We start from the raw sequence: 72,089 nt of genomic DNA, 5'->3' as shown, positions 1-72,089 counted from the left end.
TTCATGGGACAGATTCTCAACCTTTAAACTATGCAAAACTACCCAATTCATGGTATCAAATTTTTTTCGAGAAGTCATGGCAATTTTCATGAAAATTCTTTAAATCCTTAGAAATACTTAACTAAACTTTAAAATAATATTAAAAACCTTCTAATCATATCAAAACTAATTGAAAAACACTTTGAAACCAATTTTTTACCTAAAATCCCGAAATTCACCATTAACAACCCAATTTTCGACTTTTATTTAAAACATGCAATTTAACAATTAAAAACTCAATTTAAAGGATCAAATAACATCAAAAACTAATAATGAATTGAATTGTTACCTTAGTTGACGAAAAACCAAACATTTTATCGGAAACTCAAAAAATACAAAAAATCAACAATGAAGAAATCTATGGTGTTCTTGGATGTTTTTCTTAAAATATTATGGAGATTTATGGCTTGGGGAATGATAGAAATATAAGAATTAAGTTTAGGAATCAAAATTGAATGAGAGGAGCTTTGGAATGCAATGGACGACCAAAAAAAAAAGTGGAGAAGAGACTAATGTGGGTTTTATAAAGAAAGATGAAGGGAGAAATAGGGTGAAAATTAAAATTTGGTTTAATTGTCTTTTAAAAACTCATAATTCTAGACCCTTTTACAAATCAGTCCTTATTTCAAAATTGAAAGTCTCTTAAACATTATTTTCAAAAATTGTTTTAATTTCCAAAATGCCATAGACAAAAACATTTTCAAATACCATGCCAACAAAATTCCCAAGCTCACTAGAGCTAAAATCCCCATTTTACCCTCGAAACTTCTAGGCCCAATTTTAGGGTGTGACACATTCGACCTAGATTGTGCATAACCACAAGGTGAAATGGAACAAGAACATCATACTCATCCCAGAGCAAGCGTAACTTGGTAAAATATTGTTAGCTTGAAAGGATCAACTTGAGATCGTCGATAGGGAGATTGAATCAGCCTTTGAAATGTTGTAGTGGAAGCAATAAAGATTGTGCAATAAAGAACACAAGGATTTATAGTGGTTCGGCCCCAATTGCCTACTCTACTACCTTAGCTTTCCACAACTAAAGATCTTCTTCAAATCCACTAATTTGGTGACCTTTCAGGACAAGGTTTAACGTTACAATCTTTCTTAAGATTTATGCCCCAAAATTTTAAGATATAACTCCCTTAAGGTTTCTACCCAAGCCTTAAGGATTAACCCTCTCTCTCAAAGAGAAACAAATAAGCAAACAAACAAATAATCCTTACAAGATTAGGATGTTTGTCAATGAAGCACAAATACAAATAAGAACACTTGAGTTAGATTACAATGAAAGCTTACAAGTGTTTACAAGAAAAGGTATGAAAGAATTAAGCTCTAGGTTGTTTGATTGATCTTTAAGTTTTGCACATGTTTCTTGTTGTTGCTAGATCTTTGGAAGATCGTATTTATACCCTCTAATTGATTTCCAACCGTTGTGGTTGTTGTGGAAGTAAATATATCCGTTGGGGATGAAATACCAGGTCATTAACTGCACCTGTAGCAACAAGTATCGATACCTACTAAAACGGTATTGATATTTTTTTGTAATTAATGTAGATTTCAGTGACCATTGGAGCAGGAATATTAATACCTTAGGAAATATATTGATAACTTAAGAAAAGTATCGATATCGGATCGATACCTACCAGGGTTTGAAAGAAATAGATGTCAATTTGGTATCGATTATCAGAGGGGTATCAATATCTTGTAAAATATCGATACTTAGACAAAAAGTATCGATAATTTTTGTCCTGGAGCAATTCTAACTTGTTTGAAAATGGTTAAAACATATTTGAAAATGTTTGACTCAATTGAAACCATTTCAACTTGATTTTATCAAATTGCTGAACTTTACTTTTATTCAAAATTACTTTAATTTGTTATATCAAAACATATTATCCAATAATACTTAGTTTAACAAATATACAAAGATTGAATATGTTTCTTGCTGATGAGATGTGATTTCACGGTACAAAAAATAAATTTGCAAACTATCAACTTTGTTAAACCTTTCAGCAAGATCATTCCAAACAACAACTACACTAGAAGCAAAAACTATGCCAATTGATATTTCTTTGCTCACCGTGTTCAAAATCCAAGATAGAAAGATACTGTTACAATAATCTCACTGAAAATGAAACACCTTCGATAAAAACTCTTTAGAACAAGTTCCTTCCACAAACCCTAACTAATTTTTGACGAACAATGTAATCCACACAGATCGACGCCAAACACTGTAATTCTTGATACCATAAAAATGATGGGAAACAAGCAACGCACCTAGAGTGTCAGAAGGATGCAAGTACAACGGATTGTTGAAATCAACTAAAGAATCAGTCGAATTCACCATGGGAAGAACTCTAGAAACAAACAGTAGAAAAAACAAATAGAAAACTTCTACAACTACCACCAGCGATGACTAGACAAGAAAAAGAAGAACGAGCAACTACCACGGCTAGAAACAGATGCCTGATGGTGGCTTTAATACCATGTTGAAATACTGGCGGTGACGAGGTGTTAAGCTCCTGCAACCTCCTGTAACTAATATTGAAGCTTAGAGAAAATATCAGTTTTATTGCTATAGACAATAAAACCACACTTTTTAAGTTACATTGTGCATGCATTTATTCTTTCTTTAACTGCTACTAATAGCTAACTACTAACTACTATCACCAACAATTTAACTAACTATTATCATCTCTTCTACACTAAGCTTGAGTCGACCAACTCAGGAGGATCCTACACTTGATACAAGCCTCCATCACTAAACATGAATAAGAGCTAAGGAGGATTCAAAGCCTTAGAATGAAAAAAACCTTTAAATCAAAGTCATAACATTGGCAGAAAACAATCAAAGTGAATAATCACCTTGATGCGATGAATCCCTTTCGTATGTCGTAGCTCCTGTAGTGATAAAGTCTTGGCCTTAAAACCAGAATCAACAATTGTATGGAACCTAAAAGAGATCAAACAAAACATGAGTCATCAAAGACTTGCCGAGCAAAGACCATCATTAGCAAAACAAAAAGACTTTGCGCTTGAGCAAAAGACATAATCTCAGAAAAGGATGAGCGAAGAGCGAACACCAAGATAATAGCATTTAGTGAGGAAGGCAAAGGACGAATCTAAGTCCAAAACTTATTATTTCACACATGGTCCTTATAACACTTGAAAACTAGTCGATGGTCGGGTGATGGTATGACAAAGATGATAAGAGTGGATTGTGACTAGCTACTCAACAGCCAAGTGGGTGACCACCATGATAGCCTTGGAAAGCTCTAAATCTCCTTCTTAGAATCCACCATTTGAGTCCTGTCGAAGATCTGAATGGTGAGGATTCTTGACCAAACAAGAGGGATTAGCGGCTAGCTTCTTGAGGCAAATGATGACAGGTTTCAGGTCTGATTAGGCACCCCGAAACTTGAAAAACAAAAATGAGAAGCATGGCGATATTTCAAGAGGAAGGGATTTGGAAACTCGTTGGAGAATTGGCAATTGCGCTTCTATTGACGTTTTTAATGACCCTTGCTTATGCAATGATGACAAGTGTTTTGTCAAAGGCACTCTTTTGTCGGGTATGGAACACTTGAGAATTTAGGATATGTTACATGGAGATTGTCATACGTGGGACAGTATATAGTTGAGGGCATCATGGCTTCATATGATTTTCAAAGAAATATTAAGATTCGTATTACTTCCCATAGACTGCAAGATCACATTATTATAATAATGGAGCTTATAGGGTTAAATTGAGATATTATCTAGACTTAAAAAAGGCTTTCCACCCATGTTTTACACACTGCTAACGGTTCTTGGCATACTATTTGGTCTTTGTCAATTCCTCGAAAGTCAAGGATTTTGTTTAGAGGTGTTTACATTGTTTTGGTTTACCTCTTTGTTTGCCTGTACTATTCTTTCGTTAATGAATTTTTTGGCTTTATATTAAAAAAATGGTTAAATGCCAAAAAAAAGAAAAGAAAAAGGAAAGACCCAGACTTGGAAATAGTATATTAAGTTCCTTTTTTTCTTTTTATAGAAGAAATATGATATAAAGATTAAGAAGGAAAAAGAAAATAAAAGGTTTAAATTGGAAGCTAGATTTTGAAAGTTGGAACCATGAACTGCACGAACAACGTCCATACATAAAACGCTCCTAAATTTTTCAATTTGTTGATAAATTAGTAATTTACAAATATATAAATAAATAAATATATCCCTCGTTGTTATTGACAGAAAAGCAAAATCATTGTAAAAAAACAAATCAGGAAAGGTTGATAGAGAGAGATGAGGAAAGGAGGGGAAATGAGAGAGGAAGATAATGAAGGAGTAGTCATGGCGAATGACTTTTTCTGGTCATATACAGATGAGCCTCATGCTTCGAGGAGACGTCAGATCCTCTCTCAATACCCTCAAATTAAAGAGCTCTTTGGCCCTGATCCTTTTGCTTTCTTTAAGGTATCCCACATTGTTTGAATTGTTCCTTTTACTGCTGTTAGATCCGAGGTAACGCAAATGCGACTACATTTAATCCGGTTTTGATTTTGATTTGTTATTTAGCTCAATGGGGATACTGGGTTTTTCGAGATTTAAAATATGAATTTGGATTGAGTTTTAAAAAATGGTATAAATTGAGTAGTAAACTATTTAAAAATATGATATTTGTGGATTTGTTAGATACTTATTTAGGAATGGATTTGAAAATTTTAAAATATTTTTAGATTTGATAAATTCATGCTTTTATCATTGTGTACTGAATCTCAACTAATTTTGAAATTCATATTCCTAATCTGGAATTCACATCAAACATGGTGTTAAATATATCACTCTTTTCAATTTCATTTGCTTTGCCAACTTATTGAATGGGTGAGATTTTATATCAAACACTTGAGCAGCTTTGCCTCTTTTTTTTTTTTTTGATTAGTTGTGATTTATTCATCTCCAAAATAGTATTCTAGGAAAGAGAGAGCGTAATTTAGCTCCATTATTTTCTTTCTTGTTATGTTGTTCAGGTGTACAAGTGCAGAGGTTGACATTAGGTTTAGTTAGAGTCAAAATCAAGTTTTTACGAAAAGTATGTCGATTATTTGGTGTCATTATTATTGCTTTCCCTCTATTATGGTAACATTCAAATGAAGTTAATTTTTTTTCCAGATTGCTGTGGTGGTTTCACTTCAGCTATGTACCGCAATTATTCTCCATGATGCTGGCTGGCTAAAAATGTTGTCAATTGCCTATTTCTTCGGTTCTTTCCTCAACCACAACCTCTTCTTGGCCATCCATGAGCTCAGCCACAATCTTGCCTTCTCCACCCCCGTCTACAACCGTTGGCTCGGGATATTTGCTAACCTCCCCATTGGTGTGCCGATGTCTATTACTTTCCAAAAGTATCACCTTGAGCATCATCGTTTTCAAGGGGTAGATGGCATCGACATGGATGTCCCAAGCTGCACCGAAGCCCATTTCGTGACTAATACTATCTCGAAAGCCATATGGGTCATCTTCCAACTCTTCTTCTACGCGCTCCGCCCTCTGTTTCTCAAACCAAAACCCCCTGGTTATTGGGAGTTCATCAACTTAGCTATTCAGGTCGCTCTGGATGGGATCTTACTTTACTTTTGGGGTTGGAAATCTTTTGCTTATTTGATCCTTTCAACGTTCGTTGGTGGTGGAATGCATCCGATGGCCGGTCATTTCATCTCCGAGCATTATGTATTCAATCCTGAGCAAGAGACGTATTCTTACTATGGTCCGCTCAATCTTATGACATGGTGTGTTGGGTATCATAATGAACACCATGATTTCCCAAGGATCCCTGGGAACAAACTGCACAAGGTGAAGGAGATTGCTTCCGAATATTACGAAGGCTTGGATTCGTATAAATCATGGAGCCAGGTTATTTACATGTATATAATGGATCGGAGCATCGGCCCTTTTAGCCGAATGAAGAGGAAGCTCTCGAAAAAATCCGCATAGGCATTTCCCATTTTGGTATCTCTTTTGTTGTTCACCCTTCTTGGTTAAATTATGGAGTATTCTTTGTAAAATTCTTGAGCAATCAAATTTCTTTTATGTAGATTTAGAATTTAGATGATAAACTTGATTAATCATTCAAGCTAATAATAGCATTGATGCTATATGGGTCGAAGGGCTCCCCTTCCTCGGTTCTGCTTTCATTTCTTCATATCTCTTCTTGCAAATAATATCAGACTCGCTGCTTCTCTCCTTTGGTAGCGGGTTGAATTTTTTCAATCTACTTTTATAGAATTTGAGTTTTAGTCCTTTTATTTTAAAAGTTAAAATTTTAAAATATCTAGTCTAATCATTATCGTCATTGGTAGTATTTAACAAATTTTGAAATAAGTACTTATCCTTTTATTGATTAGATCGAGGTTTTTAAATCAAAATAATTCATTCCTCAAAAAATCAAAACAATTAGACTTAATTTCTAGTTTTTTATGTATAGAGACTAAATCTCAAATTATATCAAAGTACGAGGACTAACAATATATATTTATCTATCTATTACTATAAAACCAATTTCAAATCTGAAAATTTACTTTAAAATTGAAATCAATTTATTATCCACAAAAATTCAAGTATTACTATTATCCAAATTTAAATTAATTATGCTTGATAGGTGCTATTTAATAAGTTGAATAATTAAGTGTTAAAAAAATAAGTATTGAAGATTTAAATATTAAACTTAAGTTATAAAATTGTTTCATATATTACTTAAAATTAATTACGGAATATAATTAAATCGTTTAATAAATATAAATTTTAAATTATAAAAAAGATATATTCTGTTATGAATATCTTATTAAGTGAATGTCCATTATGATTAAGATAAAGTTTTAATATACTTTAAATTCTAATAGTTATTAGAATTAGATCTCTCCTTCTTTTATACTTCTTATACCTATAAATAAAGACTCTAATGAAGTATTGTAATTACCCATTTTGATCAATAAAGTATATTCTCTATTGCTTTAGTATTTTCTTTGTTTTTTATTCTCTTCATCTCTCTTTATTTGATAACATGTTTTCAACACAATCTTGCTCAAAAGTGATAGTTCTTCTTATCGACGATCAAATTTATCCTTCATGATTTTCAATATCTTCGACAGCAAGATGCAATATTTTTATAGGAAGTTTCTTTTATTTAATGTTTCATATCTTATTATTATTTTTCATTCTTCTCTTATTATACGTTATCATTATTTTGATTAACTTATTTTACTTTTTGTTCTTAAGGATGGTGAAAGATTTGATACCGTTTTCTATATGAAATCAAGAAATAAGATTCACTCTCAAAGTTTTTGTTTTTCGAAATTTGCTTGAGGATGATCTCTTTGTCTTCATTACAAATGATGTTTATAATCACCACTTCTTATGGTAACGTAAGTCAATCTAATCAACTTCTTTTGAAATTTGATTTGATTTCTATTAAAAAGTTCAATTTATATAATTCACTACCCGTATCTCTATGAATTTATAAAACCCTTCAACCATTTAGTTATTGAGATTTTTATGTGAAGATAAATATTTTTTTCATTTTTAATAGAATTGATTGGTTTGATTATATGATTATTGCTGAATGTGAGTAAAAATACTTACTTGTTATAAACTTTGGGATATTCACCCTGTTTGTGATAATTTCATATCATTGTAAAATTTGAGATAAAATTATGTCATAAGAGGTGGAGGTTAGAAAATGTTTATGTTTAAATTTTTATAACTGTAAAATTATCTTAATTTGACATTATAATATTTTGTATTTTTTTGTGGTATGATATATAAAATATATATTATCTAACCACAATGATTTATTTGTGACATGAATTTATTATTTGTTACGTTTAATATATGTTTTATTTAGACCTATTCATTTTATTTTTATATGAATAAATAAAATTTTATTTAAAATAAATTAAGCATTTATTAAGGTTATACAATAAAATAATTATATGCTTCCGAAGAGCTAATATTGCATCAAACTGTAAAAAGCTCTTTAAGAGCTTATATTTTAACTCCTTGTGATGTAAAATTTTGTAAAATATAATATTCTTTTTCAGATCAAGAAGATATATGTTGAATAAAATTTTCATGTGTTTTACATTAAAATCATATATATAAATAACATCAGATACTCATGTATTTGGATTATATATATTCCCTGAAGGAATACATTACACTATATGATTGAAATATCTAATGTGCTCTTGCAGTAGCAATATTGTGAAAATGACTTTAACAGTATTTTCGAACGATCTCATTCATTCTAGTGGGTAAGAAAAATAGTAAGTTACTAACAAAAAACCTATAAAATTCTTCCCATTAGTTTTGCTTCATTTCCTAAAGTGAATGTAGCAGTACATAATAGTTATAAAAAATGAAAATATAGAGATTATGATTGTTGTTGTAATTGAGGATATGATTGGAGACTAATCATGACAACATGAATAAATAGATTTTGATTTTAAATCCATGCATATTTTGCGATGGTGACTATGAAATAAAGAATTAATGGAGGCGTTTAGAAGTCTATCCTACTACATTTATTGCATCCCCTGAAGTGAATGCAAAAATAAAGAAAATAAAAGATATAATCATGGACAACTAAAAGTGGAAACATAGTAATAAATAAGAGAACAATGAGAGTTCTGAAGATAACTCTTCAAAGGATAAATATAACTTATATTACCAATGTGATATGAAAGATTACTGACCACATATGTGGCATATGCATAGATATTTTGTTTCTATTAATATTATTTGAGGAAGGATATGAGAATGTAGTAATAAATTCTATCATTATAGATAGAAAGTATTTATCGTTTATGGTACTAAAACAAACAAATATTATTCCAATATTTGATAGTACAAAATTAGTCGAAAGCTCTAAAAGAGCTAATATATTAATATCTTATGATGATTAATCCATTGGTTTTAAAAGATATTTATTGAGATTATGAATGAGAAAAATATTCTATTGAGATTGTGAATGAGGAAAATATTATATTTCATATGAATCACTATTGCTATAAATATCTATTTTGAAATGATGAAAAAGAGACGATTGTATTATTAATTTATATTTATTTTATAATCTTTGTGACCTTTTGTCATCATCCCCATTAAGGGGTTAGAAGAAAAATATTTGACTGTGAAAGATCTATTTATGAGCAATAAAATATGATAATTTTGTCTAAAACTCATTATGGTTGAATGCACTTGAAGTTGCAATTTTTTTTTAGATATTTGAAGATTTTGGTATATTCCCTAAAGCGAATATTGCATATAATTGTTTGGAAATTATATTTATTTTGTTGACTTAGTGACATTATAATATTCACATTGATTTAGACATTTCTAGTAGTAAATGTCACAATAGCACTTATATGTGGATACAAACTAAAATGAATGATAGTAAAATTATTAATTTGTTACAATTTAGTATAATTGAAACACATGTTAAAGTAAACCAGAAGTTTACTAATACAAATGCTTTTACTACTTGGCATAACTAGTTAGACTATCATGGATCATATATGATGTAAAAATTAACTAAGAATCCATATTTACATTTATTAAAGAACCAGAAGATTCTTTAATTTAAAAGAATTATCATATGTTACTTATTCTCAATGAAATTTGATTATTAGAAACTCACTAGCTAAAGTTGAGATTTAATGTCTTGCATTTCTGAAACGAATATGAGCCCATTCATCCACCATGTGGATGGTTTTGATATTATATGATTTTGGTAGATTCATCTATAAAATAATCACATATGTGTTATCAATTTACAACCTGTCATTTGCAAGATTGCTTGTTTAAATAATTAATTTCAGATCATGCAATTAAGACAATTCATCTTTCTAATACTGATGAGTTTATATCTCAATCTTTTATTGATTGAGTTTGAAAAACTTTTGTAAAAGTTTACGCATAATGATTTAGAGAAATTATTGATTAAACATCTCTGATTAATATCTAAACCATTACTTATGATAACTAAACTTCCTATTTAACATGAGATTATGTTAATTTACGTGTTGTATGCATCAAGCCACTAAGTTATAAATACTCTTCATTACAATTGGTTTTTCACCAAGAGCTAAATATTTCTCATCTTTGAATTTTTATATGTGCGTATATGTTCCAATTGCTCCACCACAACGCACAAAGATGAGTGAATCCTCAAAGAAAGTTGGGAATATATCTTAATTACAATTTTCTTTATATTATTAGATGTTTTAAATGTATTCGAGATTCAATTATAACATGATTTGTGATTACAATTTTGATTCGATAGTTTTCCCAACATTAGGGGGGAGAGAAATAATATCTTGTAATGAGTTAAGGGGAGAGTAATTTGAACCAGAAATTCAATAAGGATAACTCATTACAAGTTAACTGTTAGATGTATTTACAAACTTAATGAGAATAACCAAGTGTTATATACCATCTAATATTTTAATTTGAATCAAAGTCCTAGTAGGACAATCAGTTAGAATAAATAATAGATTGATCGCTTCCAAAGATAAAAATTCTTCTAGATGACCATATAGTGGAGGCAGGTACTTCAGAAGAGACCCAAGACGTAACTAATAAGTAAAACTTCAGAAGAGATTCAAGTACCTGAAACTAAATTTTTAAAATAATGAAAATGAGAGATCTCGATAAGTTATGTTAATTCGAAAAAATGTGGAACTGAATAATAAAAGTGGTCGACAATGATTTTGCATGCAATGTTATTATTTAAATAATGAAATAAAATGAGGATCTTAAATAAATCTATTGAGAAATATAGATATCGAATAAATTGATCAAAATAGAAAGATGCAACTTAAATACAATTAAATTCATAGAGTTTTTGGACTAATAGTCTAAATATCTAAAGGTATAAAGCCAGTAAGGGTCCAATTGAAGTGGTTGTGCAAAAGCGGAATAAAAATATGAAGTATTTTGCTAAGTCCTGGCATTGATTCTGAAAAGATGTAATATTCTTTTGTGGTGGATGCAATAACCTTTAGATATATTATTAAATTGACAATTCATAAAAGATTTAACTTGCATTTAATGGTTATTGTTACAACCTTTTATGAATCACTATATAGTAAAGTATATATTAAAATCCTTGGATGATTTAGGATGCTAGAAGCATATTGAAATTCTCGAGAAATTGTTCATTTATATGAATTGAAATAATTGAACATATGTGGTAAATTTGATTTAGTTAATAGTAGTTGAAAGAGAATTATAAAATGATCCAAAACATTTATTTGTATTTTTATAGAAGGATAATATTTATAGTTTGCTATGATTATTGTTGAAACTCCCGAAGAGATCAAAATATATTTCCCCAAAATTTTCCCTCACTCGTGATTTTCAAAAGAATGGTGCTATTAATGCTTAGCAATACATTCAAATAGTTATTTGAAAAACTAGTATTCAAGATTGAATACGTGGAATATGAGAAAGTATGTGATGTTTTTATGAGGGGGAGTAAATACACATTGTACTCTTTTTCCCTTACCCGAGGTTTTGTCCCATGGTGCTTTCCTGATAAAGTTTTTAATGAGGCATCATATTATGCGTATTATAGATTGTGTACTCTTTTTCCTTCATTAGGTTTTTATCCCACAGAGTTTTTCCTAATAAGGTTTAACGAAGCACTTTATCTATCAATGGACATCAAAGGGGGACTGTTATGAATATTTTATTAAGTGGATATCTATCATGATCAAGATAAAATTTTAATATACTTTAAATTCTAATAGATATTAGAATTAGATCTCTACTTCTTTTATACTTTTTATACATATAAATAGAGACTCTGATGAAGTATTATAATCACCACTTTTAATCAATAAAGTACATTCTTTATTGCTTTAATATTTTCTTTGTTCTTTATTCTCTCTATCTCTCTTTATTTTATAACATATTCTAAATTTTATCCTTAATTTTTAAATATTTTATTTTATTCTAAGCAAAAATTAAATTTTTATCATAAAGTTTATATGGGATAATATAATATTAAAATAAATAAAATAAAATAGATTTAATTGAAAATATTCTCCATTAAGTGATAAGTAGCTCTTATCTACTTATAATTTCCCACACTTTTTTATAGAAAAAAATTCTAACATATTGTTTTATTTAAATTATCAAACCTATGTAAAAAATTAAATCAACTGAAAATCAATATTTTCAATTGATTTAATTTTTCAATTTCTTTGACAGATTAAAAAAATTAAGAGTTGAAAAAAATAAAAGATAAATAAGTGTTGAAAAATAAATATTAAAAAATTAAGTGTTGAATATAAGTTATAAAATATGTTTGGTGTATTATTTAAAATTAAATATTGATTATAATTAGATTGTTTGATAAATGATAATATAATCTTAAAAGAAATAGAATAAATAAAAACAATTAAATTTATTCTTTATTAAGTGATAAGTAGGTCTTATCTACCTATCATTTTCTACACTTTTTTGTGTAAAAAATTATATTTAATAAATTTCATTGTGAGTTATCAAATGTGTTTAAAAAATTTTAAGTTTTTGAAAATATTAATTTTCAGTCAATTAAAATTTTTTTAACACTTTATATTAAATAGGGTCTTAGTAAATACAAAAAATATTTTTTAAATAAATATAAAAAAAGTAGATTTGAACATCTATTATCCAAATTGGTTAAATAAAGCTGTTTGGATAATGAACATTTTCAATTTGGTTAAAATATGCTATTGACCCTTGTGCTTTTATAGAATTTGAGATTTAATCCTTATTCTTTAAAAGTTAAAAATTCAATCCAAAAAATTTAAAAGTTTTAGTTCAGTCATTATTGCCATTGATTGTTTTTGTTAAAAATGTCAACTTTAACATATTTATTCCCATCAATCATGTGACATGTCACATGAGGACAAATTAATTTGTAATGCCCCTAAAATCATCATGCTAAATTTATAAAGTGTAATACTCGGAATGTGTATAATTGAATTATCACATAAATGAAATAACAAACATTATTGTTCATAGAGGAAGGCATTGGATATTGGAGAAAGTTGAAACAAGTACTATATTGTAAGATATAAGTCCGAGGTATTGACTACATTGTGAAAAAGTAAAAAATGATGGGATCAAAGTGTAAATATTAAAAAGTTGAATGGTTAAAGTATAAATTTGAAAATTTGAAGGACTAAAAAGAAAATAACCAAACGTGGAAAAGACATAAATGAAAATATAAAATTTGACCAAGGGTAAAATGGTCATTTAGCAAGAAATATAATTTTGGAAAAATTTACCAAAATGCCCTTGGAAATGTGGATGAATTGTGACCATTGGATTTGCTTAGCCTTGTAGTATAAAATACGAGCTCTTAGATTGTAATCATAATGTTGGCGATATTTACATTATTTAATTATTTAATTATTATTTTAATAATATTTTATTTAAATGTTTTATGAATATTTTAAATATGTAAAGTTAGTATAAAAGAAAGGAAAGATGGAGAAAGTTCTTATCTTTCCAATGTGAATGAGAAAAGGGAGAGGAGAGAAACTTTCTTTTCTTTACAAATTAGTCCTTTTTCATCAATGTCACAATTTTCACTAAAAATTCTTGAGAATCTCCATAGTCACCAAAAAGAAAAAATGAAGTAGAGATCTAAAGAGTTTTATAATCATCTTGGAAGCAAGAAATTGGAGGTGAGAGTGAATAGATTAAAGAGACAAGGTAAGAATTCAAGTGTATTCTTATGAAATTTATGTTTACTTGAAGTAGAGATATGAGAAAGCGATTTTTAGTAAAGAAATTGATTATGTATTTGATGTGCTCATGAAGTAAAAAAATAAAAGAAATGATGAAAGTGTTGGAAATAAAGTGTAGGTGCGACAAAAGTGAGGAAGAAAGAGAATTCAAAGCAAAATAGTGAAATTTTAACAAAAGAGAAGTGAGTACATCAAGAACCTTACCTTACTTAATTAAGATATGTATGATTTTTAATTAAATTTTTATGCTAAAGTTATTAAGATTTAATTATATATATGTGAAAAAGTTAATGTTTATTATGAAATTAATTATAAAGAAATAGATATATGAGCTTGGTTTTAATAACAAAGTGAATAGACTAAGTGTCGTGAAATTAAAGTAAAAAGAACTAGACTGGAAAGTGTACAAAGCTGATGTGTGAAATAAAACGATATGATAAAAAGCTTTAATGAAGGGTTAAGTGTAAGTGAGATTGAATGCAAGTTGTAACACCCTTAACCTGTATTCGTCGCTGGAATAGGGTTTCGGAGCATTACCGAAGTTTTCATTTCAAAACGAACAAAATTTATAAACATTTCAATTCATGTCATTAATCATACCAAAACCAAACCATAATATGCATATCGTCCCTTATACAAGCCCTCGAGGCTCTAAAAACACATTAGAAACAAGTCGAGAGTAAATCAGAAACATATAGAATTTTTTAGAAAAGCAATGAAAATTTTCAAAACTGTAGGGATCACACGGGCTGGGTCCATGCTCGTGTAACTCACTAACTTGGGTCACATGGCCAGGCCACACACTCGTGTGCCAGGCTGTGTTCCCTTCGAAATAGCCTCACACACCCGTGTGTCAGGCCGTATGCTAGGACGTGTAATAGCTTGACTTGCAACCCTTTGATAGCTACAGGGGCCACACGGCAGTGTTACTTGGTCGTATGTTACACACAATTGAGACACGCCCGTGTGGACAAAAATAAGTCATTTTCAAGCCATTTTTCTCACCCATTCATGTATATACCTACAATCACTTTTCCACATAAAATCAAGCCTTCAAAATGCACCAAAACCATGCATAATCAAGATAACCAAATATGATAGATTTGCATACAACCAATATGCTCAAAGGCACCTCAATGACAACATATAAACATATGTAACCATGTGCATCATTTAACCAACAATTATCACTTTGATCACATACTAAATTCACACTCACAAATACCAAATCTATCATTTAGCAAATAGCATCATAACTCATATATGTCGACTACATTTTCAGACCAAAATGACTATATTCACTTCCATCATCTAAGCATCCATAAACTATAAATTCAACCATTTCAAACATCCAAAATACGAATTTCTCAAGCCAAAATATATTGGCCAAAACAAATGGTTACTTTAATAACCAAAATACCTATACATGCCATTATAACCAAACTTAGAAACATCCAAAAGTATCGATATAGTTTATGGATAGTGTGATATAACTCCGACAAGTTTCCAACTCAAACGAGCTTCTGATTCACTATAAAACACGGAAAATAATACAAAGTAAGCATAACTGCTTAGTAAGTTCATATAATGTAAAACGCAACTTACCATTTCAACACATAATAGGTAAGTTAAACATGGCATAATCCAACCACAAATTGACCAAAGCCTAAGCATGTACATCAAACATATTAGCCATTTAAACATATAACAAAGGCAACATAATCATGGATGAGCACAACATTTAATCATGTATCATATACATATATCATCGATCCCAAATCTCAATATATCATGTATTACCATTTCAATGAAATTCACATGTGTCCATGTCTTAATTCATATCGAACTCTTACCATCTCTGTAACACCCCTTACCTGTGTCCGATGCCGGGACAGGATACGAGGTATTTCCGGACTTAAGCATAAACAAACATGCAAAATCAGTCCATAAAATTTCTTTTAATTCAAAACTTTTCATACACATACATATTGTCCCTTATTTGGGTCTACGAAGCCCAAAACATACTTTAGAGAGGGTTCGGGACTAAACCGGGAACTTTAGAAAGTTCTGAGAAAACTTAAAAAATTTTACCATAAAATAGAGTCACACGCCCGTGTGGACACAAGGGCACGCCTGTGTGCCTTTGACACGCCCGTGTCCTCAGGCTGTGTAACTCTCTGTTTATGACGTCAGCACACAAATTGAACCACACGGCCAGGCTACATGTCCGTGTCTCCAGGCTGTATCCCTCACACAGTTGAGACACACGGCCGTGTCTCAGCTCGTGTGGCCAACACTTAGGCTATTTTCCAAGCCTTTATGCTACTCATAATCCCTTACAACCTTGCACACATCCAAATCACAATTTATGGCATCATTTTAATAATTAAACACTCTTTATTAAGACACATTTATCATACTAACATATCATTTTTCATATAACGCACTTACTCATGGAATACCAAGTCCAGATTCATTAATCCCCATTCATAAGACTTGTCATTTTGATGCCCACTTTTACCATTAAACCAAGGTTACCAACTTATCCATCAAACACTCATGTTTAACCATCATCATCTTGTTTCTAAATCATGCAATTACTTTGAAATTATGACCATCTCGAATGGTCATAAAGCATACATCCAACACACATGACATACTATCAATCATGCAAGGCAACCACATAATTTCATCATCACATCATAAGCATTAAACATAGCATAATTAGCTAAACTTACAAACCATAATCAATATGAGCCATATCTCATGGCCATATACAAATAACTCAATATAGCCAACATATTTGACTAAATCATAATAACACATATCATTTGCTTAGTCCCTATAAATGTCACTCACTTGAAATTACTAACATATGCATCATTACTCCAAAAGTGGTGACTTGATAGTGTGATACTACCTCCAACGATCTCCAACCCCGAGCCGACCTGACAACACTAAGAGAAAAAGGAAAGAGGGAGTAAGCTTTACGCTTAGTAAGTTTGTATGAAAATAATAAGCAAATTATTAACGAGTTCTTGCCAAATTCTCGTTATTATTCATATTCCAGTTAGGCTGTTTTCTCGAGTCTCGGTCGCTAAATCATTTATATTTGGAGCTACAGAACTCCAAATTAAGATCCGTTAATTTTCCCAGAAACTAGACTCACATATATTCTTACCATAAAATTTTCAAAATTTTTGGTTTAGCCAATTAGCACAGTTTATTCATTAAACTCTCCCTTGTTTCGCTATCCGACAACTTCGACCTTTATCTACTAAAAATCAAATATCTCATAGTACGAGACTCGGATAATATTTCCGTCTGTTTCTCTTGAAAATAGGACTACTGCTACTGTCCCAAAGCTGTTTTAGTGTCAAAATGATGTTAAATAAGTTTATGCACCTTCATACCCATATATACATGAACTCATCCATACATATACACAAAAGCACATACATACATACATACATACCTTCCACAAAACCATCATTTGCCAAGGTACTCACATGAATTCAATTATGTACCTGTGCCCGCTCACACATATATAGTTTACTTATTTTACTTTCAGATTTCATATCGTTTTTACCCGTTGAACACTTAGAATATGAATCAGACACACGGAAACAATGCACTGAAGTGCCACAGATCATAGAATCACATGCCTTTCAACGGGGCTACTCAAAAGCACCCAGACCCTAGCATGTATCACATATTCACATCCCTCTCAACGGGGCTACTCAAAAGCATCTAGACCCTAGCATGTATTACTTAATCACATGCCTCTCAACGGTGCTACTTAAAAGCACCCAAACCCTAGCATGTATTAGGTATCAATTGAGCTCATAACAGACAGATCATTCCTAGTGACAGTCACTCGTATCCTTAACTATTCCTAATGTTCAAACGAGATTTCTGACTTACAAAGCTTAATCGGACGTATTCGGAATATAGGCCTCATTTCACAAGGCAATAATCACATATTCATAAATCACTGAAATAACTTTCATCACATTTGCATAACATGTTATATCATCAAATAATCATATAACACATTAATCATACAATTATCATATATTCCATACATTACTAGTCATGTATTATTATTTCATATCATATTTTCACACCATATACTCATTCCATCAACTTTTCAATATAGTCCATTATACAATTTATGCCACAATAACAAGAAATATAATTCATACATAATAGTGCATTATTATTATTAATACGAAAATGACAAAATTATCAATTTAGCCCTTAACCTTGTACTTTTCCGATTTAAGCCCGAATCTCGATTTCCTTGATCTAACATTTCAAATATAGCCTATTTAGGACTCACATTACTCAAATTGACCAAAAAATCATATTTGGAAAATTTACAATTTTACCCCTAAATTTTCACATATTTGCAATTTAGTCCCTAGGCTCGTAAAATGAAATGTGTTCAATTTCTTAGTTACCTAAGCCTAGCTGAACCATATTCAAGCTTACAGTAGCCCACATTTCTCATTAAAACAAATATTTAGTTACCCATTTTACACCTTTTTCAATTTAGTCCTTTTTAGGTTTTTTCATGAAAAATCACTTAGTAAAAGATGTTAAACACACTCCAGTCTTTCATATTCTACCATTAAACATCAAAATACTAACATGTCATGCATGGGTAAATTTTTAAACGTGAACCCTAGCTCAAAATAATGGTAGAAATAGATAGACCATGTTACCGGGACTTCAAAAATGCTTAGAACATTAAAAATGGGGTTCGAAAACACTTACTATTGAGCTTGGAAGATGAAAAAACCCTAGACATGGTTTCTCCATGAAAAATTCAGCCAAGAAAGAAGATGGACAAAGATTTTTGGCTTTTATTTTGTCTTTAGCTCATTTTACCCCTAAATGAAATGCCATTTTTACTATTCTTTAAATTTTTACCCTTCCAAGCCCATTTTGTCCAAATATTTAGAACTTGGTCAAATTCCTCATTAAGGACCTCTAATTAATAATCCAATTCAATTTCATGAAAATTGCTTCTATAACTCAAATTTTACAAATTTTTTGATTTAGTCCCTAAAGTTCAATTAGGCACTTTTCACATAAAATTTCCTCATGAAATTTCCATACAATCATAGAAACATATCATAGAATTTACAATAATCATAAAATAAACATTTCCATATTGGATTTATGGTCTCAAAACCACTATTCTGACTAGGCCCAAATTCAGAATGTTACAATTTCGTATCTGAATAATGTCCGTTAAACCGTTTAGAATACTGTTGGGTACCCAGTATAACTCATACATTGTGTGCTAACTCATATAACTGTAATTCGTCAATTCCTATACATGTATGCTCACACGAGCTGTGAAAATGTGCGTGCTTACATGAGTTATGAAAATGGGTCTGCTCACAAGAGTTGTGGGTCAGAATGTAGCTACACGATGCTGGTCACACGAGCTATGGAGTATCCGCAACACATGTTGAACCTCAGCCACCAGTAGGACGTTCAGAACTAGCACCCAAATCATGTAAACCCTAATGACATGTCATTTGTATCCTACGAATTCTTAATATGCAAACAGGGCTCAATAATCGTTGTAGTCGTTGGATATGCATTCGATATATATATATGGCAATTCAAAACACATGTATAATTCAATTGAAAACATATAAACACAATATAATTACACAAACTTACCTAAATGAGTAGACGTAGATACGAAAGCTATTAATCCAAAACTTAATCTTCGCCTCGATCTAAAGTCGTACGGGATTTGTCTTGATCTAAACAGATAAATTTAGCTCAATTCAATATTTATTTTACTCAAATTAACCCAAATTCACATTTTAGCAAAATTAGAATTTTTCCTTTATACTTTTGATTTCTTTTTAATTTAGTCCATAGCTCATAAATAAGGAAATTCATGCAATTTAACCACAACCCATCATAACCAAATATCAAATAGGTCCCTAGCAAGCCCTATATTTCATTTATTTCACAATCTCACCATGTATATTTTTCTATTTTTCAATTTAATCCCAATTTGACAATTTCGCCAAAAATCACTTAACAATAGTTGTTTATCTTACAACAACTAACTATTTCTTCCATAAATCATCAAAAAAACATACACATTCATTCATGGAAAAACTTCAATAGTTTAACAGTTTCACAAATTAGTCCCTGAGCTAGCTAGATTAAGCTACAATGATCTTAAAAACATAGAAATCATTAAAAACGGGATGAAAAATCTTACCACACAAGCAAGAGAAGTGACCGAATGATAAAGCTCTCTTAACCCTAAATTCAATTGAAGATGATGGAAAAAGATGATACTTTGTTTTTGTTTTATTTAATTTATCATTTATTTACTAATTTATTTCTATAACCTTTTAAAACTTACATAATTTCAATAGTACCAAGCCATCACATTCTACTATCAACATGAATTGTCTAATTATCATATAAGGACTCATACTTTAAGGTTCTATAGCTATTTAATACCTTTAGCTACTAGAACACAACTTTTGCACTTTACGCGATTTAGTCTTTTTTATCAAATTAAGCATGTAAGCGGTAAAATTTCTTAACAAAATTTTTATATGGTATTACTATCATGCTGTAGACAATAAAATAATAATAAAATAAATATTTTGACGTCAGATTTGTGGTTTCAAAACCACTATTCTGATTTCACTATGAACGAGTTGTTACATAAGTGATATAGAAGAGATATTATAGTAGATATATGTGAATTATTTGATGTTAAAAAATTAAATTGTAAAGCATTCAAAAAGTGGTTAAGTGTATTAATACTTGGAAATAACATATTTACGTGAAGCAATTATGGAAGTGAAATGTGTGTTGAAGTGAGAACATAGTGATTATTGAATAATGTGATAATAAAGACTAAATTGTAAATAGTATAAAAATAATTATATAAATTGAAATAAATACATGAATGGGTTTAAGTGAAGTGTCTATATGAAAGTGAATCAAGTGCATAATGTTGATGATTTAATTTATGTTATTAAGGATTAAATTGGAAAGTGTGTAAAATTTCAGTTGAAATTGAATTTATGAATGAATTTATACAAATATTATTAGTGCCCATGTAGACAAGATTAGAACTTGTTGGATATAGATGGCATGCCATTATGAATACCATAGCGTACTCGTGAAATTTTGCATTCTAGTGCTCATGATTTAGCACTTATATACTCGTGTATTTATGATTTTATTTCGTTTATCCTTCTTGTTCACTCGAGTCTACAATGGACAATGTGAGTAATATATAAAAGATAAGTGTATGATGAAAGTATGGTAAGTGATATAAGGTGAGATTGCAAGTGAAGATAAATATTTAATATGTAACACCCCATACTCGGTCCACTTGCCAAAGCAAGCTATGGGACGCCACATTAGCCACCTAAGTGACTCTCTATTAGCACCCAACCTAACCTCCTACACCACAAGTTAAATCATTAAACATATATAAATATAAGAAAGCACAAGCTCGTGAACTTACTTCACTTGCTTCATGTTATGTAGCAGAAATAATATGCCAACCTATTTCGCATGCGAGAACTTAACTACTTTTTTCATAGATATTGAAGAAAGGAATTAAGAAAATGCGAATCTTAAATTTTGCAAAACAAAGAACACGGTAGTTCATCTATCTAACATAGGGGTTCGCACCCCTACATAGCTTGCACAAACCATAGACTTTGTAGAATAAATTTCTTAAAACAAGGTAAGTCTCGTGAACTACCCCTATGTGCTTGAATACTGCGAGCACAATTCATAGGGTTTTTCCTATAGCATATATCAATATCCATTAAAGGTTTGGATATAGCAATTCGCCAATCGTTGGGGTTCGCACTTAACACAACCCTACTAGTTCACTGCAATTTTGGCGAGCTCTGCGTAGTTTGTCAGTTAAGAATATTTCATGCATTTGCTTCTGGCAAAAACTATGTTATAATTTAAATATTAAAGAGTGAAATTGTAAAATTAAGAAAACATCAATCAAATTTGAACTATATTTATATACATAAAATTCATATGTGTTTATAAAACATTATCGATTTGCAATTATGGATATAAAGAAAAGCATAAAAATAATTGAGTCCAAAAATAATTGGCGAAGTCAACAGAATTATATCTCTAAGCCCAAGAAGATTTCCCACATTGCCTTTAATCCAGAGTTCGCTTGTTCTACCTTTACAGCATGTACCTTGCCTGGATTATTCACCTCATTGCTGCTCACCTTGCGATCTAGTTATCTGCAGTGAATAGAAAGGTACAGTATAACTCAATGAGTCTTAACATGTCCCATAAGTGTAGAATAAAGCTAAGCACTCTCTAACACACCAACATGTCCTATTGAATGGAGCTTGGCTTGACAATCCCTTATCTTTACAACCTGTCCTAAGACCTCTCGCCCAAAACACAAAACATAAAGGTGAGTACTCATAATCCTATGGCATGCCATTATATCCAACAATTCAGAAGTTTTATCGTTAAAACATTTACTTAAAATATAAAGCTTGCCAATTATGAGGAGCTCGTAGAGTACTTTTTATGTTGAGCTCGCAATAAAGAGCTTGCATTTCACTATTCATAAAAACACATATTTAACACTTTCACAAAAAAAAGTTTTAGAAAAGGCTTACTCTCAGACTCTAAGGTCCTAATTAACTTTATGGTTCGCACATACTCACTAATTTGCTGAAAACTTTAAAGAAGCTTTGTTTTTCCCTTATCTTCTCTTGTAGATGGTTCTGTCAAGCTCGTAATTTCACAAACATACACAAATCACTAATAAACATAGCACATTAAAACTCATACATAAACCCAAGTGAACCTAGGTTAGCACATTTTGGTCTTTTAGCATACCTAGTTTCCTTTGTTGCGAACTCTTCAAAATATTAACACAACAAAAGAACAGAGTGTTACCTTAGATCCTAAGAGCTAAGTTCTGGGTTCCTAGAGCTTGATAACAAAATAATCAATGAAGATTTTGAGAGAGTTTTTTTGTTTAATAGAATATGAAATTTCTAATCAAAAGAGCTTAATTTATAGGCATTGAGTGTTTTGGTGTTCTTAGGATATCCTAACCATAGTAGAATTAAGAAATAGTTACGTGCATAGGTAGTGCTGTGAAATAATTTGACTTCCTACCTTTAGTATAATTACCCTTTGTTACTCCTACTTTTGACTCTTGACCCATAATAACTATCATAGTTTGTCAGGCCTACTTGTAACGCCCCGATTTTTTGGCCTGAAAGTAGTGGGCCTTAAGTCTGGGTTCGGGTAGAAGACGGCCCGAATAATTTGGATGTTATTATTATTATTATTATTATTTTGTATGTCTAGTGTAGTAATTAAATAAATTACGAAGGGTTTATGGTGTGGGAAAAAAGGCCCAAGAGTAAATTTAATTCGAGGCAATTCCTGAATTTTTTAATTTTAGAGAGAGAGGGTTCTGGTGATATGGGCTTTTAAGATTGAGGTGGTAAAATAGACATAAGGAAGCTTGTGGTCTAGTGGCTGTGGCATCATTAAGGTTGCAAGGGAGCCAGAGTTCAAGTCACAAGGTAAGCATGTTGTTACTTTTTTTTTCTCTTTTTGTGTGCATGTGCCAGGCATGTGATAGAGCTTAAGTGGAAATTCGGCTAGGGCTTTAGGAAGGTTGGGTCGTGGGCTTGATTGGCCATTAGGGCAAGTTTTATTTTCTTTTTATTTGCCGAATTAGGGTTAGCCACCTAGAGCCTTCCCTTTCATTCTATTCTCTTCTCAATATCACAAAAAGCCAAAAACGCAAAGTAGATTTTCCTGAGTGCCGAATTCTTTCTTTTCTTCTCCTCTCTTCTTCTATTTTCTTTTCTCCTTCTTTTCTTCTCTAGCCGAAACATTCCTACCATTCTACTCATCTCCTCTTTCATGCCCATTCTTTTCTAAACCTCTATAACCGATTGCCATAAAAGCCAAAATCCCGAAAGTTGTTTCTTGTGCCGATTTCTTCTAGCCAATCCTCTTATTTTCTTCATCTCTTTTGGCTAATTTTTAGATTCTCTAAACCCCAACTTCTGTCGGTAATGCCACTGCAAAACCACCATACCAAATCATCTTCCTCTTCACAGTTTCAAAAGCCGAAAACACCATAGTTTTTAGGGACATATAGCCGAATCTTTAGATATCTAAGATTTGATTTCTGCTAGTGTTTAAGGGCTGGATCTGCATCAAATCTGAGTAGAAACTGAAGTGGAATCATTTTGATTGAAAGAACCTATGGTAAGTACTCAGATCTATTCTTTATTTCGGGTTTTAGAAAAAGCCGAAATCCCTAAAGGCTTATGGAGGCTATCGATTGGAGCTTAAGGCTCTAAGAGTTGTAACAATTGATTTATTTTGGTGTTAGTATGATCTAGAGGCTACTGATCAAAGGCTTGTACAAGTGGAATGACTAGATCTAGATCTAGTCACTAGTTTTGGCAAAGGTAGGATCTCGAGGGCCACAGGTATTGATGGCCGATTATGGTAAGTAAGTTTATGATAGTTGCCATTGTATTTTGGATTTGATATGTCTAGTGACCGATTGTAGGATATCGTGGGAGATTTCGATAGTAGTTTTCGCAAATCAGGTGTGTAAACGACACCCACTCATAGACTAGATCGGCAAAAGTCAAAAAGTCGAAATGCCGAAAAGCCGGCTTTTGTGAACTTGCGAGCGTGCGAGTGCTCGTGAGGTGGTTTGTTTGTTAATTTTGGTAATCACAAGCGGTATGATTATAGAGTGCGCAATTTCATGCACTTCGGTATTTTTGGACTTAATGGGCTAAAATCGAGTTAATGGGCCAATGGGCCCAATTCGGTAAAAACGCTCGGTAAGTGTTGCTGATAGTATGTTAATAACTGTAATGAGCATGAAACCCTAAAATGACTGATAAAATTACTGAAATACCTCTGTAAGGTAGAATTATCGTAATACCCCTAAAGCGGTAAGTTTAGGATTACGCCCCTCGAGGGTAAATAACTGTTCTTACGCTATAATCTGACTGTCTTTCTGAAGCATGCCTTGTTAATTATATATATATTCTGCATACATGTCATACTGCATGGGGTTGGGTTTTGTTATGGAGGAAGAACCCGTTCTGGTGGCTGTGCCACATATTCTGATATAAGCAGCTTTGTTGCGGATTATAGTTAGTGATGCAACCGGTGCTAACACTGTAAGTGTAGGGATGGCGTGGGTGATTTATTCCCCACAGGAAGTGTAGGGATGGACGGAGGCAAGTGCAGGGTTGGATGGGGTTATCATGCATTAATCATATGAGACTATTTTGTTATGGGCCAACTATATTGAAATGGGCCCAATTGTGTTAATATGGGCAAGGCCCAATATATCTCGACTTGTAATAGGGCTACGGCCCAGATTGATACTGATATGGGCTAGGCCCAGTATACTCTGATACTATAAGGGGCTATGGCCCAAATTAATATTGATAGGGGCTAAGACCCAGTTAGCTCTGATTTCTGAATAGGGCTTAGGCCCAGTAAAGCTTGAACTGATTTGGGCTCTGGTTGGGATACTTTACACACTGAGTTTTCCAAACTCACCCATTTTTTTCCCATATTTGCAAGTGAGCCTTAGATCGGTGGACTTGGAGCTGGAGGGATTCAGAGTGGCCATGTGGACTATTTAAAATAAGTGTTTATACCTTCACTTTTATTTTAGATTATTTCCTTTATGTTTTCGAGTTTTTAATTTGTAATAAGGCCGCTTTAATTATTTTTAATTGTTTTTAGTATGTTTTGTTAGCTTAGATATGATATTGTTTTATTTGACTGAAATTGAATAGCTCTAGGGCGCGTTTTAAAAAGATTACCTGATTTCAAAATGTCGTGATAAGAAAGCAAAGCTTCCGCAACGATAACGTTTTCAAAATTAATAAGTGATTTTAAATGATTTAAAACGAAATGGTTTTCACTGAACAATCGCTCAGTTAAAGTGTGGCAATGGTGGTGTGCATGTCGAGGAGTGGATCCGTGGAGAGCTTGGTACTTAAGTAGTCTAATAGACTCACCTCCTCTTTTTTGGCATCCTACCTGGTGCACAGCTTCCATTCACTTTAATTTAAAATGAAAATATTCTTTAAACTCTAAGAATGATTTTAGATAAAACATGACTTCTCTAGTAACGCTCCAATGTGACACATCGGATTCGGCAGTAACGTCTGAGCTGCGTTTGGAGTGTTAATTTAGTGGTATCAGAGCCCGTTGTAACAATTCGGCTGTGGATCGGGTCCGAATGTTTTTTCATAAAATTTTGAAATCTAGTTCCATGTTAAAACATTGAAATCGATTTTGTGGAAATGTTAGAAAATTCTTTTAAGTTTTGTTTTCAAAGTGCACAAAGAATAAATCTGAATTTTTTATTTCTAAAAAAGTGGCACACTGAATCCCCAGCACCAAGTCTATAAGTACCTTTTCTGAACTTTACTAAGTATCTGTTATATTACTGAGACTCTGCTATGACATTGTAGTTAGAGCTATATTGAGACTATAAGATTGAGACTGTAGCTAGGCTGAGATTTTCGAAAGCGAACTCTAAAACTCTATCTGTGCATAAGACATCTGTAATAAACACTGAAATACTAAGCTGTTTCATAAAATTCGCATTGTTGTTACTGGAATTAGAGTGCGCAGTGGAAGCATAGTGGTTTGACTTGAGTAATACGATTAGTTGATATTTTGAAATTTCGAGGACGAAATTTCGAGGACAAAATTTCTTTAAGGGGAGTAGAGTTGTAACGCCCCGATTTTTAGGCCTGAAAGTAGTGGGCCTTGAGTTTGGGTTCGGGTAGAAGATGGCCCGAATAATTTGGATGTTATTATTATTATTATTATTATTTCGTATGTCTAGTGTAGTAATTAAATAAATTACGAAGGGTTTATGGTGTGGGAAAAAAGGCCCAAGATTAAATTTAATTCGAGGTAATTCTTGAATTTTTTAATTTTAGAGAGAGAGGGTTCTGGCGATATGGGCTTTTAAGATTGAGGTGGTAAAATAGGACACAAGGAAGCTTGTAGTCTAGTGGCTGTGGCATCATTAAGGTTGTAAGGGAGCCAGAGTTCAAGTCACAAGGTAAGCATGTTGTTACTTTTTTTTTCTCTTTTTGTGTGCATGTGCCAGGCATGTGATAGAGCTTAAGTGGAAATTCGGCTAGGGCTTTAGGAAGGTTGGGTCGTGGGTCTGATTGGCCATTAGGGCAAGCTTTATTTTCTTTTTATTTTTCGAATTAGGGTTAGCCACCTAAAGCCTTCCTTTTCATTCTATTCTCTTCTCAATATCACAAAAAGCCAAAACGCAAAGTAGATTTTCCTGAGTGTCGAATTATTTCTTCTCTTCTCCTCTCTTCTTCTACTTTCTTTTCTCCTTTTTTTCTTCTCTAGTCGAAACATTCCTACCATTCTACTCATCTCCTCTTTCATGCCCATTCTTTTCTAAACCTCTATAACCGATTGCCATAAAAGCCAAAATCCCGAAAGTTGTTTCTTGTGCCGATTTCTTCTAGCCAATCCTCCTATTTTCTTCATCTCTTTTGGCTGATTTTCACATTCTCTAAACCCCAACTTCTGTCGGTAATGCCACTGCAAAACCACCATACCAAATCATCTTCCTCTTCACAGTTCCAAAAGCCAGAAACACCATAGTTTTTAGGGACATATAGCCGAATCTTTAGATATCTAAGATTCGATTTCTACTAATTTTTAAGGGCTGGATCTGCATCAGATCTGAGTAGAAACTGAAGTGGAATCGTTTTGGTTGAAAGAACCTGTGGTAAGTACTCAGATATATTCTTTATTTCGGGTTTTAGAAAAAGCCGAAATCCTTAAAGGCTTATGGAGGCTGTCGATTGGAGCTTAAGGCTCTAAGGGTTGGAACAATTGATTTGTTTTGGTGTTAGTGTGATCTAAAGGCTACTGATCGAAGGCTTGTACAAGTGGAATGACTAGATCTAGATCTAGTTACTAGTTTTGGCAAAGGTAGGATCTCGAGGGCCATAGGTATTGATGGCCGATTATGGTAAGTAAGTTTATGATAGTTGCCATTGTATTTTGGATTTGATATATCTAGTGACCGATTGTAGGATATCGTGGGAGATTTCGATAGCAGTTGTCGCAAATCAGGTGTGTAAACGACATCCACTCATAGACTAGATCGGCAAAAGCTGAAAAGCCGAAATGTCAAAAAGCCGACTTTTGTGAACTTGCGAGCGTGCAAGCGCTCGTGAGGTGGTTTGTTTGTTAATTTTGGTAATCACAAGCGGTATGATTATAGAGTGCGCAATTTCATGCACCTCGGTATTTTTGGGCTTAATGGGCTAAAATCGAGTTAATAGGCCAATGGGCCCAATTCGGTAAAAACGCTCGGTAAGTGTTGCCGATAGTACGTTAATAACTGTAATGAGCATAAAACCCTAAAAATACTGATAAAATTACTGAAATACCTCTATAAGGTAGAATTACCGTAATACCCCTGAAGCGATAAGTTTAGGGTTACGCCCCTCGAGGGTAAATAACTATTCTTACGCTATAATTTGACCGTCTTTCTGAAGTATGCCTTGTTAATTATATATATTCTGCATACATGTCATACTACATGGGGTTGGGTTTTGTTATGGAGGAAGAACCCGTTCTGGTGGTTGTGCCACATATTCTGATATAAGCAGCTTTGCTGCGGATTATAGTTAGTGCCGTAACCGGTGCTAACATTGTAAGTGTAGGGATGGCGTGGGTGATTTATTCCCCACAGGAAGTGTAGGGATGGACGGAGGCAAGTGCAGGGTTGGATGGGGTTATCATGCATTAATCATATAAGACTATTTTGTTATGGGCCAACTGTATTGAAATAGGCCCAACTGTGTTAATATGGGCAAGGCCCAGTATACTCTGATACTGTAAGGGGCTATGGCCCAGATTAATATTGATAGGGGCTAAGGCCCAGTTAGCTTTGATTTCTGAATAGGGCTTAGGCCCAGTAAAGCTTGAACTGATTTGGGCTCTGGTTGGGATACTTTACACACTGAGTTTTCCAAACTCACCTATTTTTTTCCCATCTTTGCAGGTGAGCCTTAGATAGGTGGACTTGGAGCTGGAGGGATTCAGAGTGGCCATGTGGACTGTTTAAAATAAGTGTTTATACCTTCACTTTTATTTTAGATTATTTCCTTTATGTTTTCGAGTTTTTAATTTGTAATAAGGCCGCTTTAATTATTTTTAATTGTTTTTAGTATGTTTTGTTAGCTTAGATATGATATTGTTTTATTTGATTGAAATTGAATAGCTCTAGGGCGCGTTTTAAAAAGATTACCTGATTTCAAAATGTCGCGATAACAAAGTAAAGCTTCCGCAATGATAATGTTTTCAAAATTAATAAGTGATTTCAAATGATTTAAAATGAAATGGTTTTCACTGAACAATCACTCAGTTAAAGTGTGGCAATGGTGGTGTGCATGTCGAGGAGTGGATCCGTGGAGAGCTTGGTACTTAAGCAGTCTAATAGACTCACCTCCTCTTTTCTGGCATCCTACCTGGTGCACAGCTTCCATTCACTTTAAGTTAAAACGAAAATATTCTTTAAACTCTAAGAATGATTTTAGATAAAACATGACTTCTCTAGTAACACTCCAATGTGACACACCGGATTCGGTCGTAACGTCTGGGCCGGGTTTGGAGTGTTACACTACTGGTGACCCTAGTTAGGCCTACTGGGCCTGCTAGCGAACACCATCTTGTCAGACCTACTAGCACACACTAGATTGCCAAACCTATTAGCGATCATAGTTTTCTAGGCTTAAACTTTTAGGCCCTACTTTAGGATGTTACATTATGATTATTTAGCTAAATTAAATATGTTATATTTAAAGCATTTACATGTCAAATTTAGTTAAGGTGATGATAAGTTTAAATTCTTAATGTACTTACTAAGTTATAATGCAGCTTAACGCGTAGGTGAAAGCTCGAAATGAAACTTTTGATTCAAGTCACGACTTTAATGCATCTGATCACATCACCAAAGGTTTGAAAGAGAACATGAATTGGATATTTTGGTTTTAGATTATGGCATGAACATAGGTTAATGCAAGGTGTATAGATAAGATTTATGTTTTATAATGTTAGATGTGTTATGGAATGATTGATGTTAGTTTAAACTTGGTTTTAGATGTTTCAGATATGTTTTGGGTAATTTGTCTCCGATTTCGCGACATCCAACTTTTAGTGTCGTGACATTAGAGTTATAAGAGTAATTTGCTCTTAGTGTTGCGACACCCATTTTCCAGTGCTGCGACATTAACCTTGTTTACCTTATTTTGACTTGAAAAAGCCCCAAATAGTTTTCGTTTGTAACCAAACTTTAAAAGGAAGCCTAGAAATGACTTAAATAATTTCAAAAGGGACTATTTATGTTAAAATAAATTATTTAAATTGATGCTCGAATTAAGTTATGTAACAACCCGAAAGTCAATGATACCGAAAAGTATGGTTTCGGGACCCTGTTTCTGTAAACCAAGCTCGTAAATATTTTATTAAATATTTATGGAGTTATTTTAGAAGTGAATTGAATTTCAGTCGGGTAAACTCGTCGAATTAATGTTTAATTAAGATGTTGGGGCTAAATTGTAAAAGTGTCAAAAGTCAAATTACTATTAAATCTTTAATTAGAACATGATCTAGGGACTAAATTGGTAATAATACCACTTTAGTAATGATGATGGACGGTGGGAAATGATACATAGCATTTATATATTATAAGGTAATAATTAAAATAAATGAATAAATAAAACTTAATAATAAAATATGATAAAAACAAAGATAATGGAGAAGGAAAACACATTTCTCACATTTTTCATGCAAAGAAAACCGAAATAAGAAGAAAAGATGAGAAGTTTTGACTTTTAAGGGTTTCAATTTTTTGTCTTCAATTGGTTAGTCAATTTAGTCCACTTTCTTGTCATTTTTATGTTTTTGAAATCCCCGTAGTTTACTCTAGTTGACCCATGTCATATTTTTTGGTATTTTTAAAGTTTGAAGATGTTATCATTGTTAAGTAGTTAAAGTTTTAGGAACTAATTTGATAAACTTTAAGTTTAGAATTGAAAAAGGACTAAATTGTAAAGCCAATTAATGATTTTGTGCAATAGGGACTAAAATGCATAAATTTCAAATTTAGCGGTAGAAATGTGAAATAGGAAGTTTAATTAGGCCTAGAGTGAATTGGTATAAGAATTGGGGGTTTAATTTGAAAGTTATGATAGTCTCAGTTTTAGGAACTAAATTGAATAAAATGAAAATTTTGCATAAATTAGAAATTGAATGTGAATTTGGTTGTGTATTTAATTTTTTTTGATTCATAGCTAACATTGACCCAGATTCCTCGAAAAGGAAAGGAAAGGACAAAATTGTCGACGAATAGCTCGGAGTTTACAGTTTGTATTTCTATAATCCAAACTACTAGTAAATTGATGCATTTTGAACTGTATGTGCATAGTGAGAATATAGAATAAGTCAATTTGTGATAATGAGATGTATTTGGGTTGTTTCAAAAGTGATTAATGTTCTTGAGGACTAAATTTAACATATGTGAAAGATGTGAATGTTTATATAGTTATTAAATTGAATGCAGAATGAGATATTTGATGTTTTCATATGTTTTAATAAATGAATTCACGATATAATAGATGTAAATTGATATACTGATTGAGTATGGAATAAATAATGAAAACCCTATTTACTATTTGGGCTAAGTCAAATATATATGGCATGTCATGGGATAGGAAAAGTTCAAGGTTACTTTGACTATGAGTCGATGAGGCATTGGGTGCCAATTTGCTTCGGTTTAACTGATGAGACATTAGGTGTCAACTTAATTATAGCGTTGGGCGCAACTAATTGCTTCAGATATATCCAATAAGGCACTGGGTGCCAAACTGGTGTGTTGGTTGTATCTGTGTATCCGTCCAAGTCTGAGTCGTGTTAATAGGGAGTTAAAAGATAAAAATGAAAGGTTATGATTGAAATGGTGATATTGAATAAGTCCTCAAAATCTATATGATTGGAAAAAAAACTATATGAAATGTAATTGTTGTTATTGAAATGGCAAAAAGAATATGAAATGGAAATAAAATGTGGAATGGGTTATTCAATTGTGAAATGAGTTGGAACATTAATGGAAATGTTCATTGAAATTATGGATTTAGGAATTGAGATATCAAATGATATGTAAATTATAAATATATTGCCAATATATGTTAAATTGAAGACAGAATAAATTTGAATTTGCATTAATGACATGTTAATTGCATATTAACATTTACATGTCGTTTATGTGTTTAAAATGATCTATGATTTTTTTAATGTTTGGATTATAGAAATACCACTAAGTTATACTCAGCGTACGATTTTACTTTCTCTGTGTACGTTAGGTACTTTACTATTCGATCATTGACGTAGCATCCAACGACAATCCCAAACTCAAGTGTTGGTTATGTTTTAAATTTTTTTCTTGCATGTACCTAGGAATTCTTTTGGTTAATATGATCATTTTGTATCTTGATGGTATTTGAATGTTATTTGTATAAGTGTTTATATATGTGGTTGATGGAAATGGTCAAATTGATGTTATCTTGCTAAAGTAGTTTTGTTATGTGCATAATGGTTTGATAGTTGAGAAATTAATATGCTAGGTGTGTATTTGGTTAATGCATAGTTGTGAAAATGATGGTTGGTACATGGTTGTGGTCTTGCAATTGATGGAAATATTTGGTGTATGTCTTATAAGTGAATTTGAATGTTTTATCATGTCTTGGAAGGGTTGAGTGATGCATGCTTAGTTAGTGATGTTGAGGTATTTTAATGGCATATTGGTTTGGTTGATTTAAATGATGTATTTGGCATGTATTTGGTGTTTTTGAATTGTTTGTAAAATTAGAAAGTATGTGATTAAATTGTTTATGAATAGGTTTATTCATAGTTGGAAGTTATTGTGTCTATGATTGTATTTAATTGAATTATAGATGATTTTGGCATGAAAAAGATATTTTAAAGATAGGATTTTACCATTTCTAAGCTCAAGTGTCGATATTTTGGCATTTGATATCGATACTTAACTATATGAACAATTTTTAAAACAAACAGAATGCCAAAATGGTATAGATGTTTATATGAGTATCGATACTTTTTCATAAAATATTTATACCAACTGATAAATATCGATACCTTGATTTGCAAAGAAAATAGATTCATAAATTAGTATCGATTTTTAGTAAGGTATCGATACGGTATCGATTCCAACTATGAATTTTTTGTACTTACTTTAAAACTTTGAAATTTTACAATCTAATCCCATCATGTCTAGATTTTCATAATTAGGTCCTTAATGATCTCAATTTACTATGTATGTATGGTTTGAGATTTGTAATTATATAAACTGTATTTAAGTTTGAATTTGTAACGCCCTAAAAATTTGAGAATTTAATGGTGAGAATCTACAGTAATTAAATCACTATCTCTGTGGTTCTGTGCTATGCTTTTGTGTTTAAAGTCAAGAGTTCGAGTCACATCGTTAAAAGTTTTGTTATTTTTTTAAACAACCTTTAATCAGGCACTACATTGTAAATTTGTCATTAGAATTTTTGCCAAACGTTAAAAGTCTGATAAGAAGTTATTAGAATTTTAAGTTTTTCATTTCCTTCTTCTTTATTTTTCATTTTTCGTTTATTTATTTCTTTTTCTTTTCCTTTTCCAATTCTTTTATTTTTTTCTTCATTCTAATTGTGTTCGTAAGTAATTATGGTCTAGTCGAAGTTATACACTGTAAATCACATCGATCAAAAGGCTATTGAGTAAGTCACATCCAATTCGTTGACTGCACAGTGTTCTTTTTGTTCTTCGTAAGTTGATCTAAGTTAAGTATTAAGTGTTCTATAAGAATCGTTGATAGATGATTATTGTTTTGCTATTTAGGCGGAAATATCGAAAGTGGTGAATAGCAATACACCAGTTCCAGTGATTGTCGTTGAATTTTCAGTAGGTATTGGGTCAGTTGAAGGTTTCGTGTTGAAACTTTCGACTTAGGCATTAGGCGTGTAATTGGGAATGGTTGTCAATAAAATGGCTTAATTGTGTAATTGATTGCTTGTTTTAGGCTTCGAAGATCTTTCTCGTTGTTGTTGCTTCAAAATCTTTTTCAGGTGCGTACCGAAAACCTTAAATTTTGTAAATTTCGGACGCTGAAAAACGTGGTTGTTGACACCACACTGCTAGGCACATGGGCGCGTACCCAGGCTGTGTGCGCCACACGACCGTGTGCTTGGCCATGTAACTCACTGTTCATCGAATTGGAGCCACACAAGCAAGGTATATGAGCGTGTGTCCAAGCCGTGTATAGCCATGTTAGTGTAAGGTTCACATGGGTAACAAACCCGTGCGTGTGTCTAGGCTGTGTAACTCTCTATTTGTGACTTAGGGCCACACGGCCAGGGATATGGGCGTGTGCTTGAGCCGTGTGGGTCACACGGGCAAGGACATGAGCATGTGTCCAGGCCGTGTAACTCACTGTTTACATTTTTAAACCATATGGGCAGAGGATATGGACTTGTACCCAGGCCGTGTGAGTTACACGGGCAAGGACATGAGCATGTGTCCAGGCCGTGTAACTCACTGTTTACATTTTTAAACCATATGGGCAGAGGATATGGACTTGTACCCAGGCCGTGTGAGTTACACGGGTAAGGACATAGGTGTGTGTCCAGGCCGTGTGACCCACACGGGTAAGGACATGAGCATGTGTCCATGCTGTGTGGCATATGAATAAGGTTCGAATCCTGTTTTTGAGGCCGTGAGTGTTGCCCAACACTAATATTGACCTCCCCAATATATGAATGATCTGAATATGATTGTACGAGGACTCTATGGTATTTTGTGACTGACATATGAACAATATAACTATATGTGTACTGTGATAGTTATTTCTAATATTGAACTGTACTATCTAATTGTGAAATAATTTAGAATGACTGAACACATATTGTGGATATTTGTATTTTGCATTTGCATGAGTTGGGATATTGCGAAGAAGGAAGTAATCTGCTCTAAATTAGTGGCTAAGCCACAATGCGTATAAATCTAAATTTGGCGCTTTGTCGCATTTCAATCTAGCAGCTACGTTGCATCTCCGTAAACGTGTCAAATAGACACTCTATGGTGTGTAGGGTTGGTTGGGCATTGAATGTCCTTAACAGTGTGTTGGGATGGCCGAAGATGGTGTGTAGTGGATAGGGGTAGGAATATCTGCATCTGAATCTGACCTGTTCTGTATATGAAACTGAAATTGCTTCTGTATATGCAACTTATCTATCCTGAATTTGAACTGATATTGCTTATGTTACTAAACCGAATCTTGGGATTCAGGGACTATCTTATAAATGTGTTCTAACTGAACCAACTTCTTTTACGCATTGAGTTTCACTTTGTTATTGATTGGATTTTAGGTGGTTCTTAGACTTGAACGGGTTGGTGCTGCTGGAGCTCGGTCAAGCTTTTATCTTTCTTTTAAGTATTATTATTAGAAATTTTGATATTTTATGATGTTATGGTATTTGGGAAGAATATAAACTTAGTTATGTGCTGTGATGGATTCTTTATGATGAATGGTTTATTTTGACTGCGTTATAAATGTGGTATTTTTAGTATCTTTGATGTAACTCTTTGGACTTAGTTTGGACATCTAGGTTGGGTTTAGGGTGTTACAAAATTTATTTGATGTGGGTTGTTTTTGCAAAGAATGTGACATTCCGTTATTGAATCCAGTGATCAGGTCAAGTAAGACGTGTTACAAGTTAGCTTTAGTGTCCAAATGTGACATCTCTTGCTTGGGACATATCAATTCATTTCAAGTAAGAGGTGTTACATAATCATCATGCCCAATTGACAAATTTTGAAAAAAAATACCTATGATTTTAATAAATTAACTTATATTTTTAAATCAAAATAGTTCATTCCTTAAAAAAAATCAAAACAATTAAATGACTTAATTCTAACTTTTTATGTATATAGACTAAATATCAATTTTTGTCAAAGTATAAAGACTAACAATATATTTTAACCTTTCAATTTCAATAAAATCCAATTTCAAATATGAAAATTTACTTTAAAATTGAAACTCGATTTATTATCCACAAATAATTCAAGTATTACTATTATCCAAATCCCAATAAATTAAGCCCCATATCCAAATTTGCAAAGTATCTAAATTTAGTAAACATAAAAAGTATTTTTTAAAGGCTTATTAGAAAAAAAAAAGCGATCTCAACGAAAAATCAAAAAATAAATTAAGTCTTCAACAAAATTTAGCATTCAATTGAACCCTTAAAGGATAAAAAATTAATCAATCAAGTCCTGTTAGTGTTGACCAAGTTTGACCATTAAATTTTGTTGGTGTGGTTGACAGACCAATTGGACGACAACATGTAACAGTCATGTGTACATTTTACCATGTCAGCAAATCCTTTTTAAAAAATAGAAAATGCTAAAAAATATTTTTTTAAATAATTATTTAAAAAATACATCTATGATGAACCTGGACAAATTGTTGTCCAAGTTCATCCTAAATGTGCTATTTTAAATAATTGTTAAAAATTATAAAAAAATTGTTTAGAAATTATTTTTTGACACAAAATTATTTAAAATTATTAAATTTATTTTTAAAATGAACAAATATTTAGAAAAAAATACTAAGAACCATGCTTGAAACGACTTGAACAACCATGTGTTTGGGTTCAAATGCATTTGAGCAATCGCTTGTCCAAGTTTATTCCTAGCGTGGCTTTTAATAATTTTTATCAATTTTAATAAGTTTTTATAACTTATTATAATTATTTTTTATATTAATTTTAATTTTAATAAGTTTCCCATACTTTTTATTTTGTTTAAGTTCATTCTAGATGTAATTTTTTTAAATAATTATTTTTTATGATTTTTATTTTTTAAAAAAGTTTTATTTTGTTAAAGTTCATTCTATATGTGATTTTTAAAATAATATTATTTTTATGAATTTTTTTAAATATTTACTTACGTGACAAAATGCCACATCAACATGATATACACATGACTATCACGTGTCACCGCCCGATTAATTTATCAACAACATCAACGAAGCTTAAGTAAAACTAATGAAGGGACTTGATTGTTTAATTTTTCATCCATTAAAAGCTCAAATTTTGTTAAAAGACTTAATTGATTTTATTATTTTTCACTAATAAGCCTTTTTAAAATAAAAATTTTAAAAAAATAAAGCAATTTGAACATCCGCTACGTAGATTTGAATAATGAATATATGAAATTTAACACCACATTCACCCCAAATAATAATTAGAATTATCGGAATAGAAATCTTAACCAAATCCGCAAAAAGAAAGTCAGGTGTCATTGCTATCCCTCCCAACCATCTATTAATGATCCATCGAAAGCGCATAGAACGCAAAAGGCAAGTTTAAAAGAATTCTTGCATTCCAAGCTTCAATCTTGGCTCGTAAAGGAGCAGACCAAAGATTCCAATGTTTCATTCAGAATATCAAAATTACAAAATCATCAAAATATCAAAAAAAGCTTTTCCATTATGCCATGATTAACAAAATTGGATGCCTATATCGCCTTCCCATATCAATTTGCAGAGATGTTGAAGGGTTATATAAGGTGGCAACTGACAAGAGGCAAATTACAGAAGAAAAATATATATGTTTCTTCACAAACGGCCCTGGACAAGATTTTATCGATCAATAGTAGAATGTCAGAAACGTTATGAATCTCTCCTAGCAGACTATTCATCTAATAAGAACTTTTATGTTTCACCTCTTGCTACGCTGAAGTACTTGGTACATCTTCAGCAGGTTCATCAGGTTTAGTGGCTGCCGGCGAGGTTGGTGGTTTCAGCTCTGGAAGAGGCTCGGATGGTAATGGTCTTGGTCTGACTTGATCAACTTTCTCTTTACAAATTTCAAACTGCAATATATAAAGAAGCATCAAATTGCGGATAAAACATAGGTGAAGAAAGCAAATGATAAGTCCTTCAAATTCACGGTGTTGAACCAACCTTATAACCACAGCCAGTTACACAAGCATTGAAGCAGTCCTGTATGAAGAAAAAAGAACAATGAATTTAATAGTATATTGTTTGACCAAAAATATTGCTTTCTTTCAATAATCCATATTACGAATTCCTATAATTTATCCAATGATACATCCTTATGCTTTGAATTACAAAATGTTTGAAGAACTCACTATCACTATTACTGTTCTTTAAACTATAGCACTTTCGACCTTTAATTTGGTGTCTCACTGTTGTGCAAACCATTATAGATATCTCTTTGGAAGTACTGTATTAAGCAAAGCATAATCACGATGATGGAATAAGCCACCTCTCGAGAAGCTTCCATGTGACTATGATCCTCATCATTTCTGACAAGAAGCTTGCAAATAGCAAAAGCATATCCTGTTTTATGAAGTCTAGAAGCAAGACAAGTAGAGTTGGCTTTACTAGCACAGAGGCAGTACCTGAGGTGCTATTGGGAAAAGTTGTCATTGTAACAGATTTTCCTTTTTTTGCACAATAATTTCAAGTATATATACCACGTTTTGTTTGATTCATTGCAATTCCAAGATCATTCCAAATTTAATCAAGCAGCATCACTGGTTATCAACTCCAGAATGCCTTAAAAGGCATCTACGGGAGTATATCACCCTCGATACACATAAAGACTAAATTTGTTGTGGCTCAACCTGTCTAACACTAAAGAGCAATTGCAAACCAGTGTAAAAAAACAAAAAGAGGAAACACAAAAACCAGCACTAACAACCAAATGACCAAATAAACAGCAGTTCAACCATATTAGACCTGAAAATGTATGAATTAAATGACAAAATCTAGGGTCACTAAAAGTGAGAAAAGGGGACACGCAGAATGGCCACAAGATTCAATACCTGAGAGTAATTGACAGCTCCAGGGGAGCGATCGATGTAAGCACTCCATTGCTGATCCTTTAATACAGGATCCTTATAGCATATCTCATCACACTCTGCTAAACCTGAAAAGTACATTATCATAAAAATTAAGATATAATCAGCTGTAAATGATATGTTATTTCGCCAGTGTAAGAAAACAACTTTTTTGTTAAGGTTGGTTAAAGAACTCTTCCACTTTATGAAATCCTTCTAAAGTGAATAATCGAGAGAGAATTGAATGCTTGATGCTTTAATCAATAACAAGACAACAGTTTCAAGAACATGTGATAAGAATGTTGTCCATTCTTCATTACAAGTCGGCACATTTTTCCTATCAAAAGGAATGAAGGTCAAATCATAACTGGAACTCATGTTTCAGTCAGATCTTTGACGAAACTAATTCATTGCAAATATGAAATAAGCACCAGAAAGCCGAACAAGGAACATCAAAACACTGACTAAACCAGATTCCATCAAAAATACAACTCTATCCTCGGAAATGGTTCTTAAATCATAAGAAACAGCTCAAACAAAACTGCTTACACTCTTCCCAAGTGTCTCCATCCGCATTACACCCTTTTTTGCAGAACACTCTCCCTACAAGAATTCGTGATAGTTAGCAACGTTAATAAATCGATGACATACAAAAACATTTCTCAGATAAATCAACCATTGCTCACAATTCAAAAAAAAAAAAAAAGTGGAGATTAAAATGAAGAGTATCCCAAATTAATATTATAAGCAACTGATTGAGTAAACAAAGTAATTTGGACATCTGACAAACAAATACACAATAATAGCCTATTTATAGCTCACATTATTATAAATTTACACCCAAAACTTGCAACAGAGATAAAGCATCCATTCAAAAACAGTAAAAGAAATCCTCTCAATCACAACAAATAAACATCAAAACACCTAGACACTAACGAATTAAACGAAACCTTGAATGAAGAAACTTCAAATGTAAAAAATTTTAAAAAAAAATACACAAAAAAAAACCAAGATCTATGAAAATCCAAATTGAAAGGATCGGCAAGCTTATCCAATTCCATCCCGAATTATTAGAAAATAATAAAAAGAATGGTATTGTTTAAAAGAGGAAAAAAGGAAAGGAAGTAATACAAGGAATTTGCATGAGAGCAGCGTATTTGTGAGTGCATTGATTTCCACAAGGAGAAGCCCATTGCTGAGGAATCACGTTTTCCATTTCCTTTCCCCTCTCTCTCTCTCTCTCTCTCCGACCGGACGAATTTGCAGCTTTGGTTTTAATTTTTAAAGCTTGGGGAATCGCATCGATATAGGCTATGGCAATAAAGGGTAGTTTGGTAATTATGTGTTCTGTTGGGAACTACGACCGCCCTGCATCTTTGTTCCTTGGATTTTCTTTATTTAGGTAATACATTATAACTTTTCTTTGACGGAAATACTATCTATATTTTTTATGGTGAAACTATTTTTCATGTTCTACTTACAATTTGTGGTTCTCTCTTTCATTTACTTATTTTTAGTTTTTGGATTTATATTTATTTTATTTTATTATTTTACAATATTATCACTAAAGTTTTAGAGTTTAAATATTTGAAAGTGCATTAAAGGAGAAGTGAAACTTTGATATTATGATGCAATGAATATTAAAATCAACGACTAGTAAGGCTCCACGTCATTTGTGGCTTCTTCTCCTTTCCTAAAGGCAAAAACAGAAAGTTCTATGTTCCAAACTTTCGGTTGTATACTTCGAGGAGACACGGTTATAGCTAAATTATTAAAATAATTATTTTTGTTTATAATAGGTTTTATTTAGTTATTTATATTTCAAATGTTACGTCTTAGTCACTTACGTTAATGTGTTATAACATTTTAATTATTAAACCGTTAATTGTCGTTAACGGTGTAACGGTAAGTAGAGGTATTCAAACTTCAATTAAAATCAAATTAATCGAATAAATCAGTCTAATTTGGTCAGAGTTCGGTTAAAATTTTTTTAGAATTTCGGTTAACGATTAATTCAATTCGAAATTGGGTAATTAATCAAACTTAATAAATAATTTTATATATTATATGTATTAAGCTATTACTAATTCAGTTAATTCGATCAAATAAATATTATCAATTTATTTTTTTGATATGTTTTATATTTGTTCTAACAAAAAAAATAATAAAACATATAAATATCGATTAATTTGGTCAGTTAACCGAATTAACTGAAAAATTTTTGTTCGGTTAAATTTTTTTAAAAAAATTTCAGTTCGGTTAATGGTTAAAGGATTAAAAAGTTCGATTAATTCAGTTAACACTAGTTCAGTTTGGTTAACTGATCGGTTAACCATTTGAACACCCCTATCTTTTATTTTCCATTCTTTTCTGCTTCTCGCTCTGTTTTTCTCCATTCTCCATATCTTTTAACGTAATTTTTCTATGTTTTCTATTTGTTAAAACTTTTTTTGTTTATGAAACAAAAAAGACAAAAGCTGAAACCAAAATAAAACTTGTTTCGCATATTTTTACCCCACAATTACAAAACCTTATTGCAACAGCCCCATACTCGACCCGCTACCGAGACCAAGCATCGGAATGTTACATTTGTTGCTGAAGCAACTTTAGATAAATTCAATTCAAATACTCTTCCTAATCAAGTTAACAAAACAATTTGTAATTACTATTAAATTTATAAATTACATTTCAAGCTTTAACCGATCTTTTGTTAGCTCCATTTAAGTTTTATCGACCACTTAGGTTTTGTTTACAAACTTTTTTTTTCTGACATCAGAGGCATTGTCGTGACATTAGATGCCCACGTCGTGACATGCACCCTGTTTTTCTCAATTCCTCCAAATTTTTAATTTCCATTATAGTCTGTTACCTACTTCCTATTCCACTTTTTACTTCATTCGTCAATCATTCATTCATATAACTTATTCTCAAATCTTAGCATCATATATTCACAATAAAATACTATATTTACACTTTAAGTAATTTAATTACTATATCATGAAATTCACTATTATTCCTATGCTTCTATTTCCCATTTAAACACTATTTGATTCTCAATCAAATTTATAAGATTGAAACAACTATCAAAGTTATAAAAATAATTCCATTAAGTCTATCATATTACAATTATTCACTTAATGTGTTAACAATTCACTTTACTATTCTTATATGTTAATAATTCTATCACTTAAAATAATTTCTTAGCATCATACTCTTCTACGGCTTTTTTTTTAAATAAAATAACCTTAAAAATTGATTAATTACGTAAATGACCTACTTTTTTGATTAAACACGTAAATGACCTAAAATCTACCGTGAAAGTTGATGGAGCCAAAGAGTTTGGCATCACCAACATGCCACGTCAGCAATCGGATAAAAAAATCAATTTTTTGGTGAAGCCATGTAGAATGACGTCACATGTATAAATACCAAGGAAATACTATAATTTTTGAAAAATGAGGGGCTTTAAAAAAAAATTTTTTTGACGGAGCCAAATAATTTGGCCCCACCAGTTTCCAATGTCTGCCACGGTCATTTCTTTTATTTTGATTTGTGTCCTTTTTTTTCTTTTTCTTTTTGTTTATTATTTGTTTTTAAAAATTTTAAATGTATTTTTTTTTGGTGGAGCCATTCTGCATGGCGGCACCCTTTCATTTCAAGACTTTTTTTAATCTATTTTTTTATAATTAAATTTTTAAAAAGATAATATTTTATTTGGTGGAGCCATTCTAAATGGCGCCACCACTTTATTACTAGTGTAATTTCTTTTTTTAAATGTGTTTTTTAATCTAAAAATTTTAAAAATGATATTTTATTTTGGTGGAGTCATTCTTTATGGCTCCACCACTTGGTTCTTCAACATATATAGATATATTGAGGTGTTTTTGTAAGAGTTGCACTGGAAGAGAAGAAAAGAGAGAAATTGTTGTGTTTAGTAGAAGAGTTTAAAAATTTTGTTGAAGATAAATAACGCGATGTTTTTAGTGTACGTTCTTTTTTATGGTGAAATTGTAAAAGGTGATGTTGGTTCTATATATCAAGGTCGGCAGAGAGTAGGTGTAACAGCCTGCTTTTCAGTGGTGTCGGAAACAGTGATTTCGGGGTCACAAATCCAACGAATAGGTTTGTTAATATTATTATTTAATATTTACGAGTCAAATATGGTTTTAAAAAGGGTTTTATTTAATAATTTATGTTATTTAAGTGATTTATTAAGTTCAAGTGGTAAGACCCTAATGTCAAGTGATTTTAAAAAATGAGGTATCGGGACCTCATTTCTATAAACCAAGCCATAAATAATTTTATAAATATTTATAGAGTGTCATTAATGTGGTAGTAAAGTTTTGTTAAGAAATTTTAACGTTTAGATAGTTAATTAAAGAAAAATGACTAAATTGTAAAAGGTGCAAAATTTGTTAATTAATGCATTTAGTGACCAAATGGCTTAATTATTAATTGAGAAAGGACCTATGTGACAATTAGGCCTTAATTAGTGTGGTGGGATGGCATTATTAAAGAAAAAGATAAAAATATTAAGTAATTTAATGGCAAGATTTTAAATAGTTTGAAATTAGGTAAAACAAATTGAAAAACTAATTCAATTCCTATTCATTTTCTTTAACCTTGGTCAAATTCACCATTTGGGAGAGCTTCAAGCTTCAACTCTTTCATCTTTGTTCATGTGAGCTTAATTCTCATCTATTTCTTGTAATTTTTATGTTTTTGAAGTCGTTGCAACTAGGTCCAGCTAGCACGTACCTTCGATTTTGAAACTGTTAAAGATTTTGAATGTTTCCATTGATGAATCTAGTTATTTTTTTTATGTTAAATGATGAATTTGAGATATTAGTTGTTATTTAAAAGTATTTTATTAAGTGATTTTTGATGAATTTGCCGATTAGGGACTAAATTGTTGAAATAGTAATAGTTCAAGGACTTGATGTGAAATTATTGCAAAAATTGGTTGAAATGGAGGGTATGAATATTCTTCTAGTGGGAAATTAGCAATAAAAATGGTCAATTTGCATGTTTTAGGCTCAGGGACTAAATTTAATAAAAGTAAAATGTTAGGGGTAATTTTGTAAAAATATAAAAATACTAAATTGAATAAAATAAATTGTTTGACTATCTAAATTAATAAATTGAATGAAATTATTAATTTAGATCAAGAACGAATGAAAAATCGAGGAGAATGGAAATTCACCAAATAGCTCCTATACTTTGACATTTCTGCAATTTAGCCATGTAAGTTTATTATATGGTTATTATTAATTGTATTGAATATTTCATACTATTTCATTGTTGGTTAAATCATGAATTTCATTTAGTTACGTTTAAAGAGATTGAATTGTAATGTTATTCGGGCTACGTGCCTAGCAGGCTTTACACTGGTGATATTCGAGCTCTGTGCCTAACAGGCTGAGTGCCAGTGATATTCGGGCTCTGTGCCTAGCAGGCTTTGTGCCAGTATTATTCGAGCTCTGTGCCTACCAGGCTTCGTGCCGGTGTAACTGTATCATGCCTCAAACCTAGCAAGCTTTGTTTCAGTATGTTATATAGGTAATTGGTATGATAAATATTGTTTCAATTATCTGATGTTGTTCTATTTGGTTCAACGGGCATGAAAATGGAAAGAAAGGTATGCATTCAAGTGAGGTTTATCATGTAGTTGATCCCAAAGGTGCTATGTTTAAATATGTAATAATTTGTAGCAGTGGTTGATGTTATGCTTACTTTTTGTCTGTTATGCATATGAAATGGTGAGAAAGTAATGTAATGATAAGTCATAGTTGAATTGTAATATGATAAAAAGGGAATGATGTACTTATACGTGAAAAATTTACGTATGGTATGGATGAATATACCTAGTTCATGAACAAATATACAAATTAGTGAAATAATGTTGTTATTTGAGCTAAAGTAAGTAAACGGAACGGTTCAAAGTCTTATAAAATCCTATTATGTTAGGAATGGAAAATATTTGTGATATTGAGGAATTTACTCATTTTTGACTTAATGGTTATAAAGTTGATAAACTTTGTGAGATTGGTTTAGATTTATAATTACCCCATAAAGTTCTTTATTAAAATGAAATGTTATGTTTAAATTTTATACGAGCTTACTAAGCATTCATTGCTTACGTAGTTATTTTTCCTTTACTTTACAGATTATCGGAAGCTTGATTGGGTTGGAAGCTAGTCAAAGATCCATCACACTATCCATCGATTTTATCGATAGATTTTGATGCTTTGATCATGGTTATAATGGTATGTATAGGTGGACCTATGTCTAATGTTTAGTTAATGATATCGGCATGTAATGTTGCTTTGAATTTGTGAAACTTATGATATTTGATGCCTTCATGGTTGGTGTGCTTTTGGCACTTTGATGTGTAAAGGTTGATATTTTGGCATGTTGGTACTTAAAGGTTGGAAGTTGGAATGGTATATAAAACGCATGCTATGAAATGTTGTTTTGATATGCTTGAATGTGATCATTGAGGTATGGAAATTGATAGTGAACATTGAGTTAATAAATGGTCAGTTTGGTGTGTTTTAATGTAACACCCCTTACCCATGTCTGACGCCGGAACAAGGTGCGAGGCATTACCGGACTTAAACATACACATTCATGCAAAAAAAAAAGGCCATAAAATCTCTTTTAATTCAAAACCTTTCAAACACATGCATGTCGTCCCTTATTTGGGTCTACGAATCCCAAAACCTTCATTGTAATCGATTCGGGACTAAACTGAGAACTTTAAGAAGTTTCAAGAAAACTTAGAAAATTTTCCCATGAAACAAGGTCACACGCTCGTGTGAACATAGGGACACGCTTGTATGCCTTTGGCATGCCCGTTTCCTCAGGCTGTGTAACTCTCTATTTATGATGTCAGCATGCACATCGAGCCACACGGCCGGGCCACACTTCCATGTCTCCAGGCCATGTCCCTGACACAGTTGAGACACACGGCCATGTCTCAGCCCGTGTGGCCAACACTTAGGCTATTTTCCAAGCCTTCATGTTACCCATAATCTCTTACAACCTTATCCACAACAAAATCGCAAACCATGGCATCATTTTAGTGATTAAACACTCTTTATTAAGACATATCCTTAACATTAACACGTCCTCTTACAAGTAATGCATTTACTTATGCAATACCAAGTCTAGATTCCTTATTTCACATTGATAAGACTTGTCATTTTGATGACCACTTTTACCATTATACTATGGTTACCAACTTATCCATCAAGAACTCAAGTTCAATCATTATCATGTTGTGTTTATAACGTGCGATTACTACATGGCTATGACCACCTCAATTGGTCATAGAGCATACATCCAACACACATGTCATATTACTAACCATGCATGGCAAACAAACATTAGACATGACATGAATAGCTAGGCTTACAAGCCAAAATCAATATGAGCCACATCTCATGGCCATATATATATAACTCAATATAAGCCAACACGTTTGGCCAAAGAAAAATAATACATGTCAATCAACTAGATCCCTATACATGCCACTCACTTGAAATTTCTAATATATGCTTTATTATTCCAAAGGTAGCGACTTGATAGTGTGATTCTGTCTCCGACAATCTCTAATCCCGAGCTAACCTGAAAACACTAAAGGAAAGGAAAGGAAGGGAGTAAGCTCTATAGCTTAGTGAGACCGTATGAAAAAAATAAGCAATTTATCAACTTGCTTCTCATGGAAATACAACCGTATTTGCATTTTTACTCATGTTCTAGTCAAGCTATTTTCTCGAGTCACAGTCACTAAATTATTTATATCTGGAGCTATGGAACTCCAAATTAAGTTCTGATAATTTCCCCTAAAACTATACTCACATATATTCTTACCATAAAATTTTCAGAATTTTTAGTTTAGCCAATTAGTACAGTTTATTCCCTAAAGTTACCCTTTTTCGCTGTCTGATAGTTCTAACCCCTCTTCACTAAAAATCAATTATCTCATAATACGGGACTCAATGATGTTCCTGTCTATCTCTCTTGAAAATATACTCATTAATAATTCTAATAATATAAATTATAACTCATAAATATTTTTTTACAATTTTCAATGATTTTCTCAAATCAAAACAAGGGATTTCGAAGTCATTTTGACTCTGTCTCACAACAATTGAAATATTTCATAATATGAAACTCTTTTGCTTACATCATTTATTCTATGTGAAAAATACTCATTAGGCTTTAATTTCATATTTTATTCAGCCTCTAACTCAATTTCCACAATTTTGGTGGATTTTTAAAGTCGGACTATGGCTGCTGTCCAAAACTGTTTTAGTGTAAATTAACGATACTACGTTTATCACACCATATTAATTCATTTTCACCACATTGGTAAAGTTACATATTCATACATCATAAGTATAGACCTATAATCACAGGGTCATCACAAAATCATTCTCATAAGCATGAATTACCTATTTACATCTTCACTAAATGTGCATCATAAACTGAAATCATTTCTCATGAACTTGGCATACATAGCTGTGTTACTCAACATGCTCATATTCATTCCTTACTAATCATATAACATGAATTGAATTCACATCTCATCAATTTCATGTAAGTATCTGTACCACTCATAATATGGTCATAACCTTTCTCATTTAGCTTAAACCGTAACTCTCACCGTTGAACCATTCGGAAAGTTATCGGATATTCACTAAGCCTCAAACATAGGGTATAATATCGATGAGATGTCTTAGACATGGTCTTACACTAGCTCTCACATATCCGTGTCGATGCCATGTCCCAGACATCATCTTACACTGACACATCTCATAGCCGATGCACGTCCCAGACATGTCTTACACTGGCTTACATCTCGAGGCCGATGCGTGTCCTAGACATGTCTTACACTAGCTCTCGTCTCAATGCCAATGCCATGTCTCAGGTATGGTCTTACACTGGCTCTCATAATGTGGCCGATGCATGTCCTAGACATGTCTTACATTGGCATAGAAATAACCTGAATGTTATGGCATGAATATCCGAATTGTTTCTTAAGGTTCAAACGAGAATTCTACTATCTCAATATTCATCATACGTAATCATTTCCACAGCCAAGCAATTCATGCTATATCAATTTAAACACATATAATAACAATGTAGTTGTATTCTTTACATACAACTTGCTCGTTTCAATGGAATATCATATTCCATCAAATCTCTAAGCATTCATTCAACACATAAATGCTATTTACATTTGACATCACTTTCTCATATACAATATCATCAACATAAACTTTAACACAATTATGGCAAGATATATTTTCAAGTATAATAACAATGGCATAAATATCATGCTCATTTAATTACACGGACTTACCTCGAATGCAATTTCGGCTAATTATTCTCTTTTTATCTTTAACCATACATTTTCTCAATTTAAGCCCAAATCTCGATTTTCTTGATCTAACATGATGAAATCCACTCATTTAATCACTAAATAAATTTGGACAATCAAAATTCACATTTTTTGGCAAAATGACCATTTTGCCCCTAGACTTTCACAAAATAACCATTTTACCCTTAGGCCCGGAAATCAATTTTTATCGAATTTCCTTATTAGACAAGCCTAAATGACCAATTATTACTCTTATGATAATCCCAAATTTCCACTATTTCACACAATTACACCTATTTTATAACTTTTACAAAATGGCCCTTTTAAGTGTTTTCCATGAAAATCCTTTCACAAAAGTTGTTTATTACGCAACCAAGACTCATATTATTCCATAAAATTTCAATTAATAACATAAATGCTTTCATGGAAAAACCCTAAACTCTCAACCATTTTGCAAAAATAGTCCCTTCAATAGCAATATTAAGCTTTAGGGGTCCCAAAAATGTAAAAATCATCAAGAAAAGTCATCAAAATCACTTACTTGTAAGAGGATAACCTAGCTGAAATTTTAAAGCTTCAAAAAGCCCCTATTTTCTGGTATTTTCGGTGGAGAAAGAGATGAGAAGAAGATGATATCGTTCCCTCTTTATTTTATTTTCTTTTTAGTCAAATAAGCCACCAAATTTCACCTAACTTTGAAAATTGTCTTATCTTTGTCTCTACGGCCGGCAAACCTATATTTAAGGGTCTATTTTCACTTTAAAGACCTCCAATTATGGTTATCTAGCTATTTAACACATTTGGGTAGTAAAACATAACTTTTGCCCTTTATGCGATTTAGTCCTTTTTCGCAATTAAGCTCACAAATGTTAAAACTAATTCACCAAATTTTTCAGGCACCTATATAATCATACTATAACACATAAAATAAAATTAAAAATAATTTCACTGACCCCAAAATAGTGGTTTCAAAACCAATGTTTCGACTAGGCCCAAAATAAGGCTGTTACATTGAATGTGTTGACATATGGTCAAGTTTGCTAGTGATGGTAGGTGTTGAATAGTCAAATTGGAGGTTTTGATTATGATATTGGTATGTGAATATTGTGGTAAATGTTGGCATAAAATTTGTTATAAAGTTTAGTTGACTTGCGGTTAAACTTAGCAATTGTATAATCATGTTTGATTGTTGTGATTGATGTGCCTTATTGGCATATTGGTTGTATGGATAAATGGTGTAATGATTTGGTCATTTTTATGCATGTTTTGGTAGGTTATGATGCTTTGTTCATGTGTGGAAATAACTTGTAAGTTCAAGGATGAAAGGGTGAAAGAAATTACTTGATTTTGACCATTTTCTTGTCCACACGGCCTAAGACACGGGCGTATGTCTCAGCCGTGTTTGACATACGGCCATGTGACATGGCTGTGTGTCCCTTGTAAGTTTTTAAAGGTTTTATTTCAAGAGTTACATGACCTGGCACACGGGCGTGTGACTTGGCCGTGTGACACAAGTTAGAGAGTTACACGGGCTAGGACACGACTGTGTGTCCCTACTTCAAATGCCCACATGGCCCGAGACATGGGCATGTGTCTTAGCTTTGTGAGTCACATGGCTGTGTGGCCCGAGACACAAGTTGTGAGTCACACAGTCGATTAGGGACACACAGTCTCGAATCATTTTTAAAGTGTTTCTAGGGCCTCGAGGGCTCGAATAAGGGACGATGTGCATGTGTTTGAATGGATTATGTTATGATTTAAGAAATGATTGGAAATGAACATTTTTATGTTATAGTTTTTCAGTAATGCTCTGTAACTCTATTCTGGCGAGGATACGGGTTAGGTGTAGCACCCCTAACCCGTACCCTCTCTGGATTAGGGATACGAGGCATTACCGAGCAAAAATAAAATTCCAAACATTCACATATTCATACAATTCATACTCATAAATATATAAAGCACATGGCTAATTAAATATTAAACATGCTTTATTTATCATATTGCATTTACGAATCATACCTCAAAATTTAACCGAATCTATACCTTTCAAATAATCATATTTTCATTAACAAATATAAACATACGCATATACTTTCATTATATACCCAAACCATCATTCGAATTAACAATTAAAGTACATGTATATACATACACATAATTATCAATTTTGCAAAAATACATATAATGCTCATGGTGTACAATTGCATAAAATCACTATTCAAATGGTCATTTATCAATGTCTCACTTACAAACATTATTAAACAATAAAATCTCAATAATTCACCATTAATAAACTCATAACTAATTATAGTATTTATACCATTTTTTTTCATGCAAACCGAACTAAACTAATCGTTGCATGTCCGAATATAGGCATGCCTCATATCATGCATTTCTAGTATACATTAAACATGCTAACACCTGAGCTCATGTTTATAAATGAATAAACATACATCAAAATCAAATCATCAAACCATTTTTATTTATATTTAAACATATCAAAACCAAGCGACCAACCACAGCCAATTCCACTTATCATTTCAAGCTATTACCAGCACATATAATACCATTCACATTTACTTTTCATTCACTTCACATATCATTATAATCAAAATGAGATAAACCATTGCCAAACATAACCATATCCAAACTCTAATGATAAGCCATATTCGCATGGCTCAATATATATATATACATATTCAAAGTTGAACAAAATACATATTAGCCTATACATGCCAAAAGTTCGAAAATAAACTTTTAATAGTACCGAAAGTTGACGATAGTATGGATGACTTCGATAACGATCCCCGAGCTCGTGACTTACAACCAAAATCTATAAAATAAAATAAACAAACACACAGAGTAAGCTAACTTAGCTTAGTAAGCTTTAAGCACAATAAACAACTCAATGAATAATCAAAACATTCAACTAACCGAATTATATCAATAATATTACACATTAACACATTAAGATACCTTAGCCGAATGTTCAAAATTGAATATATATCACTATATATATATTTCCTATATAACCAATTATACAAGAACAAATATGTTATCACATTAGCACTTACATGTATGGCCGAATACACAAAATTCTTAATGGGCTCACATATGGCCGAATATATAAAAGTTAAATAAAACATCATATGTAACCTATAGTTCAAATTCAACAGAACAATAGTTCAAATTCAATAGAACATCACATATAGCCGAATATCCACATTTGCAACACCCCTTACCCGTATCCGTCGCCGGAATAGGGTACGAGGTATTAACAAATTATAGTATATACTATTAAATAAAACCCAACAAAAATATGGCGTGCAATTTGATCATGAATCATTATAACATATGCCATTAACAATACAAACCAATTTCAAAGGCTTCGTACAAAATGATTAGTTTGATACTATAATTAGTATTTTAAACCTAGACAATTATGACACGTAACAAAATAACTAAGTCTGCTATACATGCCATATTTCAAAATGTTGAGTTCGAATACCAAGAGTATTGATAGTGCGGAGGATCTTCAACGATCTCTAACTCCTGTGCTAGCTGGATGACACTATAAGACAAAGGAGAGAAAAGAAAGTAAGCTTATAGCTTAGTAAGTAAGTATATAAATAACAAATAAAGAATCTAATATGTTTACAACATAACTCAATTCTATCATATTTTAATTTTACTATTTACTCCGATTTGATCAAGTTGTTCCTCCTGCGTCATGATCACTAAATAAATCATAACTCGAGTTACGAAACTCGAAATTTAAATCTGTAAAATTTCCCTAAATCTAGAATCATAAAACGTCTTACTAATTTTTTTCTAGAATTTTTGGTATAGCCAATTAGTACAGTTTATTAGTTAAAGTTTCCCCTGTTACACAGCTCAACTGATCTGACATCTGTCCACTATGAATTGAATTTCTCTCAGTACACAATTCAAATAACCATGAAACTTGTTTCATTTAAAACTAGACTCAATAAGAAATTTATGCATATAAACTATATTTCTTAATTTGTTTAGTACAATTTTTAATGATTTTTCAAAGTTGGAACAGGGGATCACATAGTCATCCTGAGCAAGTCATACACAATTGTAAATATCTCAAAATATAGAATTCCTTTGCTTGCTCTGTTTCTTTTATATGAAAATAGACTCATTAAGATTTAATTTCACATCTTATTCAACCTCTAATTAAATTCCTTATATTTTGGTGATTTTTAAAAATCACGTCACTGCTACTGTCCAAAACAGTTTTAATGCTAATTTCACTCTTTCACACATTCTTTGTACTAACCTCATTTTAACTTATATATATATATCACAAATCATTTTCACCACATTTCATACATCACAAGTATAGGCCCATGACTACAATGTCACCACAAAGCCATCCCGTTGAACAATTCGAATTAATCCTCGATACTTGATGGTTTCAGCACACAGCCTCACCATCATATTTCATTTAATTCGGCTCTCTTGTACACATGGTGAACACTTGTACCACTCATGCGACCTAGCCGATTTGTGTCGTAGCTCTCTTATCTACATGGTGTCCTTCACTTGGAATCACGCATGCGACCTAGCTACATTTATCTCTCACGTAGCTCTCTTGTCTACATGGGATACATCCCGTATCACACATGTGACCTAGCTACTACATAGTATCTCGTAGCTTTCTTGTACACATGATGTGCACTCAGCACCATACATGTGACCTAGCTATGCTCCCTCTATTTTATTCGATCTTTCCGAATGTTCAACCGGGATCTCTCTCTCAATTACTTATTTCTATTCTTCCAATAGTCGATTTATACTTCAACATCAACTAGTATATATATAATAGGCTGAAATATAAGAATGTAAATGAAATTAATGTATTATTTACATACAAACTTACCTCGGTGCAAAATATGGGAATTTTGCAATTTAGTCCAAAACTTTCTCCTTCCCCCGTTTGAGGTCGATTCCACGCCTTTCTTGATCTATAACAACATATTTAGCTTATTTAACACTTGAAATATTTATTTTAATCCAAAAATCACATTATACAAAAATTACATTTTTGCCCCTAACTTTTACAAAATTATGATTTTTCCCTAAGGCTCGGAAATTTAATTTCAGCCCTTATTTTTATGTTTAATGACCTACTGATCATTTTTCTCTTCTATGGCAACATCAAATTCTCACTCTAACACATAGTTATGAACAATAGGTATTTTTATCAATTATACTATTTTGCTCGTTTTCGTTAAAAATCGCTTAGAAAAGATAGCTTTCCTAACTTCAAACATTCATATTCTACCATCAAACAACACAATACATGCCTACCATTCATGGGTAAATTTTTAAACATAAACCCTAACTCGAAATAATGGTAGAAATAGGTAAACCGAGCTACGAGGATTTCAAAAATGTGAAGAACATTAAAAACGGGGCTTGAAATCAATTGCTATGAAGGTTGAAAGTTGAAGAAACCCTAGCTATGGAGGAGAGCAAATTTCGGCAGCAACTAGTGAAGATGATGACTAATTTTGTGTTATTTTTCCCATTTTATTTCATTTAATATACAAATGACCAAAATGCCCTTACTACTAAACTTTCCAAAAATTCCCTCCATGTCCAACTTTTGTCCATAACTTAGGAATGGGTCAAATTGCTATTTAAGACCTCCTAGTTAATATCCCAAAGCAATTTCATACTAAAAACTTCTAAAACACGAGTTTTACAATTTATTCGGTTTAGTCCCTAATCTAAACTTAAGCGCTCAATGCATAGAATTTCATCACGAAATTTTTTACGAAATCATGAAATCATATCATAAACCCCAAAATAATTATAAAAAAATATTTCTATCTCGAATTTGTGGTCACAAAACCACTATTCCAATTAGGCCCTAATTCGGGTTGTCACAATTCTCCCCCCTTTAGAGATTTTCGTCCCCGAAAATCTTACCGGTAAAGAGGTTCGGGTACTGTTTCCTCATAGCTTCCTCAGGTTCCCACGTAGCCTCTTCTATCCCATGTCTATGCCACAATACTTTCACTAAGGCTATACTTTTATTTCTTAACTGTTTAATTTCCCGAGTCAAAATCTTTATTGGTTCCTCCTCATAGGTCATATCCGGTCGAATCTCAATTTCTGTTGGAGAAATCACATGTGAAGGATCAGAACAATAACGTCGCAACATTGATACATGAAACACGTTATGAATTCTTTCTAACTCTGCCGGTAAGGCCAACCGATATGCCACTGGTCCAATCCTCTCAGTAATCTCGTACGGCCCAATAAAACGCGGACTCAACTTGCCTTTTAGGCTAAATCTCAGAATCTTTTTCCATGATGACACCTTCAAGAACACTTTATCACCCACCTGAAATTCAATCTCTTTTCTTTTTAAATCTGCATATGACTTTTGTCGATCTGAAGCAGCTTTCAAGCAATCCCGAATTACTTTTATTTTCTCTTCGGTTTCTTTAACTAGATCAACTCCGTGAATCTGTTTCTCACTAAGTTCAGTCCAATATAAAGGAGTCCGACACTTGCGACCATACAAGGCTTCGTACGGTGCCATTTGTATGCTTGACTGATAACTGTTATTGTAGGCAAATTCAATCAAAGATAGATATTTCTCCCAACTACCTCCAAATTCTAAGACACAGCATCTAAGCATATCCTCGAGTACCTGGATTACTCTTTCCGACTGACCATCTGTTTGTGGATGAAATGCGGTACTAAAGTTCAATTTTGTACCCAAAGCTTCTTGTAACTTTTTCCAAAATCTCGAGGTAAATCTCGGATCTCTATCTAATATTATAGACATAGGTACTCCGTGCAACCTCACAATTTCAGCAATATATAATTCAACTAATTTATCAAGTGAGTAATCGGTACGTACTGGTATGAAGTGGGCTGACTTTGTTAATCTATCAACCACTACCCAGACAACATCCTTCTTTTTAGGAGTCAAAGGAAAACCGGTTACAAAATCCATGGTAATCTTGTCCCATTTCCACTCAGGCACCATTACCGGTTGAAGTAGTCCTGAAGGCACTTGATGTTCAGCTTTTACTTGTTGACAGATCAAACACTTGGTTACAAATTTAGAAATGTCCCTTTTCATACCTGGCCACCAATACAACTTCTTTAAATCATTATACATTTTTGTGCTACCAGGGTGAACTGATAAACAGCCACTGTGCGCCTCATGTAATATTTTTTGAATCAATTTATCATTTTTCGGTACATATATCCTGTCTCGAAACATCAAACAGTCGTCTGGTCCAACTCGAAAATCTGAGTCGTAACCTGATTCGCATTGAGTTCTCTTGGTTCACAACTCACTATCGTTCTTTTGAGCATCACAAATCAGCTGGAGAAATAACGGTTTAGCCCTCATCTCTGCTAAGATTGACCCATCATCAGACAATGCTAACCCCGTATTCATGGCTCTCAAAGTAAAAAGAAATTTCCTGCTCAAGGCGTCAGCAACTACATTTGCTTTTCCCGGATGATAATCAATCACTAGCTCATAATCCTTTAATAATTCAAGCCATCTCCGCTGACGCAGATTCAAATCCTTTTGATTCATCAAATACTTTAAACTTTTGTGATCAGTAAAAATTTGGCATTTTTCACCCTACAAATAATGCCACCAAATCTTCAAGGCAAAGACAATAGCGGCCAATTCCAAATCATGTGTAGGATAGTTCTTCTCATGCGGTTTTAACTGTCTTGAAGCATAAGCTACCACTTTACCCTCTTGCACCAACACATATCCAAGGCCTGTCAATGATGCATCACTATAAATTACGAACTCCTTTCCTGGCTCGGGCTGTACTAAAATTGGTGCTTCAGTCAATCGTGCTTTCAACTTTTCAAAACTTTGTTGACATTTATCAGTCCATTCAAACTTAACATTCTTTTGCAACAACTTAGTCATAGGAGAGGCAATCATCGAAATTCCCTCAACAAAACGTCTATAATACCCGGCCAAGCCTAAAAAGCTTCTAACCTCGGATACATTCTTTGGCGGTTTCCAATCAACGATCGCGAAAATCTTGCTTGGATCCACCCGAATACCATCACCTGAGACTATATGTCCCAAAAATCTGACTTCACGAAGCCAAAACTCACTTTTACTAAACTTAGCAAACAGTTTCTTTTCTCTCAAGATCTGCAATATGGTTCTCAAGTGTTCGGAATGTTCAGACTCATCCCGAAAATAAATTAGAATGTCATCTATAAACACTACTACAAACTTATCCAAATATGGCCGAAAGATCCGGTTCATCAAGTCCATAAATATAGTTGGAGCATTTTTTAAGCTGAAAGGCATCACAAGAAACTCATAATGTCCATACCTTGTCCTAAAGGCGGTTTTCGGCACATCCGACTCCTTAACTCTCAACTGGTAGTAACCAGACCTCAAATCGATCTTTGAAAATACTGTGGCCCCTTTTAACTAATCAAATAAATCATCAATCCTTGGCAATGGGTACTTGTTCTTTATAGTCACCTTATTAAGCTGACGGTAGTCAATGCAAAGTCTCATTGAACCATCCTTCTTCTTTACGAACAATACAGGAGCACCCCAGGGAGAGAAACTCAGTCTCACAAATCCCTTATCTGTCAACTCTTGCAATTGAGCCTTCAATTCTTTTAATTCAGTAGGAGCCATTCTATATGGAGCAATCGAGATCGGTGCAGTACCCGGCAACAAATCAATGGCAAACTCTATCTCTCTGTTCGGAGGCAACCCAGGAAATTCCTTTGGAAATACATCTGGAAACTCACAGACTATCGGTACTGATTCAAACTTTAGTTGAGGTAACTCAGTATTCATTACATAAGCCAGATAAGCTTCACACCCTTTCCTCATGTATTTCTGTACAGACATGTGCGAAATCACCATAGGCAATTTATTTGATTCATCTGTTTCAACCCACAGAATTTCTCCATTTTCACATTTCAATTCTAGTGTTTTTTGTTTACAATCTACCTTGGCATCATACAATGTCAACCAGTCCATTCCCAAAATAACGTCAAACTCATCAAATGGTAACAACATCAGATTAGCCGGAAAACAGTGACCTTGAATCATTAATGGACAATTCTTGCAAACCTCGTCAACTAGCACATATTGGCCTAAGAGGTTCGACACTTTAATCGTAAACTCAGTAAACTCAACAGGCAACTTTTTATTAGATACTAAATTCATGCAAATATAGGAATGAGTGGACTCGGGATCAATCAATGCAATAACAATAGTATCATAGAGAGAAAATGTACCAGTAATGACATCGGGAGATGATGCATCCTCTCGGGCAAGTATAGCATAAGCTCTAGCAGGTGCTCTAGCTTCTAATCTCGCCGCTGAATCTTTCATCGCAATTTTACTGCTAGTCCGCCTCCATTATTTCTCGGTAGTCTACCTCTGCTAGTGGTGGTATTCTGTCTAGCACTCTGAAATCTTTCTTCTTTAACTTTCTCTGAACAGTCTCTAATAAAATGCTCGCGAGAATCGCACCTGAAACAAGCTCGCTCATTTCCCCAACACTCACCATAATGTTGCCTGCCACATTGCTGACACTCGGGCTTTCTAGGTCGGACATTACCCAAACTTGCCATCGAAGTAGCTTGAGCTTTAGACCCCGAATATGCTCTACCACGATCTCTGTGTGAATCCCCAGTTGAAACTGTCATTCGAGGGTTCGTCTCTTTGGACCTCTTTGATTGAGATTGAAATGACTTGCTTATCGGCCTTTTTCTGGCATCTCGAGCCTCAATAGCAACTTTTCTTCTTTCTTTGTTCAATTCTTCGGCTTTAAGAGCTCGGTCAACCAATACTACAAATTCTTTCAACTCCAAAATTCCCACAAGCACTTTAATGTTCTCATTTAGCCCATCCTCAAACCTTCTGCACATAATGGCCTCGGTGGACACACATTCTTGGGCATACTTGCTGAGTCTTACAAATTCGCGTTCATACTCTGCCACAGACATCTTGCCCTGCTTCAATTCAAGGAACTCCTTCTGTTTTTGATCAATAAATCGCTGACTTATGTATTTCTTTCTGAATTCTTCCTGGAAGAAATCTCAAGTAACTCTTTCTTTTGGCACCACTGCTACCAAAGTCTTCCACCAGTGGTAGGCCGAATCTCTCAAAAGTGATACAACACATTTTAAGCACTCCTCGGGTGTACATGAGAGCTCATCAAATACACGGGTAGAATTTTCAAGCTAGAACTCCGCTTTCTCAAGATCATCATCGATCTTTGCTCTAAACTCTTCGGCCCATTATTTTCGAATCTTGTCAACCGGAGGCTTGTTCGTTCTTACCAAATCTATGCCTTAAGCAGCTACAGGAATCGTCTGATGTATGGGAGGGGGTGGAGGAGGTTGAGCATTTGGATTTGCTCGAATAAACTCAGTATACCAATTGTTCATCATTTGGAGAAAGGCATCTCGAGCCTCATCTCCCTGTCTCAATGTCTTAGGTCTACTTTCCACAGGCGTGGTCCCTTGTGTGGGAGCCGGCGCATTACTAGCAGCATCATCAGCCGCAGTTCCTTCAGGATCCATTACTATATTAAAACAAAACACAGTTTAGAATAATCAGGAGTCACCACACTATCACAATATTTTTATGGCATGTATAGCTAGACTTTTACACACACTTTATTAGTTCGAGAATCGACTAAACCATAGCTCTGATACCACTAAAATGGAACACCCCTTACCCGTATCCGTCGCCGGAACAGGGTACGAGGTATTAACAAATTATAGTATATATTATTAAATAAAACCCAACAAAAATATGGCGTGCAATTTGATCATGAATCATTATAACATATGCCATTAACAATACAAACCAATTTCAAAGGCTTCGTACAAAATGATTAGTTCGATACTATAATTAGTATTTTAAACCTAGACAATTATGACACGTAACAAAATAACTAAGTCTGCTATACATGCCATATTTCAAAATGTTGAGTTCGAATACCAAGAGTATTGATAGTGCGGCGGATCTTCAACGATCTCTAACTCCTGTGCTAGCTGGATGACACTATAAGACAAAGGAGAGAAAAGAAAGTAAGCTTATAGCTTAGTAAGTAAGTATATGTGACACCCCTGATTTGACCCTAGTCGAAAGTGGTTTTGGAACCTCAAAACCAAGTCACAAAAATAATTAGATGTTATATTCTGTGCTTATTGTATGTGGAATTTGTATGTGTGAATATTTCGTGCCTTGATTTTATCAGTTAGGTGTTAATTTATAAGAAAGGACCCATGTGATAAGACTTGAAAATGTGATAGGTGAAATTTAAAGTGGCCAAATAATGCATGAGTTATTGACATGGGGGACTTGCATGTCAAATGGACCACTTTTAATTTAGTGGCCGACCATAATGATGGTTGATAGATATTATATGCATTTTATTTTAGCATGATAATAGTTAATGGCTTTATATTATGAAAGAAAGAATAATTAAAATAAGGAAAGTATGGGCATGGATTCGGGTACTAAAAATGGTTTTTTTTATTTGAAGTAGCTTCCAATGGTGAGTTCCAAGGACCGTCAGTTCTATTACCAGCCGAAGGGCATTCACAATGTTGTAAACTGCCTGATGAGTTGAGTAAATCACCAACAGATATGGTGGATTTCGTGGCAACTATGGAGGGTAGAATTTTTGGGTTTGAGAAGGGTCATGCAACCACAAAGATTTTAGCTAAAAAAAAAACCAAAAGATGATGAACTAATGGATTTGACTAATGCTAAGGTTAGTTGCTAACAGTATTGTTGCTACTAGGTTTCTCTTTTGTCCTTTCATAAATGGACACAAAAATTATTTTTTTTGGAATTGTTAAGGTATGGGTCATCCATGCTTTCATAATTTTGTTTCTGAGTATCAAAAGGAGTTTCAACTAGAGATTGTTTGTCTTTTTGAAACCCAGACGAGTGGCGTGCGTGCTGATAGAATTATTTCTCAAATCAGAATGGCCTGGTCATGTAGGATTGAAGCTAATGGTTTTAGCAGTGGTATTTGGACCCTTTGGAATGAAATAGTTTCAATTGATATTCTAGCTATTCACCCTCAAATGGTTCATATGAAGGTGTTAAATGAGTCGGAAAGGGTTGGAGCTGCTTCTCAGTCACGACTTGGTTGCAAGTGGTTTCAGACATTCTTGTTTGATTATAAGATTCGAGATTTGGGTTATAGTTGTTCGCAATTCACTTGGAGTAGAGGGAATTTTATCTCAACGTCTTAATAAGGTAATTTCTAACTCTGAATGGGACTTCTTTGCGCCCAACTATGCTGTCCATAATCTTCATAGACTAAAATTAGATAATCGTCCTATTTTGGTCTCTCTAAGGCTGAATTTTCAATGGGACATTGTTGGTGCCTCGATTTGTTCTATGGTTAGGCACATCATAGGAGGTGAGCCTATTCATCCTACGATTAATAAAATGTTAGATTTTGAACGTTTGAAGTTTTAAATTATAAATGGTTATTAGATGAGCACTAAGCTTGTTAATCTTTGTTTGTGAAGTTGTCAATTGATATCTTAATTAGGGGATTAAATATTGTTTATAATTTGAGGTTATTGAAAGTTGAATATGATGATAAATAACGATCGGCTATTGTGTTTATGTGAATATATATATATGCTGAATGTAGTCTTGGATAAGTAAATTTTGATGTATTAGATTGGTAACATGGTTTTGCCGATTGTGAAAATGTGATAAAGGTGCCAAGAAATAATTTAGTAAAGTAAATTTGAAATGAAGTTTTGCCGAATGTGTTTATTGGTGTGTGAAAATTTGAATTGTAACGTTAAATCGTTAGTATGTGTTCTATGATTTCCGAATGTGAATTAAGGTAAATAATGTGGAGAAGGATGAGTTGAGTTGTAAAATTTATGTATATGAATTAGTGGTTAATGGACAATCGGTCAAAGTGGTTAATATGCATTTGTATATGTTATAATGGCCGATTGTAATCAAGAATAAAGATGTGAATGAATGTTTGTTAATGAGTTGTTGTATGTTTCTTATTAAGAAAAATTATTAATGTTTGAATCTAAATAAATTAGTTAAGTAATTAAACAAACCAATTTATTTTACCTAGCTCAAGAGCGAAAGGAACTTAACTCGGAAAAGGGAAAAGCGGAACAAATGGAATAGTCGATTCGTAGTTGTCCAACGACATTTAAGGTAAGTTCTTAAGTATTTGAGTTTGATTCCTTTGTAAGTCTTAAGTTTTAAAACGGGATGAATATGAATTATCTATATACGTTAAGGTCAATGACTTTTCTAAATGATGGCATATATGATATTATGTTTTAAATATGTGAATGAGAACCTTACAGAGTAAATTGTAATAATTTGCTTAGGACAGCAGCAGTAACGTGATTTTAGAAAATCACCATAAATTGTTGGTGTGGAATTATAGGCTGAATAAAATATGTAATCAAAGCTTAATTAGTCTAGTTTCTTATAAAAGAGGCCTTGTGAGCAAAGAAATTTCCTATAAAGAGATATTTAAAGTTGTGTGAGATGGTGTCAGAATGACTCTGAAATCCCCGGTTCTGTTTTTAGAAAATCATTATAATTTGTACAAAAATGGTTATAAGATAAAATTTATATGATTAGACTCCTTAATGAGTCTAGTTTCAAATGAAATCAAATACAACACATTTTGAATTCTGTAAAATGAGAAATTTGATTCGTAGTGAAGAGTGGTCAGATTAGTCAAATAGTTAAACAGGGGAAAAGTTTAAGAAAAATCTGGTATTGATTGGCCAAACCAAAAATTCTGAAAATTTTATGGATGGAATATTTATGAGTCTATATTCAGGGAAAATTAACGGCAATTGATTTGGAGTTTTGTAGCTCCAGTTATAAATAATTTAGTGACTATTGCTCAGGAAAAACAACTTGTGCTGAATTTGAGATTATGTTGTAAACCTTGATAAAACTTGTTTTAGTTGCTCATAAGCTATTGATTAAACCCATACGTGAATTCTAAATTGTGATATTGTAAAATGATATATGAGTGATAGATGGATCTTTGATATTAAAATTTGTGAAATTGTAAGTTTATAAGTATTCGAATATGAAATGATAGTATGGCATGAAATTGAATTATTCATTGGAAAATGATAGATGTAGATTCAGCCAAGGCAAAGTGTATACGTGAAAGTATATGTGGTATGTGAAGTGTATTTGGATAATTGTGATGTGAATACATGAAAATTTATATTTTTATTTAGGATTTTATGTGATGAATGTGAACATGAGTATGTGTGATAAGGCCGAATGACCAATGTGATGAATGTGAGCATGCGTATGTGTGATAAGGCCGAATGGCCAATGTGATGAATGTGAACATGTATATATGTGGTAAGGCCGAATGGCTAATGCGAAATGTGTATGAGATGGATATGTGGTAAAGCCAAATGGCTAATGTGAGATATGTATGAGATGTGTATATATATATTGTGGCCAAATGACAAATGGCGGAAGGTGTGTTTTATTAGATATTTGATGAGGTAAATAAATTACAAATATGATAGTCGATGTGAATGCTGTAACATGTGAATAAATATGCATGAAACTCTGTGATGTAAATCCAGGATTTAAGGCCCGATGACTATATGTGGTGACTATGTCCGGGTTAAGACCCGCTGACTTCGTGTGGAGATTTCATCTGAGCTAAAGGTCTCGCCGATAAGCCGAGTAGAGTTTAAAGTTATAAGACTTCGTAATAAGAATTACTTATAAATTTATTCAATGCGAAAGGATAAACAGGTATGTACTCCAAGTTTATATGTGAGCTTGATTTGAACTAAATCATAAGATAATTATGTGATGCATACGTGAGTAATGAGACTATTCCTATGACTATGTGACATCGGATCGGTGTGAGAGGTTATGTGAAATTATACAATATATCTATGTCACATGAGCTCACTTTCATTTGAAAGTTTATCTGTCTATTGTATATGATGAGATGTGCATATTCGGTAGAGGGATGGTATGCCCGAAGGAAGAGTGAAATAAAAATACGAACAACTATGTTATAATTTGATTGTTATCTGTTGACACTGCTTAAAACTTACTAAGCATTGTAATGCTTACTCCGTTTATTTTGTTTCCTCTGTTTTATAGATCTCATTTGGAAGCTACAGACTCGGGGATCGTCAGCAAATTAGTCACACTATCATTATCCACTGCTTGTTACTGTTATGTTTTGAATTATTTTATGGCATGTATAGAATAGACCAGTGGCCGAAGAATATTTTGGTTACTGTATATAAGCTATGCGAAAATGGCATCTTTTGAATGTGTACTTATAGAAGTTTAAATTTGTATCCCTGACTGTCTTTAGTATTTATCTAAAGGAATGTTCTTTACTTCAAAAAATAAAAATAAAAAAAATTCAAGATTTTTACTGTTCTGATATGAGTTTCAAGTCCGGTAATGCCCCTTTACCTATTCTGGCGACGGATACGGGATAGGGGTGTTACAGTATATAAATAACAAATAAGGAATCTAATATGTTTACAACATAACTCAATTATATCATATTTTAATTTTACTATTTACTCCGATTTGATCAAGCTGTCCCTCCTGCATCATGATCACTAAATAAATCATAACTCGAGTTACAAAACTCTAAATTTAAATCCGTAAAATTTCCCTGAATCTAGAATCATAAAACGTCTTACTAATTTTTTTCTAGAATTTTTGGTTCAGCCAATTAGTACAGTTTATTAGTTAAAGTTTCCCCTGTTACACAGCTCAACTGATCTGACCTCTGTCCACTACGAATTGAATTTCTCTCAGTACACAATTCAAATAACCATGAAACTTGTTTCATTTAAAACTAGACTCAATAAGAAGTTTATGCATATAAACTATATTTCTTAATTTGTTTAGTACAATTTTTAATGATTTTTGAAATTTGGAACAAGGGATCACATAGTCATCTTGAGCAAGTCACACACAATTGTAAATATCTCACAATATAGAATTTCTTTGCTTGCTCTGTTTCTTTTATATGAAAATAGACTCATTAAGATTTAATTTCACATCTGATTCAACCTCTAATTAAATTCCTTCTATTTTTTGTGATTTTTAAAAATCACGTCACTGCTACTGTCTAAAACAGTTTTAATGCTAATTTCACTCTTTCACACATTCTTTGTACAAACCTCATTTTAACTTTTATATATATATATATCATTCTCAACACATTTCATACATCACAAGTATAGGCCCATGACTACAATGTCACCACAAAGCCATACTGTTGAACAATTCAGATTAATCCTCGATACTTGATGGTTTCAGCACACAGCCCCACCATCATATTTCATTTGATTCGGCTCTCTTGTACACATGGTGAACACTTAGTACCACTCACGCGACCTAGCCGATTTGTGTCGTAGCTCTCTTGTCTACATGGTGTCCTTCACTTGGAATCACGCATGCGACCTAGCTACATTTATCTCTCACGTAGCTCTCTTGTCTACATGGGATACATCCCGTATCACACATGTGACCTAGCTACTACATAGTATCTCGTAGCTTTCTTGTACACATGATGTGCACTCAGCACCATACATGTGACCTAGCTATGCTCCCTCTATTTTATTCGATCTTTCCGAATGTTCAACCGGGATCTATCTCCCTATTACTTATTTCCATTCTTCCAATAGTCCATTTATACTTCAACGTCAGCTAGTATATATATATAATAGGCTGAAATATAAGAATTTAAATGAAATTAATGTATTATTTACATACAAACTTACCTCGGTGCAAAATATGGGAATTTTGCAATTTAGTCCAAAATTTTCTCCTTCCCCCGTTCGAGGTTGATTCCATGCCTTTCTTGATCTATAACAACATATTTAGCTCATTTAACACTCGAACTATTTATTTTAATCCAAAAATCACATTATACAAAAATTACATTTTTGCCCCCTAACTTTTACAAAATTATGATTTTTCCCCAAGGCTCGGAAATTTAATTTCAGCCCTTATTCTTATGTTTAATGACCTACTGATCATTTTTCTCTTCTATGGAAACATCAAATTCTCACTCTAACACATAGTTATGAACAATAGGTATTTTTATCGATTATACTGTTTTGCTCGTTTTCGTTAAAAATCGCTTAGAAAATATCGTTCTCCTAACTTCAAACATTCATATTCTACCATCAAACAACACAATACATGCCTATCATTCATGGGTAAATTTTTAAACATAAACCCTAACTCGAAATAATGGTAGAAATAGGTAAACCGAGCTATGAGGATTTCAAAAATGTGAAGAACATTAAAAACGGGGCTTGAAATCACTTACTATGAAGCTTGAAAGTTGAAGAAACCCTAGCTATGGAGGAGAGCAAATTTCGGCAGCAACTAGTGAAGATGATGACCAATTTTGTGTTATTTTTCCCATTTTATTTCATTTAATATACAAATGACCAAAATGCCCTTACTACTAAACTTTCCAAAAATTCCCTCCATGTCCAACTTTTGTCCATAACTTAGGAATGGGTCAAATTGCTATTTAAGACCTCCTAGTTAATATCCCAAAGCAATTTCATACTAAAAACTTCTAAAACACGAGTTTTACAATTTATTCGGTTTAGTCCCTAATCTCAACTTAAGCGCTCAATGCATAGAATTTCATCACGAAATTTTCACGAAATCATGAAATCATATCATAAACCACAAAATAATTATAAAAAAATTATTTCTATCTCGAATTTGTGGTCACGAAACCACTATTCCGATTAGGCCCTAATTCGGGTTGTCACAACATTCAAGTTAACCTTACATATGACCGAATACACAAATTCAATATAAACTCACATGTAATCGAATATTCAAATTCAACATAACCTCACATGCAACCGAATATACAAGTTCAATATAAGCTTACATGTAATTACCTATGTGACCGAACATAAACAAGGTAATTTATCTCAATTTCACTTGCTCAATATCCACAATAATTTGAACTCTTATAATTACAGACTTGTAAACAAATCACCGGTATAAAACCTGCTAGGCATCAGCTTGAATCAAACACCGGCACAAGGCCTGCCAGACCTAAGGTCTGATATTTATTCACCGGCATTAAGCTTGCTAGGCACAAAGCCTGATCAAAGTCACCAGCACAAGGCTTGCTAGGCTCAAAGCCTGAATATCACAAACATAGAATCATTCCACAACATTTCATATATCGAATCATATAATATTCCACGTAGTACATACACACTTTTAGAGGTTTTAAATCAGTCAAATGGAACTCAACCATAATAATTCAATGATACATCACATTCGACTATTATACTAATAGATTATAAAATTCGAATCATCACAATAAAACATTCTATGTTCAAAATAAACCATTTTTAATTGCTTAAAGACTTACCTCGGATATCGATGGACGTTACAAATCGGCTATTCGACTATTTTTGTTTTTCCCCGATCCAAGTTTGATTTCCTTTGTTCTTGATCTATATAATTTCAAATTAAACTCATTTAAACACAATTTCATTCAATTTAATCCAACAACACAAAAATGGACAAATTACCATTTTACCCCTGATATTTCATACTTTTTACAAATTAGTCCTAATTGTATAAAACACAAAATACACAAAATCTCACAACAATATAGTTGGGCCAAATTTTCCATATAAACATACTAGTCCATATATTTCATCTATTTCACATTTTAATCCCTCAATTTATTATTTTTGCAATTTAGTCCTAATAACTCAAAATCATCAAAAACTCCAATACAAAACATGTTAATCTAAAAAATATTTTTGATACTTCATCATCAAACATCACAAAACACAAATATTCATCAATGGCATAACACAAAATATTCACCGAAATCAAAAATTCGAGCATGGGTCGGGTAGTATTCGAAGCAACGATCATAAAAACGTAAAAATTATCAAAAATCGAAACAAAAAATACCTTAAAATTGAACCAACAATGGCCGAATATACCAAGCTTTAGTTCTTTTTCTTTCTTTTTAGTTTCGGTCACAATATGAGCTAAAATGCATGTCTTTTTTTTTATGTAATAATATATCATATATGTCTTTTATTATTTTACAATTTTAACCTTAAAATTTTAATTATAAAATCATATAAATCATGCCCACAACCGTCCACTCATATAGCCAATGGCATAATTACAACATAAGTACTTCCATTTTAAAAGACAATAACAATTTAGCCCTTATACATTAAACTATCAAGTTTTCATTTTATGCAATTAAACCCTTTTTTATTTAATTAAGCACACAAACAATCAAATTTTTATACGAAACTTTCACACATGCAAATTCACATATAATAAACAAAAAATAATATTTAAATATTTTTTTGACTCAGATTCGTGGTCTTGAAACCACCATTTCGATTAGGGTCTAAATTAGACTGTTACATTAGGAGTGTAACACCCCTTACCCGTACCCGAGACCGGGACAAGGTACTCACGCTAGGTTAATCCTAGAACTGACTAAACCATAGCTCTGATACCACTAAATGTAACACCCCACACCTGAGTCCTACACCGGGATGGGTACGAGGCGTCACCTCACTTAACACATGCATTCTAACTTTTTCGAATCACTAAGACATGATCAAATTTAAAACTCTTTCGAACTCTGTTTAAACTCCTTAAAGTGGGCCTATGAGGCCTCAAAATTTCCTTGGAAACCATTTGGAACCAATTCGAATCCTTAAACCGACTAAATAAAAATGACTCTTGAAACAGGGTACACGCCCGTGTAGAAGGGCAACACGCCCGTGTCGTCATTATAACATGGCTGTGTTGATGGCCTGTGTGACACACACAACCTAAGCATCTAGGGACACGCCCGTGTCCTATACCCGTGTAGATTTATTTTTCAATTCAAACCTACAAGGCTTTTTACACGGCCTGACGCACGCCCGTGTCTATGATCGGTGTCCCTCACACGGCCTAGACATGCCCGTGTCCAAAAACCCGGACATTCTGTTTATGACGTCATCATTCATTTTGAGGCACACGGCCAAGGCACACATCCGTGTGTCTCAACCGTGTGGAGGACACGGCTTAGAGCATGGGCGTGTGCCTTGGCCGTGTGCCTTAATATGAGATGACGTCATAAACAGAATGTCTGGGTTTTTGGACATGGGCATGTCTAGGCCGTGTGAGGGACACGGGTCATAGACACGAGCGTGTGTCAAGCCGTGTGAAAACCCCTGTAGGTTCGAATTGAAAAATAAATCTACACAGGTATAGGACACGGATGTGTTCCTAAATGCTTAGGCCGTGTATGTCACACGGGCCATCAACACGACCATGTTATAATGACCACACAGGCATGTTGCCCTTCCACATAGGTGTGTGCCCTGTTTCAAGAGTCATTTTTATTTAGTCGATTCAATGACTCGAGTTGGTTTCAAATGGTTTCCAGGGAAAGTTTGAGGCCTCATAAGCCAACTTTAAGGAGTTTAAATAGAGTTTGAAAAAGTTTTAAATTTGATCAAGTCTTGGTGATTCGAAAAAGTTAGAATGCAGGTACTAAGTGAGGTAACGCCTCGTACCCCGTCCCGGTGTAGGACTCGAGTGTGGGGTGTTACAAGGGGTGTTACAATAGGGTTGCGATTGAATAAAAATGTGAAGCTAGAAGAAATGGAAAGGAAGATCAATGCAAAAATAACTATCCGTTGTGGAAGGGTGAAGTCCAGATTATTTTACAAGTTTTCAATCTCTACAGATCTGTTGACATTTTGTGAGATGCAATTGTTAGATGATGATGAATTGGGCACTATGATGGAAATATTGTGGTCGACTAAGAGTGAGAACCCCCAACCAGTTGAGTTATTTGCTAAGTTAGTGGACTTAGAGCCCATTGAGAATGTTTGTCCAATAAGTCAACATCCCAGATTTAACTTTGATCTTAATGTCAGATGGACAGATTAGTTAGAATGCGGAAGGATATCGTAGATGCCCAAAAATCCAAATTATGGTGGGATTTTGTATAACAACCGTACCTGGGTCCCCGTCTACAAATACATCTAGAGGTACTAATAAGCTTCAAGGTAGATGTCGGAGAAGGGACCAATAATGGTGAAGATTTTGATCAGGACGTTGAAGATTTTATTGACCTTGATATTGATGAGGTTCCAGACGATATTAACGATGAAGGCCCAGAGAAAGTTGAAGATGCTCACAACCCTTCATTCAGTAACCCGAATTGTAACACCCCTAACCCGTATCTGTCGCGGGGTTAAGGTTACAATGCATTACCAGACGAAACACAACTCAGCACGTTCATATAATACATTTACAAGTACCAAAAATATATATATCAGTTTATTTACAAGAATTTTAAAACTTGAATAGCTATCATTAGTGTACTCAATTACCAAACAAAATTAAAAATATTAAACTATACATCTCACTATTTATTTGGCTAGGTAATTAACCTATCATTATGACATTTGTTTACCTAACCACAACAAAGCATATCCTGGATATGTATATAAATATTCTACCTAGCATATGCCAAATATATCATCAACTTAACCTTCTTAGCTAACTAAGTAAACTGATCAAAACATTCAAGTAGAATATTCATTATCTACCTTAACCTTTCGTACCTAATTAGTCAACCACAACCCAATCAATTGAATACATATTCGGTCATTCATGACAACATTCAATACATAATATAATTATATAATTATGCTATATACCATATCACATACTTATCATTATGAGTCCAAAGCCTTAGGCGAATATACATATACACATTATTTATCATTTCTAAACTAAATTACCCATGCAAGCATGCCATTTCAAACCGACACAAAAACCACATTCCTTAATCAAATTTTCATAGCCTAACTTAGTCCACACATGTCCAATACCACAATTTTAACAATTAACATATAATTAAACACTTAATGACATGATTTAAACACCATTGCCGAATCATAAATAGCTTATAACCATCACCTATATTTCCTCACATGACGAATACATAATTTACATTATAAACAAATTTCAGATCAATTCATGTTTCAAATTATGCATCTCAATAATAAGTCATTAACAATCCATGACCCAAACACATTCAACACCCACTTGTATCAAGGTTTCCAAATGAACTAATCATAAGCCATATATAATTGCTTCATGCCAAAACATATATATATCAGGCATATCACACACTTATACTATGAAACATAATACCTGACATGAACTTATATCACAACCAAAAATGCATAAACACAAACATCATTTCAATCCATTTTCGCATGGCTCATATATTTACAATCTCAAAACCAACTAAATCTTAACCACATATACATTTATCATACTTACAAATTCATATATCATCACCTGAATATTAACATTATAATGCCATTTGACCGAATATGAATAATCACATGCACATATAAGTCACCTTTGTCATCATGCATAGTTTATATCATCATTTCAAGTACTAAACTTAGCTTATTTTCATGAACATTTAACTTCACACATACCTGAACCATTTAGCTCGATTTCACATTTGATCTTAACTTAATATTGCCCATTGAACCATTTGGAATCAATAAGGATACTCGGATACCTCGACAAGCTCGTGCAATGCCAACGTCTCAGACGTGGTCTTACATATAATCGAATATCGAGATCATTGTCCAAGATAGGGTCTTACACGTAAATCTCCAATCGTTAATGTCCAAAACGTGGTCTTACATGAAATCACATATCAGAATCCTATGTCATGACATATGTATCCTAATTATTCCTAAGGTTTGTATGGGGCTTTCGGACGTCGTAACTCGATCGATTCATGCTCGTAACACATCATTCCATGCTAAATTCAATTCGGCTAAGTAGTTATACATACATAAAATTCAATTCAGCTATTTACAAAATCAATACATTCAATTTAACTATATTTATTTACTTATGAACTTATCTCGGATGAAGACGAACGAACCGGGACGACTATTCGACAACTTTAGATTTCCCCCGATCCAATTCCAATTTCCTCTTTTCTTGATCTAAATTAATATAAATTAGACTTATTTAATCACACATGTACTCAAATTCATCCAAAAACACATAAAAGGGCAATTTGCACTTTAGCCCCTAACATTTTACATTTTTTACAATTTATCCCTTATTTCACAAAACACAAAATACACTAAATTTCATTTCACTCTAGTATAGCCGAATTTTACTAAGGTTCATAGCAGCCCATTTCTTTCATTTATTTCACATTTTGAACACTCAATTTACAAAATTCACAATTTAATCCCAAATAGACATTTTTACTAAAAATCACTTATTTAAACATGGTTATCTATCAACATATATTTATTTTTCATTATCAAACCAAAAAAACAACAAGATATCAATAATGGCAAATCTCAAAATCATCATCGAATCGGAAAATCAAGGAATAGGCTAGCTAAAACACGAAGCAACGATCTCAAAAACGTAAAAATTATCAAAAACCAAGCTTAAAACTTGCCTAAATCAAGCCCCAAATGTGCCAAATGCTCAAACCTCAACTATGGTTTCTTTCTTTTAACTTTCGGCCACCAAGATGAATAAAAATGCATGACTTTTACTTAATGTTTTATTATATTATCATTAATTAACATATTTACCATATTAACCTTTATAAATTAATTATTAAACAATATGTTGCATGTCTAAATCGTCCACTCATAATTTCTATGGTAAAATTAAAACA

The 72,089-nt window shown here is 32.8% G+C and overlaps 2 protein-coding genes across 3 annotated transcripts; one reads left to right on the top strand and one right to left on the bottom strand.

The window, feature by feature from the left end:
- Nucleotides 1–4,254: 4,254 nt before the first annotated feature.
- Nucleotides 4,255–6,288, top strand: LOC107963502 (sphingolipid delta(4)-desaturase DES1-like). Its single transcript, XM_016899994.2, has 2 exons — nt 4,255–4,494; nt 5,191–6,288. The coding sequence occupies exons 1-2, from the start codon at nt 4,324–4,326 to the stop codon at nt 6,010–6,012; spliced, it is 993 nt and encodes a 330-aa protein (XP_016755483.1). The 5' UTR covers nt 4,255–4,323; the 3' UTR covers nt 6,013–6,288.
- A 31,088-nt stretch (nt 6,289–37,376) lies between these two features.
- On the bottom strand, nt 37,377–40,363 carry LOC107962327 (uncharacterized). Of its 2 annotated transcripts, XM_016898666.2 has the most exons (6): nt 40,011–40,363; nt 39,429–39,482; nt 38,865–38,968; nt 37,978–38,016; nt 37,737–37,886; nt 37,377–37,641 (listed from the first exon to the last, which is right to left on the bottom strand). In XM_016898666.2, the coding sequence occupies exons 1-5, from the start codon at nt 40,093–40,095 to the stop codon at nt 37,743–37,745; spliced, it is 426 nt and encodes a 141-aa protein (XP_016754155.1). In that variant the 5' UTR covers nt 40,096–40,363; the 3' UTR covers nt 37,377–37,641; nt 37,737–37,742. The 2 variants fall into 2 exon arrangements, with proteins under 2 accessions (XP_016754155.1, XP_016754153.1); XM_016898664.2 differs by having other exon boundaries at nt 37,377–37,886.
- Nucleotides 40,364–72,089: the final 31,726 nt, after the last annotated feature.

Source organism: Gossypium hirsutum, chromosome A06, assembly GCF_007990345.1.
Source record: "Gossypium hirsutum isolate 1008001.06 chromosome A06, Gossypium_hirsutum_v2.1, whole genome shotgun sequence".
In the NCBI taxonomy this organism is placed as follows: Eukaryota; Viridiplantae; Streptophyta; class Magnoliopsida; order Malvales; family Malvaceae; genus Gossypium; species Gossypium hirsutum.
This window is presented reverse-complemented; position numbering and strand designations above follow the sequence as displayed.

Bases quoted from the DNA above. Each gene is read 5' to 3' on its own strand.
- LOC107962327 (XM_016898664.2), bottom strand. From the start codon at position 40,095: ATGGAAAACGTGATTCCTCAGCAATGGGCTTCTCCTTGTGGAAATCAA. The intron at 38,017-38,864 runs GTATTGAATCTT...TTCTTCATACAG, and splicing joins GAGCTGTCAATTACTCTCAG to GACTGCTTCAATGCTTGTGT. The intron at 37,887-37,977 runs GTTGGTTCAACA...TATATATTGCAG, and splicing joins TAACTGGCTGTGGTTATAAG to TTTGAAATTTGTAAAGAGAA.
- LOC107963502 (XM_016899994.2), top strand. From the start codon at position 4,324: ATGAGGAAAGGAGGGGAAATGAGAGAGGAAGATAATGAAGGAGTAGTC. The intron at 4,495-5,190 runs GTATCCCACATT...TTTTTTTTCCAG, and splicing joins ATCCTTTTGCTTTCTTTAAG to ATTGCTGTGGTGGTTTCACT.